We start from the raw sequence: 72,089 nt of genomic DNA, 5'->3' as shown, positions 1-72,089 counted from the left end.
AAGGGCGAATTCCGTTGCTTAGTTCGGCAATCCCCTTCTAACTCATACCATCCTTGACAAGGCTCATTCACTTGCTCAACAAGACAGACAGACAACAAATAATTCCAGCAATATAAACTAAAATATGCAGTAATTCTAGACTCACCACTACAGAGGCTGGTGTTTTAAAACCAGGAGAACCATAACTGACAGAACGGATAGGCACAAATCAGGGGAGCACAGAATATAAGAAAAATAAAGATTTTTCTTACCTGCGCAGGTTTTCGATCTGTGGTTCCCGGAATGCCTGTCCTTTCGTTCCATCAGCATAGCTCAGCCACCTCTTGTAGCAACTTGGTGAGTCCCTGTTCGGGCGCCAAAATGTTAGGGGCAACTCTTAAACAAGTTGCTTTAAGTTTATATTGCTTTGTCAAATTATTGCTTCTATAAGAATGATGACACGGAGTCAGATATGTCTGTGTCCCAGTCCGGAGCAAAAGAGGACTGCTTCCTTTACTTCTTTCAAAGGCCTTTTATAGGCAGCTCTACAAGCAGTAATCTTATCGGCATTACCAAATGAGGTTAAGGTACAAAGAGTTTCTTATCAGTGAACACGTAATGATTATTCAGCAGTTCCAAATTCCATCTAGATACAGATTGATATGTACACAGAAGAGAAAAAGCACAATTTAAATAGAACAATTGATACGTACACAGGTAAGAAAAAAGCACAAACAATTTAAGTGGAACTCTAAGTCATTATTTCAACCCTATCAAAACCCAACCACGACAATCACTGTCTCATTCATTTTATATTAATTCTTTTTTTTTTTTGCTAAAAGGGCTATAGAAACATAGACGTTAGGTGCACTAAACTTAGAGCGAAGGAGATATCTATATTTTATATATATTGTGCATACACAACATGTATGTTGATAATATTAGTGGTTAAATTAACTAATAGTCCATGTGACTATGTGTATAGTCACAGTGGTGTAGTGGATAGCACTCTTGCCTAGCAGTGATGAGGGTCACTGATTTGGAACCCAACCATGACACTACCTGTCTCAGAGTAGGGATCAATGGTAAAGTCTATTCTAATTGATAACAACACAATATAAGCATCCTTTAAGGCCCCTTTCACACTGGGGCGGGGGCGTTGTCGGCGGTAAAGCGCCGCTATTGTAAGCGGCGCTTTACCGTCGGTATTCGGCTGCTAGCGGGACGGTTTTACCCCCCTGTCATCGGCCGAGAAAGGGTTAAAACCACTGCAAAGCGCCTCTGCAGAGGCGCTTTGCCGGCGGTATAGCCGCGCCGTCCCATTGATTTCAATGGGCAGGAGCGGTGAAGGAGCGGTATACACTCAGCTCCTTCACCGCTCCGAAGATGCCGCTAGCAGGACTTTTTTCCCGTCCTGCTAGCGCACCACTCCAGTGTGAAAGCCCTCGGGGCTTTCGCACTGGAATTAAAGCAGCGGCACTTTCGGGTCGGTTTGCAGGCGCTATTATTACCGCAATAGCGAAATGAAAAGAATGGTGGACCCGCACAGTGGAGATGGTAAAGATATGATTGTAAACACTATGGAACTGCTGCCACCCAACATGCAGTCACCCTAAATGGGGACAGCTGGATTGGTTAGTAAAGTGGAAGGGTACGGCGCTGTTCCTATGTCCAAATTACTATCTATGTGCTATATACTTCATAAAATAAAACATAAAAATATCAAAATCCATACATGGTGTTACTGTACATATCATATATTTCAAGTGGCACCTTGTGGACGTGCATACCAGTGTGGAAGAGGTGGTCAGAGGTGGGGAAAAAGGGGGAGGGGGGGAGTGGGAAATTGGTGGAGGGGGGGGGGAAGGGGTGGGGGGTCACAAAAGTGATGGAATAATCCACTAAGTATTCAAAAAGCAATCTAATAAGGTGCAAACGTGCTGTCAGATTGAGGTGATGGAAAAATCCACTGAGTATCCAAAAAACAATCTAATGAAGTGCAAACGTGCTGTCAGATTCATATAAAAGTCCTTATTTGTGCAATAACTTGGCATATGTGATGTTCGTGTTTGTAATCCTTCTGCTGTTAAGAATCCGTACTCTAAATGTGCAGCCACTCACCAGCTCACTTCACCCCTGCAGGGGTATCAGGCGGTTACAGTTTAAGCCACTGTGCGGCACTCTCTGGCAGACTCAGGATCGCAGTGTGTCATGTAAAAAGAGAGAAGGGGTGCCCATACTGTAAAATCGTTTTTTTTAAAAGATTTATTTAAACAAGTGGAGAGGTACTCACAATTTAAAAGTATGTATCAGGTAAAATAGAAAAAAAATCACGGTTAACCATCAGCTGTTGCGAGCAGGTTGTTTTGGGACGCACAGATTAGGCCACGACCTACGCGTTTCGTCATCAGGACGACTATCTCCTGTCTCTTTATTCGTTATTCCTAAATATTGTATCATGTTTTGAGGACCCAAACTCCTCCCATTGTTGCCATTGAACTCGAACAATGACACCCCAAAAATTGCACTGGACCATTTTAAAAGTGATTTTGTGCCCCCCAAGCACTCTGTGAGCAGGATGTACATTTTTTGCCCCTCCAAAACATGTATGGGACTACAAAAATCATACCCCCAAATTTGCACAGGAGCATTCAAAAAGTGATTTTGTGACCCAATCCCCCCCCCCCCATGACTCCAGCATGGATTTTTTTTAAAGTACAAAAAATGTATTGGACTCTAACAATCACACCCCAAAAATTGTACTGGACCATTGTAATAGTGATTTGTGCCCCCCCAGGCACTCTGTGTCCAGGATGTCAATTTTTAGTCACCCCCAAAAATGTATGGGCCTCCAAAAATCACACCCCCAAATTTGTACAGGACCATTTTAAAGGTGATTTTATACCCCCTGTTCATTCTGTTGAAATTTGGGTGAAAAAAATATGTTAGGTTAAAAAAAAATCACCCCCAAAAAGTGCACAGGCATGTTCTGAAACACACTCCTGTCACCTCCCCTGGAGAATTTTTTCCAAGTGAAAAAAAAAGTGTCCCAAAAATTTTTTATGACTTGTTCTACATGTTCTGAAACGTGCTACTGACCTCTTCCCTGGTCATATTCTCGGAAATCCGGGCCCAATACAATCTTTTCTTTTTTCTTTTCTTTTTTTCTTTATTTCTTTTCTTTTTCCTTTTTTCTTTCCCCACCAGGTTCTTCCTTGGCCACGCCCCCTAGGGGGTCCATCCAACTAGCCACGCCCACCGGGTCCCTGCTTGGTCAATCCTGTTGGCCACACCCCCTAGGGGGTCCACCCAGCTAGCTACGCCCACCGGGTCCTTCCTTAGCCACACCCCCCTGGGGGTTCTAGTTAGCCACGCCCACCAGGTCCTTCCTTGGCTACGCCCCCTGGGGCTCCAGCTAGCCACGCCCACCAGGTTCCTGCTTGCCCATGCCCCCTAGGGGGGCCAAGCCTCATAGCCACACCCACTGACTTTCTGCTTCACAACACCCCCGGGGTTCTACCTGCTAGCCACGCCCACATGGTTCATGTTCATGTATATTTACACACGTGCCATACCTATTCACCTTTACCGTTCTTCCTTGATTTTGATTTATTTTTTTTTGTAAATAACGCAACAATGTTTACTCCAGTGGTCGCACCCTTTAAGAGAGAGCAAGTTTTCTGCTATGCCATCGTTTGAAGCTGCGTATGGATGATGTTTCAAAAATGTGTGCTTTGATGAACCTCAATATATGATTACAAGTACTTATACATAAATAAAGAAATAAAAAAAAAAAATAAAACATGGGATCCCATGTATGAGGTAGCTGTGTAATGCAAGGGTGCTTTCCATGTCAGACGATCTCATTGGAGAAAACAGTTTATCCATCGCAACAATGTTTACTCCAATGGTCGCACCCTTTCAAACTGAGCAAGTGATCTGCTCTGCAATCATTTAAAGCAATGTATCGATGCTATTTCAGATATGTGTGCTATGATAAATATATATATATATATATATATATATATATATATATATATATATATATATATTTTATATATGCACTTATAAATAAATAGGTAAAACATGGGATCCCATGTAGGAGGTTAGTGTACAGTGCAAGGGTGCTTTCCAGGTCAGACGATCTCATTGGAGAAAAAGGTCTTGTCATGGGAACCCAGATTTTTTAAATACCGCAAGAATGTTTACTCCAATGATTGCACCGTTTAAAACAGAGCACGTGTTCTGCTATGCGATTGTTTGAAGGAACGCATCGGTGCTATTGAAAAATCTGGGCTGTGATGAACATACGAATATAGTTACAAGTACTTAGAAATAAATAAATAAAACATGGGATCCCGTGTTTGAGGTAGCTATGCAGTGCAAGGGTGCTTTCCAGGTTAGGCAATCTCATTGGAGAAAAAGGTTTTGCCACCACGACCCAGATTTTGTAAATAACGCAACAATGTTTACTCCAATGGTCGCACCCTTTAAAACAGAGCACGTGTTCTGCTATGCGATCGTTTGAAGGAACGCATCGATGCTATTGCAAAAATCTGGCCTTTGGTGAACATACAAATATAGTTACAAGTAGGGAAGAGCTTCGTGTTTGAGTCGAACCCATGTTCGACTCGAACATCGCCTGTTTGACCGTTCGCCGAATTACGAACGATATGGGCCGTTCGCGCCAAATTCGAGTGGTGCGTCACGGCCCATAATTCACTGCGGCATTGCAGTGCATTGCTGGCTGATGATTGGCCAAGCATGCACTATGACCCGCATGCTTGGCCAATCACAGCGCCGTCTGAACAGAGAGCCGTAAATGGCCAACGCCAAGGAGGCTTTGGCCAATTATGGCTCAGGGGGTTTATTGCATGCCCCACACTATATAAGGCCACCTGCACGGCGGCCCTGTGTAGTGTGTTCCGGCGTTCAGAGATAGAGACAGACAGTGTCATTTGATTTAGGTTAGATAGAGTAGGCAGGTTGAGTCAGTTAGCTGCAGTTACAGTGTATTGTGTATATATATGCATCCCAGGTGTTGTGTGTGTGTGTGTATATATATATATATATACACACACCCACACACACACACTGTATTCAGTTTAGCTAGATCCTGTTCTTCTCTTCCTAATATACTGACAGGCAGGCAGGTGTTTTTACAGTATTTCCAGCTACTGTATTGTGTACCCCACACAGTCTGACCTACAGTATAGAAACCTGCAGCCAGGTGCTTGTGTAGGCTCATTGAAGTATTTCCAGTTACTGTACTGTGTACCCCCCACAGTCTCACCTACAGTATAGCTACCTGCAGCCAGGTGCTTGTGTAGGCTCTTGACGTATTTCCAGTTACTGTACTGTGTACCCTGCACAGTTGCACCTACAGTATAGCTACCTGAAGACAAGTGCAGGTGTTATCATACTAATAATACTACAGGCAGGCAGTTGATTCTGCTAGCTGCAGTATAATCGTATAAATTATATATATACTAATATATATATACACATACATACACACACATACACACATCCCAGTTTTGTGCAGCTCACTGCAGGCCAATAGTATGTCTGGAAGGCTAACAAGGAGAGGCAGACAGTCACAAGCCAATAAAAGAGGGCAAGCAGGCTCTGTGTCTAGAGGCAACAGTGCTGGTCGTGGACACGGTGCATCCTCATCAGCATGTGTGGTGGGACACGCTTGGCCTTTTTTTTGGCAGCTGGCCGTGTTGAGCCACAACATGTAGAAGACTTGGTCGAGTGGATGACCAAGCCGTCCTCATCCTCCTCATCCTCTCTCACCCAGGCTCAGGGTACTTTGTCTGGCAAAGCAGCTGCCAACGCGGCCTCTTCCCTCAGCTCAATGGCATCAGTGACTCCTTCCCTAGCCCCACCATGTCCTCCTGAGAAGTCCCTCGAACTGTTTGACCACAGTGTTGGGTACATGCTCCAGGAGGATGCCCAGCATTTTGAAGGCTCTGATGATGGTACTGAGATAGATGAAGGCAGTAACGTGAGCACAGGAGCTAGAGGGAGTGCCCAAGGACAGCAATCTGGCAGTCATTTTCCCTCTGCTGCAGCATACTGCCAGGTTTGCTCCAGTGATGAGGAGGGAGGGGATGATGAGGTCACTGACTCAACGTGGGTGCCTGATAGGAGAGAGGAGGAGGAGGCACATCACCAACGAGGCAGGATGCCCTCCAGGGGCCAGCCTAAGGGCAGCACACTGACTGCATCACACTGCAGAGCTCCGCATGTGCAGGGCACTGCTGTCTGCCCATTATTCCAAAAGTTCTTTGGTGTGGGCCTTTTTTGAGACAAGTGCATTAGATCGCACCGCTGCTATTTGCAACATATGTCTCAAGCGTATCTCGTGTGGCCAAAACATCTCCAGCTTGGGCACCACATGCTTGACCAGACAAGTGTTCCTTGGCAAGCCTACCTAAAAGACCCACACCAAAGAACAAAGAGGACCTCTCCTTGCTCCTCATCAGCTGGGATCTCCAACCCCACTATACCTTCAGTCCTCTCTGAGACCTGCACTGAGAGGAATGAAGGTGTAGAATTAGGTGTGTCACAGCCAAGTACTTGCGAGCAATCTGCTATCGGTACACTGACGTCAGATTGTACCAGGCAAATTTCCCTGCCCCAGCTGCTGCACCGCAGAAAGAAGTTCGCTCCCAGCCATCTACATGCCCAGCGGTTGAATGCTAGCTTGGCTAAATTGCTAGCACTTCAACTGCTACCTTTTCAGTTGGTAGACTCTGCTCCCTTCCGTGAGTTTGTGGAATGTGCGGTTCCTCAGTGGCAGGTTACCAAATGCCACTTTTTCTCACGTAAGGCGATTCCGGCTCTCTACCGGCATGTGGAAGGCAATGTCTTGGCCTCGCTGGACAGGGCGGTCAAGTGCATATTACTGCTGACTCATGGTCCAGCAGGCATGGACAGGGACGTTATCTAAGTTTCACGGTGCATTGGGTCACTCTGCTGGCAGCTGGGAAGGATGCAGGACAAGGTGCAATAGTGTTGGAGGTTGTTCCGCCACCACACCTCCAAAATTCCACTACTGGTGATTCTGACACACCTCTCTCCTCCACCCCCTCCTCTTCTTCTTCCTCCATGGCCTCTTCCTGTGCTTTGTCCTCTGAACCAGCGGTGCTCCGTAGGCGTTCAAGGGGCTACACAAGTACGCAGGCCAAAAGATGCCATGCAGTGCGTGAGCTGGTGTGCTTGGGGGACAGGAGCCACACTGGGGCAGAGATTCTGTCAGCTCTGCAGGGGCAGGTTCAGAGGTGGTTGACGCCACGCCAACTTAAGGCAGGAATGGTGGATTGCGACAATGGCACCAACCTCCTCTCTGCCCTCCGACAGGGACAAATGACCCATGTGCCCTGTTTGGCTCACGTCCTTAACTTGGTGGTGCAGCGGTTCTTGGGCAGGTACCCGGGCTTACAGGATGTCCTGAGGCAGGCTAGGAAGTTTACAAAAAACATTTGTCATTGGGACAAAAAGTGAGGTGAAATCTTCTGAAGAGGAGCACAGACAGCAAAACAAATGTCACAGGGGTGATAACCCTTCCCTATGTTTTCCAAAAAGCTTAAAATAGATTTTTTGGCTGGAGCTAAACACGTTAAAAAACGTACCAGTTCAAAATTACGAACAGATTTTACTTAACAACAAATCTACAGTCTTGTCTTGTTTGCACCGCCTGTATACTGCTGTTCAAAGTATATGGGGCCTGGTGGCCCCACACCTTTCCTTTTTTTAATTTGGGTGCGGGGTTCCCCTTAATATCCATACAAGACCCAAAGGGCCTGGTAATGGACTGGGGTGGGGGGTACCCATGCCGTTTGTCTCACTGATTTTCATCCATATTGCCAGGACCCAACATTACATTAAAGCCGCAAGCAGTTTTAAATGACTTTTATTCCTTTCAAAATTTTATTTTGTGCAGGGACTGTTCTAAGCACGGGAAATGGTCGCACCATTTAAAACAGAGCATGTGTTCTGCTATGCGATCGTTTGAAGGAACGCATCGGTGCTATCGCAAAAATCTGGGCTGTGATGGACACCTATATATATATATATATATATATATATATATATATTTATGTTTATTTACAAGTACTTAGAAATAAATAAATTAATAAAACATGGGATCCCGTGTAGGAGGTAGCTGTGCAGTGCAAGTGTGCTTTCCAGGTCAGGCGATCTCATTGGAGAAACCGGTTCATGCGTAGGCACATATCGATGGAATTTCAAGGATTTGTGATTTGATGGGAAATTATATTTATATATATATATATATATACAGTAGGGTGAGTGTTTGTTAGGTGAAGGGAGGCAGAGCTGAAAGAGGCTGGGATGTAAAGGAGGGCCAGATGTGTTGGGGCTATGATGTGAAGGTTGGAGGACAGCAACATTGCAGCGGAAATTGTGAAATTAAGTAGGGATCATGACATCCAGGGGGCTGGTACTTACCTGCGATCCCATACCTCAGTTGTGGCACAGAGAGTGCTCTCCGTGTCCAGGATGGCAATTACCAAACCGCTTTAGGAACTTAAGAATAAACAGTACATTTGAAATACAATTCAATACAGGAGGCATGATATGGCCCTGCTCATTAGTGCTTATACTCTCTAAAACAGATAGTTTTTTTTTTTTTTTTTGCTTTGTTTTATTAATTTTTTTTAAATTATTATTATCGTCTTACTTACTATGTTTTCTTTTGTTTTTTTTTTTTCACATCAGTGCCTAAGGAAGCACACATGAATATTAGAATCAAAATTACACATAGGGATGAAAATCTTACCTGCTGAACAATACAAGATCAGAAAACATCAAGGTGGAAGAAACGTTGTGTTGTAGATGAGGCAAAGTTTTTTTTTTTTCGCCAGGGGGACCCACAACTTGAGTCACACTATTATAGTAAGTAAATAGGATTAAAAGTACTCTGCATTAACATGTGTACTTCTCTCTGCTTGCGTTTCAGCGTCTTTAAAAAGAAAATAAATCTTCATTTTTTATTATTTTTTGGAGGAGGCGTGTGTCCCGTGACATTCAGCTTAGCATTCTTCAAACACGCTGCATAGGATGCTCTTGGTTTGTTGTTATATTTCTCATTTTCTCACGTGTGGCTCTATCTGTGGTTTGTGTAGTTAGATCCCATCAAGTTGATTCCTTACAAAAGAAATAGAGAGTAAACAGTTGAATCTTAATTCAAAGATACCTTACCAATTTGTGAATATTAATTCTGGGGAGCAACATCCCCTATAGCAGGCATCGCTTAATGATGAACCCAGTCACTGTCCTATTTGCATACTCACAGGGTGAGCCTGCGGATGCAAATATGGTTGAAACAGTGCCACATCCCAAAATGAAAAATACACACAAAATAGATAGATAGATATAGATATAGATATATATATATATATATATATATATATATATATATATATATATATATATATATATATATATATATATATATATATATATATATATATATATATCTATCTCTCTATCTATCTATATCACACACACATTATATTTATACACACACACACACACACACACACACACACACATTACATATATATATACACATTTTTATTTTTTTAAACCTTATAGGCACCAAAACACAGAGATATCTTTAAGAAAAAAGAAAGTCTATATTTTATTACTAATTTAGTAAAACATAATAGTGCTACTTAAAATTCTCACAATAGCATACTGCCCAAACTAAAGCATAAAGATCACCAAAACCACAAAACGGAGAGCCATCGTAAACCATAATTGATGTACCAGTAAATTGCTAAGGGGCCTACCTACCTGCATCCTGGCCAAAAAAAAAAAAGTTGCATCGCTCGATTGAGGGGGACGTGAGGAGGGAGAAGTGACAACTTGACACAAAAGAAAGGATGACGTGGCCGGCCAGATCTGGAACGAAGAAAAAATAAAGACACAGAGAGATCAGAGATAGCAACAACAGGCCCCGCAGGCAGTCCAGAGATTGCAACGCTTAACAAGCAAGGGAATGCCTTGGCCCGTGTCGGGTCAAGAAGAAGACCCTGCCAATCCAGATAACCGGCTGAGGTCAGAGCGGACCGTTTGAGGTCAAACCCCCTGCTAAAGCCATGCAGAAAACACATGATTGCCACATTGTCCATGTGTGTGTGCAGAATAAGACTCCGCTTACAAGAAGAGGTTGGCCAGATAGCTTATCGCAGCAATCCCCCGCTGTCTCAGCCATGACAAGATCAGAGCCGGCAACTTGGTGAGCAACCAGGGAGAGCGTAAGCCAAGCCAAAAGGGGGGCACGACAAGGTAAAGATGCACTCTTCCAACTGCAAGGAAAAAAAGGATTTTCTAGGACAATGATATGAATAGGTGAGCTCAGGTCAAAAGGCCAAGATCCACAGATCAGAGAAGAAATGGATTTGACCACATCATCCCAGGACACACTATATGGGGGGGGGGGGTTGGGCTTTCACAGACCATCATACTGTGCCAGGCCTGACACCAGCTTAAAACAAAGTGAATGAGCAGCCCCAATCACCTAGGACAGTGATGAAGAACCTTGGCTCCCCAGATGTTTTGGAAATACATTTCCCATGATGCTCATGCCTTCTGCAGTATAGTTGAGCATCATGGGAAATGTAGTTCAAAAAAATCTGGGGTGCCAAGGTTCGCCAACACTGACCTAGGACCACCCAAGGTAACAACCTGGTTCCTTGACTGAGGTACCCAGACAAACAGAGGGGGTGCAACTACAGAGGCAGGTTGCTCGCCCACCCAAACACCTGTTGGAGAAAAAACACTCATAGCGCCCGATCAATGCGTGATAAAGTGCTCCAGGAAGGCACCAGAAAACAAACATCCTCACGAGAGGGCAAATACGGTAGGTTTACCTGTGAGAAAACAAAACCGCAACAAAACGTAAATCAAAGTAGCAGGTGTCATAATCAAACACACGAACAGCACCACACCAGGACAAACCTGCGTGCGAGGCTCAGTCAGAAAACCCCCGACTGTGAAAGACGAGGTCAAGGTAGGCACAAGTGTGAAAGGGGGTGAGTGGTCCAAGGGGAAGAAATACCAGCCACATGACAAACACATAAAGGTTAGTAGAGCAGATTGTGGTAGAACAACCCACCCCCCCGGCCCAGGTCAAGAGCAGCATTTCATGGCCAACTGCACAGAGAAAGAAAACACACACACACAGACTGTGCCCATAGGCCAAAGTGAGCAGGCGGGACGGGCAGATACAGTCACAAAGGGGAGAAATTCGATAAACCCGAGGATATCAAGGGAGCAGCAGCAGAGCTTCAAAACATGGGAATAGATGCAAGCCACAGCAGTATGTTACATCCAATAGAATTGGGGAGGGGGGGGGGGCAAGAGACACCCAAGCCAAGAACAAAGACTTGCTAGGGGTACATAAGGAAGAAAGCCATAGCTATAGCTCTACAGAATGAGCTTACAGCCCCCTCTAAAGAGATCAGAGGGATAATGTACGGGAAACTAGCAGGGGACCCCAGGAGTAGCCAAAAACACAAGGGGCTCGGCCAATAACTTGACTCACCATGGAGGTCATAGCAGCAGTGGCGGCACCACTGCCAACAGAGACCCCCGTCACCAGAATACAAAACGGGGAGAGGTGGTGTCCCAGTAGTTACCGAAAGGCCCCAAGCCCACTGACTTTCAGGGGGAGATACACATGGAACCCGATGTCCACTCAAGCGGCAGAAGGGGAAAGGAGGGAGGGCACAGATGCAGACAGCCGTTGGCAAGAGGGAGAATAAACCTCGCAGAGCAGAACAGCCCACGTAGTACCCGCAGACCGCAAGGGGGGAGGAATAGACATACCAATACGATGGAGGTAGCGGGTAAATATTATGGAGAAAGATCCACCTCCCACCGACACAAGGGCTCCGTCGGCCAGGCAAACGCCGTGACACGGAAGATAGCTGCCCACCCCTTTGCGATAAAGGATGGGGCTATCGCATCAGACCCAGGGTCTGCTTGGGCTCGCTGGCCAGTCTGGGGTGACCACAGGATGTACATCATCCATCCAGCCTGTCGCCCACCTGTTGATTGAAAATCTCTGCAGGCAAAAATCCCAGGAAAGAGATGAAAAGAGAGAAAAAAAATTAAATCAAGCTTTTGCACCAAAGGTCCCAGTCCCAGCAGGGTAGTAGAACTGAGTTGCCTGTGGCAGAGAGGTGGTTTACCACCCACCAGGACTGCCCATATGTGGCACAGTGTTCTTTTCTTTTTTGTGTGCCTAGTGTCCTGCTCTCAAAAGGTGGTGCTGTAACCCTACGGCCCAGAAGAGCAGTGCTTGTCAATGAAAGGCAGAGGAAGTTACCTTGAGCTACCTCCTTGAAATAAATCACATAGATCGGCTACTCACAGCTGACGTGCATGCACGTTGTGGTATATGGCCCACCCCTTCACCTTCTCTGAAAAATTCACAAAGTAACTAACAGCTGACTTGTATGCAGGTCATGGTGTCCTGCTAACGTCTTTGACTTGCCTGAAAGAAAAAAAAGAAAAAGAGAAAAGTTACGGTACGACCAGTATCACGTTACCTCAATGTAAGTTAAAGAGATCGCACAGTCTAATTTTAAGCCCGCGTTGGTGTGTTGCGGTCAGGGATCGGGCTCGGAGGTCAGGAGCTTTAGCAGTAGAGAGGCTCCCACCAACCAGCTGGAGAAGTACAGAAGCCAGTGACCCCAGCAGGTTATGTGGGCTCATCCGAGGTGCAGAGTCTACGTGCGAACTGGTGTTCTCCAGAGCTCCTGACAGTAGAAGCTGGGTTTTTCTGCAGGTAAGTACCAGGTCACGGCCCTCAGGATCGCCACACCAAGAGGAGAGCAAGCACGTGTCTGGCAGCAGATCTAACAGGTAGGGATCGAGCAGATGCTCGGTCAGTAAATGAACCAAAGGTCTGTCACAAGTGGTTGGGATCAAGCAGAAGCATATTACTGCACCCACCAACTCCTGCTAATTCTAAATCCACACACACTAAAAATCTCCAAGACCCTGGGGCATGTCCCTTTATATAAATCCCACTCCCATATTACCTCTCTCACCCTCCTGCTTCTCCTAACCTCTGGAGATATATACCCAATTCCTGGGCCTCCATCATTAAACTGTACCCCATGCACCCATCACCCTGAACCCTCTGACAGCAGCCGTAATCAACACGATTTAGTTCCCATTTCTATTCTTACCAAGACCAAGAACTTTCTTTTGTGCCCTTTGGAACTCCTGCTCTGTCTGCAACAAACTCACCTCTCTCCGTGACCTCTTTATCGCCAACTCATTTAACCTACTCGCCATTACCGAAACCTGGCTCCACTAATCCGACACTGCGTCTTCTGCTGCCCTATCCCATGGTGGTCTTCTCTGGACTCATTCCCCCAGATCCAGTGGACGTAAGGGAAGAGGTGTCGGAATCCTTCTAGCCCCACATAGCACCTTTCGGGGTACTTCAGCCACCTCCCTCTCTGTCACTCTCCTCTTTCGAAGCACACTGCATTCGTCTTTTCACTACAATTTCTCTAAGGATAGCCATGATCTACAGGCCCCCTGGATGAGTATCAACCTTTCTTGATGACTTCTCTGCCTGGCTACCCTACTTTCTTTCCTCTGAAATCCCCACAATCATTCTCGGGGACTTCAACATCCTGATTAATACTAACACTCCTGCCCCTTCCAAACTTCTCAGCCTAACCTCCTCTTTTGACCTGAAGCAGTGGATACATGCTCCTACTCACTCCGAAGGCAATACCCTTGACCTAGTTGTCTCTCACCTTTGCACTCCATGCAACCTCTCTAACTATCCATACCCTCTCTCCGATCACCACCTTATTAGTTTCACTCTCTCCCTCCAACCGCCTAAAAGTTACCCGCAGAAACCTACATCGTCTCAACCCTTCCCTTCTCTACTTTGCTATCGGCAACCTCAACGACAAAATCTCACCCCTATCCTGCACCAACCTAGCCACTTCTGTCTACAACGCTTCACTTCTAGCCTCACTGGACTCACTGGCCCCCCTCACTACACACACAATCAGACCCTGACCCCTTCAACCTTGGCAAACAGATGACACTAGAAGTCTGAAAAAAACGTAGTTGTGCTTATGAGCGCCTGTGGCGTAAGACTAAGTCTCAGAGAGATTTCAACCAAGATAAATCTGCCCTCCAAAAATACAATTCCAGCCTCCTCTCTGCCAAGCAGACCTATTTTATCACTCTCATTAGCAACTTATAATCCCGTCCCCGTTAACTCTTCTCTACCTTCAACTCTCTACTTTGTCCTCCACCGCCTCCACCCGCTAACTCACTCACTGCCCAGGAGATCGCCAATCACTTCAAACAGAAGATTGATACAATTCGCACGAGATCTCTACTGTTCCGATACCCTCCACGCTTTACACTTCATGCCCACAGGCACAATCATTACTTCCCTCTTTCAACCCCACCGCTATAGACAAGGTTGCTAAACTACTTGGTAATGTCCCACCTTACCACCTGCCCTCTGGATCCTGTTGCCTCACAAATGCTATGTTCACCCTCTGGCTCTATGCTCTACACTCTGTAACCTACATCTTCAGTCTCTCCCTCTCTTCTGGCATCTTCCCCAACTCTCTAAAACATGCACTTGTCAGACCCATAGTTAAAAAGCCCTCACTGGACCCATCCAATCTTAACAACCTACGCCCTATCTCCTTGTTCCCCTTCTTATCCAAACTCCTCGAACGTCTGGTCTACAACCGACTGAGCGTCCACCTCGCTGATAATAGCTTTCTTGATCCCCTTCAGTCTGGATTTCGTCCTCAACACTCCACAGAAACAGCTCTCCTAAAACTAACAAACGATCTACTAACGGCCAAAACCAATCGACACTATTCTGTACTCCTACTCCTGGACCTTTCTGCTGCCTTTGATACAGTTGACCACCCCCTCCTGCTCCTCAAAAAACTCCACGCCTTTGGTCTCCGTGACTGAACTCTTCGCTGGTTCTCTTCCTACTTATCCAACCGCACCTTTAGCATTTCTTACAACTCTACTTCCTTCCCTCCCTTTCTCTGTTGGGGTCCCCCAAGGTTCTTTTCTTAGACCTCTCCTATTTTCAATCTACACCTCCTCCCTGGGTCAACTGATAGCCTCCCATGGCTTCCAATACCACCTCTATGCTGACGACACCCAAATCTATTTCTCTACCCCTCAGCCCACTCCCTCTGTCTCCTCACGTATCACTAATTTACTATCAGATATATCGGTCTGGATGTCGCACCACTTCCTCAAACTCAATCTATCCAAAAACCGAACTTATAATTTTTTCCTCAAAAAATTTTCCTCTATATGACACAGTCTGTGCATGTGAAACTTATTCACGGAAACGTGAGCATACGAAACAGTTATTTATTGGTTGACAAAAACAAATAATCACATGAAATTAAGATACCGTTTGCGTTACATGAACGTCTTGAAAATCAATAAAAACACTTGCAAAAATGGGCGTACCGTCCCTTTGACCTAATACCACCATGATAACTTCTCGGTAGAATCAATAACATTGTGAACTTGACAATTAAACAGAACGTCAGTATTTCACACGTACAACCGTTACTATACTGCAGGTAAGTAAGTGGTTAAAAATGTGAAATAAATTAGACGTTTGTATTGTCAATAAATGTGGCAACTATGCAAAAATAAAAATATGATGAAAAGTTTGAATCTTTAGAGAAAAATCTACAAGGCGGTTATTGATTCGGGAGAATGATTATCAATTGTATAATATTCAATACATCAATATTTGAGAGAACATACAAGATAAAATCACATGACATAATTACCCATTCCAGGATGGCTACTGTTCCTATTGGCTGGTTACCCGAGTTAAGATGGCTGCCGTAGTTTCAAAATGGATACTCTTAAGGAGGATTTACTTCTTGTGACCTCCGAGTTCTAAGTATTAGATGTCGAGGAATCTTCATGAATGTAAAGATATGTATTCATGCATGGTGCATAAGTGTCAGTCTGGGAGTGTGTGTATCTCCCAGTGTCCCCCCTCTGGGTGGATCCCTGAGCTTCCTTTCTCCCTTGTCTTGGCATCTTACTTGCCTTTAAATTCCATTTCAGATACTAAGACCATAAAAATTATAATGGCTCTGCCCAAAAGGACATGGCTTCTTTGTATTGCTTTAAGAGACTTAATTATTAACCTTCTCTGGAAATTTAGGGAGTCCGCATAATACCATCTCCAACCACCAGGTGTCTCACATGTGTCTTGAGTCTATCCTTTTAAGTTAATACGTTCTATTTTCATAATGTGTATAATGGTAAGAATAGTATATAACTTTAAATATTCTGGTAATCAGTCTAATATAAAATACACTCAGTATAAGTTTGATTAGTCACCATTACATAACTTAGTTATATATATGTATATCTGTAAAAACTGGTCTATCTATGAAATACACACGTTGTTATATATATTAATCAATACTACCTAAAAATGATTATCTATATGGATACCTGTATAATTCTGGTATCTCCAATGAATATTCGTTTATCTAAACATAGGCTACAGTCTTATATAGTTATAATCATAATTATATGTTTTTCCTAATACTAATTAGTTTCTTAAAACACTTCTACTTATCAAATCACACTTTCATATATATTTTTTTTATACCACAGTTGTTGGGTCTTGCAGATGCTAAAATTATGATCGTCTCTGTGACCTACAATGTCATAGATAGTTTGAAATTACGGTACTTATAATAACCTTATAGATACTTTTAAAATATTTTTGACTTGCACCAACTTCGAATCTTTCCCACTGGATGTTTAAAGATGACTTGTTTGTCTAAACAGTTCCTAAAATTCACACAATGAGTTTTGTTAGCCAAGGTGTTAGCTATTTAAACAGTCCCTCACTTGAACACAATAGGTTTAGCCCAGGTGAGGTTATTTCTATGTGAGAATAGTCTGTATAACCTTGTATCCTATGACTATAAGGATAGTTTTCGTTTATTCACTAATACCATGTAAATATCTCCTTGTTTTGTGACGAGAGCAGCCATTGTTCCATGAGTTTTCCTCACAATACATGCTTGTAAAAGTCTTCAATATTTGAAGTAGTAGAAAAACTTGAAAAAAAACATGAGAACGTCTAAAATATATTTCTTCATGAATTCACAACAGACAGCACAGGGTGTGAGGGGTTGAAGAGCACAGGGGGGAGCAAAAACATGGGGTGGGGCAGAGAGCACAGGAGGCAGAGAGGTTGAAGAGCAAAGGGGGGAAGCAAAAACACAGGGTGGGACATAGGGCACAGGGGGGCAGTGGAGAGCATGGCGGTAGTGGAGAGCACAGGGGGGTGGCGGAGAACACAGGGGGAGAGGCGGAGGGCACAGGGGAGGTGGAGAGCACTGGGGAAGAGGCGGAGGGCACAGGGGAGGTGGAGAGCACTGGGGGAGAGAGCACGGGGGAGGGAGAGAGCACGGAGAGAGGGAGAGAGCACGGGGGGAGGTGGAGAGCACTGGGGGAGCTAGAGAGCACTAGGTGAAAGGCAGAGGGCACAGGGGGAGGTGGAGAGAACTGGGGGGGCAGCGGTGAGCATGGGGGGAGGTGGAAAGCCCAGGGGGGAGGTGGAGAGCACAGGGGGGAGGTAGTAGAGTGCACAGGAGGAAGGTAGTAGAGAGCACAGGGGGAGGTGGAGGGCACAGGGGGAGGTAGTAGAGTGCACAGGAGGAAGGTAGTAGAGAGCACAGGGGGAGGTGGAGGGCACAGGGGGAGGTAGTAGAGTGCACAGGAGGAAGGTAGTAGAGAGCACAGGGGGAGGTGGAGGGCACAGGGGGAGGTGGAGGGCACAGGGGGAGAGGGAGAGGCGGAGGGCACAGGGGGAGAGGCGGAGGGCACAGGGGGAGGCGAAGAGCACAGGGGAGGTGGAAAGCCCTGGGGGGAGGTGGAGAGCACTGGGGGGAAGTGGAGAGCACAGGGGGGAGGTGGAGAGCACGGGGGGAGGTGGAAAGCCCAGGGGGGAGATGGAAAGCCCAGGGGGGAGATGGAAAGCCCAGGGGGAGGAGGAATAACCAGGAGGGAGGTGGAAAGCCTTGGGGGGGCGGAGAGCACGGGGGGGCAGCGGTGAGCACGAGGCGATGGGGGATGAGGGGAGCACAGGGGGAGGTGGAAAGCCCTGGGGGAAGCTGGAGAGCACAGGGGGAGGTAGAGAGCACACGGGAAGGTGGAAATCCCAGAAGGGAGGTGGAAAGCCTTGGGGGGAGGTGGAAAGCACGGGGGAGGCGGAGAGCACGGGGGATGTGGAGAGCACGGGGGGAGGTGGTAAGCCCAGGAGAGAGGTGGAAAACCCTGGGGGAGGTGGAGAGCACAGGGGGAGGTGGAAATCCCAGAGGGGAGGTGGTGAGCACGGGGGGGGGATGTGGAAAGCACAGGGGGAGGCGGAAAGCCCAAAGGGCAGGGGGAAAGCCCAGGGGGAGGCGAAGAGCCCAGGGGGAGGCGGAGAGCCCAGGGGGGAGGCAGAGAGGACCGGGGGGAGGCAGAGAGGACCGGGGGGAGGCAGAGAGGACCAGGGGGAGGCAGAGAGGACCAGGGGGAGGCAGAGAGGACCAGGGGGAGGCAGAGAGGACCGGGGGGAGGCAGAGAGGACCGGGGGGAGGCAGAGAAGACCGGGGGGAGGCAGAGAGGACCGGGGGAGAGGCGGAGGGCACTGGGGGAGGTAGAGAGCACTAGGGGGAAGGTAGAGAGCACTAGGGGGAAGGTAGAGAGCACTAGGGGGAAGGTAGAGAGCACTAGGGGGGAGGTAGAGAGCACAGGGGGAAGGTAGAGAGCACAGGAGGAAGGTAGAGTGCACAGGAGGGAGGCAGAGAGCACAGGGGGTCTGGAGAGCACTGGGGGAGAGGTGGAAAGACCGGGGGTGGCAAGCACTGGGGGGCGGCGGAGAGCACAGGGGGAGGTGGAAAGCCCAGGGGGGAGATGGAAAGCCCAGGGGGAGTAGGAAAATCCAGGAGGGAGGTGGAAAGCCTTGGGTGGGCTGGAGAGCACTGGGGGAGAGGCAGAGGGCAAGGGGGAGTGGCGGAGAGCACAGGGGGAGGTCGAGAGCACAGGGGAGGAGGTGGAGAGCACAGGGGGGGATGAGGGGAGCACAGGGGGAGGGGGACTGCCCGGGGGGGGTGGAGAGCCCTGGGAGGAGGCGGAGAGCACAGGGGGGAAGATGGAGAGCACAGGGGTGGAGATGGAGAGCACAGGGGGAGGTGTAAAGCCCAGAGGGGCTGGAGAGCATTGGGGGGAGGCAGTGTGCACAGGGGGCAGGGGAGAGCACAGGGGGGCAGCGGTGAGCATGAGGGGATGGGGGATGAGGGGAGCACAGGGGGAGGTGGAAAGCCCAGTGGAGGGGGATAGCCCAGGGGGAGGTGGAAAGCCCAGGGGAGGGGGATAGCCCAGGGGGAGGTGGAAAGCCCAGAGGGGCTGGAGAGCCTTGGGGGGAGGTGGAGAGCCTTGGGGGGAGGTGGAGAGCACAGGGGGAGGCGGAGAGCACTGGAGGAGAGGTGGAGGGCACAGGGGGAGAGGTGGAAAGACCGGAGGTGGCAAGCACTGGGGGGGCGGCAGAGAGCACAGGGGTGGAAAGCCCAGGGGGGATATGAAAAGCCCAGGGGGAGGAGGAAAACCCAGGAGGGAGGTGGAAAGCCTTGGGGAGGGCTGGAGAGCACTGGGGGAGAGGCAGAGGGCAAGGGGGTGTGGTGGAGAGCACCGGTGAGCATGAGGGGATGGGGGAGGTGGAGAGCACGGGGGGGAGAGATGGAGAGCACAGGGGGGGAGATGGAGAGCACGGGGGGGGAGATGGAGAGCACAGGGGGGGAGATGGAGAGCACAGGGGGGGAGATGGAGAGCACAGGGGGGGGGAGATGGAGAGCACAGGGGGGGGAGATGGAGAGCACAGGGGGGGGAGATGGAGAGCACAGGGGGGGATAGCCCTGGGGGGAGGCAGAGAGCCCTGGGGGGAGGCAGAGAGCCCTGGGGGGCTTAAGAGCACTGGGGGGGCTTAAGAGCACTGGGGGGCTTGAGAGCACTGGGGGGCTTGAGAGCACTGGGGGGCTTGAGAGCACTGGGGGGCTTGAGAGCACGGGGGGAGAGGCGGAGAGCACAGGGGGAGGCGGAGAGCACAGGAGGGGGGCTGGAGAGCACAAGGGGGCTGGAGAGCACAAGGGGGCTGGAGAGCACAGGGGGAGAGGTGGAAAGCCCAGGGGGGATTTGGAAAGCCCAGGGGGAGGAGCAAAACCCAGGAGGGGGGTGGAAAGCCTTGGGGGGGCTGGAGAGCACTGGGGGAGAGGCAGAGGGCAATGGGGCGTGGCGGAGAGCACAGAGGGGAGGTGGAGAGCACAGGGGGGCAGCAGTGAGCATGAGGGGATGGAGGAGGTGGAGAGCACAGGGGGGGAGAGATGGAGAGCACGGAGGGGGAGAGATGGAGAGCACGGGGGGGGAGAGATGGAGAGCACGGGGGGGGAGAGATGGAGAGCACGGGGGGGGAGAGATGGAGAGCACGGGGGGGGAGAGATGGAGAGCACGGGGGGGGGAGAGATGGAGAGCACGGGGGGGGGAGAGATGGAGAGCACGGGGGGGAAGAGATGGAGAGCACGGGGGGGAAGAGATGGAGAGCACGGGGGGAAGAGATGGAGAGCACGGGGGGGGAAGAGATGGAGAGCACGGGGGGGAAGAGATGGAGAGCACGGGGGGGGAAGAGATGGAGAGCACGGGGGGGGAAGAGATGGAGAGCACGGGGGGGAAGAGATGGAGAGCACGGGGGGGGAAGAGATGGAGAGCACGGGGGGGAAGAGATGGAGAGCACGGGGGGGGAAGAGATGGAGAGCACGGGGGGGGAAGAGATGGAGAGCACGGGGGGGAAGAGATGGAGAGCACGGGGGGAAGAGATGGAGAGCACAGGGGGGGAAGAGATGGAGAGCACAGGGGGGGAAGAGATGGAGAGCACAGGGGGGGAAGAGATGGAGAGCACAGGGGGGGGAAGAGATGGAGAGCACGGGGGGGGGGATGGAGAGCACAGGGGGGGAGATGGAAAGCCCAGGGGAGGAGATGGAAAGCCCAGGGGGAGGTTGAACGCCCAGAGGGCTGGAGAGCACTGGGGGGAGGCAGAGTGCACAGGGGGCAGCAGAGAGCACAGGGGGAGGTGGAGAGCACGGGGGCAGCAGAGAGCATGAGGGGATGGGGGATGAGTGGAGCACAGGGGGAGGTGTAAAGCCCTGGGGGGAGATGAAGAGCACATGGGGGAGATGAAGAGCACGGGGGGGGGAGACGGAGAGCACGGGGGGGGAGAGGGAGAGCCCAGGTGGAGGGGGATAACCCAGGGGGAGGGGGATAGCCCAGGGGGCTGGAGAGCACTGGGGGGAGGCAGAGGGCACAGGGGGCAGCGGAGAACACAGGGGGAGGTGGAGAGCCCAGGGAGGAGGTGGAGAGCACTGGGTGAGAGGCAGAGGGCACAGGGGGCAGCAGGGGGAGGTGGAGAGTACGGGGGGGCTGGAAATCACTGGGGGAGAGGCAGAGGGTACAGGGGAGCAGCAGATAGCAACGGGAGGAGGGGGAGAGCACTGTGGGGGCTAGAAAGCACGGGGGACAGCAGGATAAGAGGAGAGGTGGGGTGGCTGCATATAGAAGAATCATTCTCTCCACCTTCCTCCCGCAGTCTCTGAAAGCCTGCGAGAGGGAGAGGAGCAGAAGCAGGCATTGAGAGACTGCGGGAGGAAAATGGAGAGAATGATTCTTCTATATGCAGCCACCCCCACCGCTCCTCCTATCCACGATAGAGGGGGCCGCACTCACGTTTCCTCCAATCCGGTGTCTTGCCGAGAAAGTTCCCTCGGCAGATAAGGACCCCCCTGTACTGCGCAGGCGCAGCGCCTGCGCAGAACGAACTACTATCAGCCGCCGGAGATAGCCGAAGCTCAAAATGTTCAATCAGCTGTACAAGGTGCCTGCGCCCTAGGTCCAGGCTCCTTCCCCACCATCCAAGTGGACCTAGAGGGGGAATAAAAAAGAGCCAAGCCGAACGAAGCGAGGCCGTGCCTGAAGCGTGGCGAGCGAAGCAAGCCCGCGAGGGGCCCTCTTACAGGCCCGTGTACAGCTGATTTTCACCTATTCACCTTTGGCTATTTCCGCTGGATGCTACTGCTCAGGTGCAGCGCCTGCGCAGTAGAGGGGGGTCCTTATCCGCCGAGCGGAACTTTCTCGGCAGAACACCGGCTCCACGGTGTCTGCAGCAGGTGTCTCATCTAGCTCCTCCCCCTTCGTGGCCATGCCCGCTGGCAGACGGCTGAACTACACTGGTGGCTGTGGAGAGGCCGAAGGTGTCTCCTCTAGCTCCTGCCCCCTTCATGTTTCCATCCCCCTGGTGTATATGGCTGAGCTTGTTCAGCGCCAGGCCGGCTGTTCCAGGATCATAGCCACTGCGTGCCGCCAATCCCACAATGTGTCCCACTGAGCGCTCCGCTGTCACATCTCCTCACACGGAAATAGCTCACAGCACTGCTCTAGGACTCCTGTCAGGTAGGTGGTTCAGTGTATGGGTCAGATAGGTGGGTCAGGTAGGTCAGTGTAATGGTTAGGTAGGTCACATGTTACAAGGGCAGGGCAAACAGGGGAGGAATCAGGGGGGATGGCGGCAAAATGAGGTTTTGCATAGGGTGTCAACAATTCTTGCACCAGCCCTGCGTGTTGGTGATCCAGTGGACCTGCTTTCTTGAACCACCCAGAGTTCCATTCGCAGCAGTCAGCCATAGGGTCCACTACCTTAGCGGTACACTCCTGACCCCAAAATGTGCATCTGTCAACTGGCCTCAAGTGACCTGACACCACAGCAGTAAACTACCTCCAAATGGCATGGGGGGGGGGCACAGACACCCAAGACAAGAACAAAGAGTCGTTAGGGGTGCAAAAGGCAGCAAACCATACCTATAGCTCGCCAGAATGAGCTTAAACCCAGGCCCGCGCAAGAGATGAGAGGGATCGTGTATGGGAGACCGGAAACGGAAATGAGTAGCAGCAAACACAAGGAGCTGGACCGTTAAGTAACCTTACCCTGGAGATTGAAGCAGAGCCAACAGCCACCAGAGACACCCGTAACCATATGGAGGGCTTAAACAATTGCTGTAGGACTGAGCGGATGCAGTGCATGATGTCTGCAGAGTATGCCCTCCTAGCTCCACCCCCCCATCCAGGGGAAGAGCGCAGGCAAGCCTACCTCCACCTCAGCTCAGAGCACGGGCAGAAGGGCAGCAGCAGAAGGGCTTCAACAAAATGACGTATGTAGCCAGGAGCACCCCACGTCTAGACATTAAAAAAAAACTCAGCCGAGCTCTACCGCTGCATCTAAAAGAATGTGTGAGCAGAGTGTTGGTGCCTAGCTATAATGTTCACTGTAAATCCACAAAATTGATGATCTAGAAACTCGATAGTTTCTTCGTCAATAGTCTTTATTGTTGCTCAACGGCAATAGCAAGCTATTAGGAAGGCATCGGCTGAAACGCATTAGTATATTTTGTGTTCTGCTATTGGGCAACAATAAAGTCTATTGATGAAGAAGCTATCGAGTTGCTGGCTCATGTCTATTATACATAGCTAGACACTGGCGAGTAGAGGGGAGGATGCTGGGCGAAGAGAGCCAGCATCACCCATCTGCCTCTAGCCGCAGTAAAGCAATGCGAGGGCAATTCCTAACGTTGAAATGGAAGGCGCTGCCACCGACAAAAAGTGACATTTGGAGGTAAGAGTAAAGTACACTGTAACCTTAATTGCCTAGCCATTGAAATGTGTTTGGGCTGTACCTGAGACAAGATTGCATGTATGTCATGTGTGGTATGCACTACAACTGGATTATCTAGAACAATTTCTGATGACTTATCTATGATAATTGACACTGCAGCTACCGCCCGTACACAGGACGGTGAACCTCTGGACACTGGATCTAACGCCGCAGAAAAGTAAGCGACTGGTCTTTGTTTTACATGTGCCTGTGTCAGAACACCTGTGGCGTGTCCAGTGATCTCAGCAACGTACAGATTAAATATCTTGGTGTAATCTGGTATACCAATAACCGGGGCAGAAATTAATAGCTTTTTCAAAGTGACAAACGACTCATATGCTACTTCTGTAAGCACATACGGTACAATTTTCAAACAATCGTATAATGGCTGCATCAAAGCGCTAGCTTGTGGTATCCATTGTCTACAATATGACACAATACCTAAAAACATACGCAATTGTTTGAAATTCCGTGGGGGTAACATTCCCTTTATCACTTGAACCCTCTCCTCAGTGAGATGTCTCGTACCCTGTGATATACAATGTCCCAAAAAGATAACTTTTTCCTGACACACTTGCAACTTTTTCTTATTAACCTTGCAACCTTTTTCTGCCAAAAATCGCAACAAATTAAGGGTGGTGGCCAAACAAGTTTCCTTGTCAGGGCAGCATAACAATAAATCATCCACATATTGTAACAATACACAGGAATCTGGTGGTACCCATTCTCCCAACACCGTTTGCAATGCTTGCGAATACAAGGTAGGTGAATGCGCCATACCCTGAGGTAGGCGTGTCCAGGTTAGTTGCCGATTTTTGATTGAAAATGCGAACCAAAGTTGGCATTCTTCAGCAAGCGGGACGGAAAAGAAAGCGTTCGCTAAATCTATAACCGTAAAGTACATACTGGTTGATGGTATTTGTGACAGTAATGTATGTGGATTGGGTACTAAAGGTGTCATCGGGGCTAGTATTTTGTTGACCGCTCTAAGGTCTTGGACCATTCTATACTTAACCGGACTACCGGCTACTGATTTCTTTTTAACCGGGTACAAGGGAGTGTTTGCCGGTGATTTTACCTCTTTTAGAACTCCACTTTTTAAGAAGGATTGGACCTGCATTTCTATGGCCGCCTCTTGGGGTGCACTGAGTGGATACTGTTTTTGTTGGGGAAGCACTGCTCCTGGAATCAGCTGTAGGGTAACCGGAGGTATGGGCAAAAGTCCAACATCAGCTGGATGTTTCTCCCATAGTTCTCCTGGAAGGGACGACAAAATCTGATCTAAGTCTGAAGGAGGTGGGCCGGACAATTCCGATTCCTCCTCTAGGTATTGTATCAGGTTACACATCTCCATGTGTTCTTGATTATCCCCTATAGCTAAGGTGACAGTGCCATCTGGGTGATAGGTAATGTTAGCTCCTATTTTCTGCAAAATGTCAGCTCCTAACAAATTAGTGGGGGCTCCTCTGGATACCAGAAAGCGTGAAAGGAACATGTGGTTTCCTACTTTAACTTTCAGAGGTTTTGTAAGCGGGGCGTCGGCTAAAATGCCATCATATCCAGTTATTAGTAAAGTGTCAGGTGATTTTTGGCCAGGGAGTAGTTCAGAGTCAGAAAGTAACGAGCGTGAAGCTCCTGTATCGACTAAACAAGAGATTTTCTTATTACCAACCGTTATATTTGTCTTAAGCATTGTTGTTTTGGATTTTTCTAAAACCGGGGCGAGTCATGCTCGTGGACCATCTCCCTGCTGCCTGATATGACTATTTTTGTTGTCCCTGGGCTGGTTCCTTCTCTGATTAACTGGAGAATCAACACCTTCCTCTCCTTCATCCCTTATTCTTTTCCTACAGTTGCGTCTGATGTGACCAATCTTGTTACAGTAGTGACAGGTAAGGGGTTTGCGAAAGGAACCTCTACCTTGCTCTTGGGAACCCCCGAGTGCATTGATAGCATGAGATTTCCTCTCTTTGGTTTCTGCTAAGTCCGCCTCTATGCCTTGCGCTTTTTGTAACAACGTCCCTCTATCTCTAGTTGCCCTCCACTCTGGTGTGCAGGCTTTCAGTCTCTCACCTATCTGTGGAATTAATCCCTCCATAAATTGTCTATTGAAGGCTCGGATTGTGACTAGCAGGGCCAAGTCCAATCCCTCATCTGCCATCATACTTTCCATAGATAAGTAAAATTCCGATACAGTCTGTCCTGGCATTTGCTTCATGGGTGATATGGACCCCCTCTCCTGTTGTTTTGCTTGACAAAAAGCTTCTAATCTAGCAAAAAAGGGGCCCTTGAGTCTATATGTCTGACATGTCCTGCCTCCAGGTTGCCATCCCCATCAACTTGTCCTGCAGGTCTGTGTGGACCTATTTCTGTCATAAACTGGTTAAACAGGGTCAGAGTCATTTTGTGTCTGCATAGATCCTCCCCAGCCTGCCAGGTCGCTTCATGTGTATTCATTAACTGTGTCACAAATCTACAGAAAGCAGCTGGCTTTGCTACCGGGTCTGGGGCGCTCTGTATTAATGCCATAAGGGTGTCTGCCAACCATGGTGCCCAAGTCCTTATTTGCATTCTACGAGTGACAGTAAGCGGGGCATTTGGATGGGCTGCTTGTCCAAATTCTGGATTGTTTACCTGAACAATGTGTGTATCAGTGCGTACGGGAGCTACAGTTTCTGGATGAGGTTTTTGTGCCCCACAATGCACACATTCTACTGCCCGTTCTGGGTTTTGTGCTCCACAATCCTGACAAACCCATCCTCTCCCCTCAAGTACAGGATATATCTTGTGTGGTTTGCGTTCTACGTCAGTGTATGGGGGTGGGATGGCTGAGCTAAGATTATTTAAAATTTCAACATTTTTTGTTCTTCTATCTTTCATATCCCAACCATCACAGTCTGGATTATATTTCCACCCCTCTTCTTTTGCTCTATTTGAAACCTTAATTAAGCATTGAACCTGACTCATCCATTGCTTCTCTAACACCTCTCCTTGTCTGTCCCTTTTTATTTCACTTTTTTTCACTATTTTTTTCACTATTTCACTCCATACATCCGGGTCTAAACCCGCTGCTCCTTTCACCTTAAAGGGGTTGTAAAGGTAAAAATTTTTTCACCTTAATGCATTCTATGCATTAAGGTGAAAAAACTTTTGACAATACCGCCGCCCCCAGCCCCCCCCGTTTTACTTACCTGACGCCTCGAATCTTCGCTACTCGTTCTCGTCATCTCCACTGCAGCTCAGCCTGGTCGCTGATTGGCTGCAGTGGATGGATTGAAAGCAGCGCAGCCATTGGCTCGCGCTGCTGTCAATCACATCCGATGATGCGGCGCGCCGGGGGGCGGGGCCGAGTGATACAGCGAGCGGCTATAGCCGCCGGCTGTATCACGGGAGCGCGCCCGCAAGCACTCACCACCATGCGAGGGAGCTCGCATTAACCTCCCTGGCGGTTTTCCCGAGTGTGGCTCGGGGTTAAATTTCAGTCCCATTAGCGGTAACCCCGAGCCACATTCGGGATCGCATTGCAGGATCCTGGGGCAGCGTTACTTACCTTGTCCCCGGGATCCTGCGATGTCCCCCGCAGTGTCCGAGGGCTCCGTCCTCCTCCGAAGCCTCTCCGTGCCAGGCTCTGTTCCCTGCGAGCGGCGCGACGCACGGGGGCGGAGCCTGGCGGCAAATTCAAAAAAATGTCAAAATCATAACACATACAGTACTGTAATCTTACAGATTACAGTACTGTATGTAATGATTTCACATCCCTTTTGTCCCCAGTGCTCTGGCCCATGCCCTGCATGCAGTTTTACATGATATACACTGTTCTTTCTGCCTGGAAACTGGAGATTGTCCATAGCAACCAAAAAGTGTCCCTTTACGTCAAAAGTGGCTTTAGACCAGCTAGAAAACAGCGATAGTAAATTAGAACACTTGCAGAATTGAGCGATAGTGAATTGTGGGGAAATTTATTTTATTACTATTTTTTTTAATTTTTTTTAATTATTTATTTTTATTTATTATATTATAATTTATGTTTTTGTGTTTCAAACTTTATCATACCCGGGATATCTACTAGACTCTGGTTTGGACAGATTTAAGTGTGTTATTGTTAAGATTTACAGACCTACAATATAAAACGCCAAATTTCCATGCAAAATAATTGTACCGCTTTCAGCACCTAAAATCCGAAATAATCATACCGCCAGGGAGGTTAAGGTGGTGAATGCTTGCGGGGAGGAGCTGAAACAGCTGCCGAGGGACCCCAGAAGACCAGGTTCGGGGCCACTCTGTGCAGAACGAGCTGCACAGTGAAGGTAAGTATAACATGTTTGTTATTTTTAAAAAAAAATAATTTTACCTTTACAACCCCTTTAAATTTACGAAAGACATCCTTTAAGTCCTATGCTTCATCTTTCCCACAGATGTTTTTAATTATCTGTGGCACCGTATAGTGCGCCACAATTCCCTGACGGGGTTTTGTGTTCCTCTGGCCCATTCGAACAGTCCTGCCTAGGTAGCGTGTGGGACACTTAGTGTACAATATAATGCGGCTACAACATATACAAGAATGAATAATTACTTTATATGCTAGCCCAATAACAAACCAGCTAAGTTACACTAGTTCCTCGTTGCCTTCCTCCTAGGGTGCTAGAATACTAAAAACCTCTCCGGAATGAGATTTCTGAAATCGAATTACTTTATATGCTAGCCCAACTAACAAATAATTACTTTATATGCTAGCCCAATAACAAACCAGAATGCGGCTACAACATATACAAAAATGCGGCTACAACATATACAAGCATTCCTTTAAGTGGCCAGGTATCCGACTAGATCTCCGGACTTTATGGAGACCTTATTCCCTCCCCGTATCTGGGATCCCTCTCATGCACTCTTATCCCTGCTTTATGGAGCAGACAGGGCTTATACTCTCAACCCGTCTATGGTTTATGAGTTAGATGTGAGGTTAAGCATAAGCGTCAGACCCCCAAAGTCCTCTTGCGAGGTAAGGGCGCATTCCGTTGCTTAGTTCGGCAATCCCCTTCTAACTCATACCATCCTTGACAAGGCTCATTCACTTTCTCAACAAGACAGACAAGACAGACAACAAATAAACAAATAATCCCAGCAATATAAACCAAAATATGCAGTAATTCTAGACTCACCACTACAGAGGCTGGTGTTTTAAAACCAGGAGAACCGTAACTGACAGAACGGATAGGCACACATCAGGGGAGCACAGAATATAAGAAAAATAAAGCTTTTTCTTACCTGGCCAGGTTTTTGATCTGTGGTTCCCGGAATGCCTATTCCTTTTTGTTCCGTCAGCCGCGTTCGTCCACCTCTTGTAGTATCATCGGTGAGTCCCTCGTTCGGGCGCCAAAATGTTAGGGGCAACTCTTAAATAAGTTGCTTTAAGTTTATATTGCTTTGTCAAATTATTGCTTCTATAAGAATAATGACACGGAGTCAGATTAGTCTGTGTCACAGTCCGGAGCAAGAGAGAACTGCACCCTTTTACTTCTTTCAAAGCCTTTTATAGGCAGCTCTACAAGCAGTAATCTTATCGGCATTACCAAATGAGGTTAAGGTATAAAGAGTTTCTTATCAGCGAACATGTAATGATTATTCAGCAGTTCCAAATTCCATCTAGATACAGATTGATACGTACACAGAAGAGAAAAGCACAAACAATTTAAATAGAACAATTGATACGTACACAGGTAAGAAAGGAGCACAATTTAAATAGAACAATTGATACGTACACAATTTAAGTGGAACTCTAAGTCATTATTTCAACCCTATCAGTATGCTACAAAGCCACAGCCTAAAATTTGCCCAGAACCCAGACATGTGCTGAGCCCACCTATGAGAGTCCTGACACAATGCGCTGGCCGTGGATGGGGTTGCCCTGGTTTCCTGCCACGGAAGCGGGGTGGCAGGAAACCAAAATTGAGCCAAAGAACCTCAGTATGCACCCCGCAACCACTGGACACACATACAACCCAGAAGGAGGGAGGGACACCACCTATGGAAAAACCTGAGCTTCTCCAGCAATGTGATCGTCACAGCCCACGCAGAGGCCGCCAAACAGCCAGTCAGGAACCAAAGAAAGAAGGGAGGCGGTTACAACAGCATGGACACCGACCATCCAAACGTTCATCCCTACCAACGGGGGAGAGAGGCAAGAGCACAAATGGTAGGAGGTGTCCCAGCAGAGACATAACAGCCCCAAACCCTATGACACCCAAGGGGGGTACACATGGAGCCCAAGGTCCACTCAACAGGCAGAAGGGTAGAGGAAGGTAATCATGCAAAGGTGGGAGGCACAGATGCAGGCAGGCATTGAACAGAGGGTGGAGGGGGCCTCGCAGAGCTGACCACCCCAGGGAGTACCTGCAGCCCGCCAGGGGAGAAATAATCATAGCCAGTCCAGCAGAGTAACACTCTGGAGGACAGATTTGCCTCCCAACGAGACAGAGGTGTTAGCTACCTGGTCAAATGCATCCCCTGCAAGACATTTAACTTGCCGGCCTCACCGGTCCAGGATGGGGCTGTCACAGCTGACCCAGCGGACAGCTAAAAGTCTGTGTGTGCTTGCTGGCCAGGCTGGGGTGACTCCAGGATCTACACTATCCAGCCTGTCGACCCAAACCAGCCGTTTGAAGATCTCCATGGGTAAAACGCTCAGGAAAAACGATAAAGGGTTTTGACACAAAGGTTGAAAGAAAAAAAAAAAAAAAATGGAGTTGCCGCTAGGGGCAGGGATGGCTTACTACCACTCGGGACTGCCCATAGCCGATGCCGTTTTCTTGTTTTATTATACCTATTGTCCTGCTCCCAAAGCTGGTGCTGTAACCCTACACTCAAGAAGGCCTGTGTTCATCACTGACAGAAAGAAAAGGTTACCCTGGCCTACCTGCGTGAAATAAATCAAGTAGATGGGATACTCGAAGGTGACTTGCATGCAGGTCATAGTTTATGAACCACGCCTTCACTTTGTCTAAAAAAAACAAAAACAAAAACAACAAAACAACAACAAGTTACCTAACCACTTGGATTTTTTTTTAAATTAATCATATACCAACAGCCAACTCATATGCAGTTTGCGGTTTCCTGGCAATACTTTTGAAATAGCCTGGACAAAAAAAAACAAAAAAAACAAGTTGAATCGAGGTACAGTGGTAGTGGTCATACTGTAATAGTTACACTGCTCCCAAAGTTTAATCTGACAGCTGTTCTGCTTGTGTGGCTGTATAATATGATGTAAAAGATCACAACATTCCTATGCGGAGTTCCTGGGTCTGTACACCTGCTGTAAATACAATGTGAAAACCTCTGCGCTACTAAAAAGTGCAAATAAGTGTATTGCTGCAAAATCTGATGGTGTACACAAATCAACCATAGAAAAATAAGAACAACAAAGTGATTTCGCGCAGAACACTATTAACAGCAACACGTCACAATGAAAAATATAAAAAATAAATGACATGTGAAAATGTAGTTATAGTGCTTGGTTGCTACATGGGAAATCCTAAGTTAAGAATTGAAGTAATACTGATAATAAAAAAACGTGTCAATAATGAAAATGATGACGTGTAAAAAATGGTGAATATAAAATAAAAACGTGAAAATGAAAAAAATGCAAATTAATGAGAAGAAGCGTGATGGGGTAAAATCAATCAATAAAATCAATAAGTCCACAAAAATGATGAATAATGTTCATGAATCTTCTCAATAGGTGAAGTAAGTGATGTGGACAAAAGTTGATGGCATCTGTATAAGGATGTGCTCACAGAGCCCTTACCTCAAAAGGCATAGATAAATGCCTTAGTAGTCGATGTTGCTAGATGGCAGTAAGGACCATTGATTGCCTCAGGTAAATGGATGTCAGTTGTGGGACCGAGTCGGGGTTGCATCAAGATCCGGATATCCATATAGACAGGGAAATAAGAAAGAGGGGGGCCTCCAATCGTGTAGTAGTAAAATCCAAATTTATTAAGTAAAAAGCGCTGTACAGGGCATTGCAAGAAGCATAGCACAGTACAAGACGGCGTAGCGCCGTCACCTAATATGAAACTTCCGGTCCGCAACAAAAACAACCGGGTCACAGGGTACTATCTTCCAGTTGTGTCAGCAATATAATGAGCACACCGGAAATTCAATAACCTTTTATTGAATTTCCGGTGTGCTCATTATATTTTTAACCTCAGTTCGCTTCTATTTTTTTTATTTTTGAGGCAATTTCACTATTCATCATCCATTTTTATGAAGTATGTCCAGCCCATTATAATATTAATAATAATACTTTTATTATATTTTTAGTATTACCCTCCTGGCCATCATTAACCTGCTTACCCATGGTTATCAGGCTACAAAATTACCACATGATGTCAGCAGTGAGCGTTTTTCAGGCTGTCTTAGCTGACAATACTGCCTTGTTCCTCCACTTATATATATATTTTTTGTTTAGATTTTTTTATGTACACTTGCTGGGCCCATTATGAGGGGTTCCAACCAATCTTTTGCTGAGTTCCCCGGGTCTGTACACCCACTGATCCCATTATGAGGGGCTCCAACCAACCTTGTGCTAAGTTCCCGGGTCTGTACACCTGCTGGGCCCATTATGAGGGTTCCAACAATCCCTGTGCTGAGTTCCTGGGTCCGTACACCCACTGGGCCCATTAAGAGGGGTTCCTACCAATCCTGTGCTGAGTTCCTGGATCTGTACACTCACTCTGCCCATTATGAAGGGTTCCCAGGTCTGTACACCTGCTGGGCCCAATATGAGGGATTCCAACAATCCCTGTGCTGAGTTCCTGGGTGTGTAGACACACTCATCCCATTATAAAGGGTTCCCAACAGCCCTGTGCTGAGTTTCTGGGTCTGTACACTCACTCTGCCCATTATGAGGGGTTCCCAGATCTGTACACCTGCTGGGCCCATTATGAGGGGTTCCATCAATCCCTGTACTGAGTTCCTGGGTCCATACACCCACTGTGCCCATTATGAGGGGTTAATTTTGTTTATTGAAAAATCTTACAAACAACAACTTATATACAATAAAACCATAATAAATAAATAAAACATATTTACAAAATAATTGAATATGACTATACAAAACAAGAACATAATAAATGGTGTAAACCAAATTGCGCACAACACAATCCCTACGGGAGAGCCAGACTAAGGAACATCACTGTCACCATGCATGTAGCCCTTTATCAAAAATACAGTATATTTGATCTTGAAAATCTAGGGGAGTGAAACAAGAATACAAAGAAAAGCCGCACACCCCGAGATCAACAGACAGCAGCTACAGAGTCCTGATATTCCTCCACGCCCTTATCCAGGCCTCCTGCTGCCACCTGCCTTTCTCAAGACCCTGAATCTTCCCAACCTCACCCAGAATGTCCTGCACCACCACTTCGACAGGGAGGATTTTACTCCGTAAGGATACCTGACACCGTGCACTCCACGTGAAATAACGGACTACTAGACTAACTAAAAAAAGTGTTTCCAAATCATAATCCCGACGAGTCTGGAATGCCCCATACACCCACTCTGCATAACTCATATGGGGGAGGAAGGGTATACTCAGAGCCCTCCCCACCCTCTTGTACACCTCTATATTAAAAGGGCATTGAAGTAGAAAATGATCCATGGACTCCACCACTCCTCCACACTCCACTCTCGGGCAGCCCCGATCACTCATGGAAAGAAACTTCAAGTTGCCCTTCACATATAGTTTACCATGAAAAGCAAGCCAAGCCTGATCCCAAAACTTCATTGGGATTCTCTCCAAATTAATCAATCGCAAACCCACCCCCAAAACCAGGCTTGGGCAATCCCTCAAGGCCAGTGGCTCGCAAAAAGCAGAGCTCATGATCCGCTTCTCAAGAAGTTTCCTTGGAAGAGATCTGACTTCTCCTGCTGTTACTTGCCACTGCCGAAGCATTTTCAAACACGGGGCAACATAAGCCGGGAGCTTTTCATGCCTGACCCTCAGGCTTTTCACTGGCCCACCATTTTCCCAGTCTCGCAGAAAGGGCCTAAACCAGAACTGGAAAATACCAACCCACCCAGGCGGTCTATCTGCCAACATGTTACCAAGATTATACTTCACAAACATCAGAGAGAAAAAGACTACAGGGTTGATCATCCCTAGACCACCCTCCCGCCTAGGAAGATAAGTCACATTCTTTTTGACAAGGTTTATTCTGTTCCCCCATAATAGCTGGAAGAAACAACGAGAGACCCTGGCATAGAGAGAAACTGGTAAAACGCAAACAAAACACACATACAGAAAAATCGGAATCAGGTATGTCTTGATCAGATCAACCTTTTCCCTCAAGGAAAGCTGCCAACCTTTCCAGCTTGCCACCTTGGCATCGGCATTCTCCAGCCTGTTCACCCAATTTGCATGACCATGGTCACCTAGGCTGAAATCAATGCCTAGAACTCAAATTTTTTGTTGGGGCTCCGGGAAGTCATCCGGGAGAACAAAGCTCTCAGCTTCCACGCCCATCCAGAAAGCTTCACTCTTGTCCTGGTTGATCTTTGAACCTGATGCCTCTGCATACTGCCTTATCACTGAGACCACCTCCTGCGCCTCCCCAGTCCCAGAGATAAAAACAGAAACATCATCAGCATAGGCCACAACCTTCAAAGGAGGCTCACCAGTGATGCCCAAAGGTACCCCACACAACGGTCCACTCTCTGGCCTTCTAATGAAGGGGTCGATTGCAAACACATATAGCAGAGGACTCAATGGACACCCCTGACCCACACCCGAGCCGACCGCAAAGGGCTGCCCAACCCAACTATTAACCAGAGGAAAGCTTTCAGCCCCTTTGTACAAAATCTTGAGCCAATCAATGAAACCCCCCTCCAGGCCATATTTGTCAAGAAGGAGCCACAAGTATTCATTATTAACCCGATCAAAGGCCTTAGCCTGATCCAATGTCAGCAAAATTTTACTCCAACCAGCAGCCCTACAACACTCCAAGGCCTCCCGGACAGCTAAGACCGCTGAGAAAGTGCTTCTACCTTGGACCGAACAGTGCTGGTGGCGGGATAACAAACTGCCTGCAACTGGTGATAATCGCCAGAAGAAAATATTTGCCAGTATCTTTCTATCGACATTAAGAAGGCTAATGGGGTGCCAATTCCCAATCATCGAAGGATCTTTACCCTTTGACAGAAGGATCACTGCAGATTGTCTCATGGAGGGAGGGAGAGAACCCTCATTCAAACAGCCATTAAAAACCTCCGCAAAGTAGGGAGCCAGGATCATCTTAAAACATTTATAAAATTCGGCTGTCAAACCATCTGGCCCTGGCGTTTTCTTGATGGCCAGTTTATCAATAGCCTGGATTACCTCCTCTGCAGTGATTTCATCTGTCAAATTCATCAAAGGAACATTACTTCCCAGTCCCGGTGTAGAGCCCAAAAAACCCAACATCCTTGTCCGATCAAGTTTCCTTCCTCCCAGGAGATCGGCATAGTATGACCTGACAACCTCCAGGGTGCCTGACCTAGACTTCGTCAGAGAGCCCGTACTGTCCCTCAGGCCATTGACCGTCTTAACTGCTACGCTCTGTTTACAATTCTGGTAAGGGTCAGGCGAATGGTATTTTCCGTAATCCCTCTCCTGAACCAAAGAGGCCTGCAGGTCATATTGATGTCTCCTAAGGAGAAGCTTCACCTCAGATCGCCCCAGAATCTCCTCCATTCGAAACAAGGCGGTCAAGTTTCCTCCGCAAACGCTGATAGGTGATATACTTATCTTGCTGCTTCTTTCTTCCTATGACCTTGAAAAGCCCAATTGTCCGCTGTTTAACAAGCTCCCACCATTCTGACTTGCTGTTGCAAAAGTCTAGGATCGTTACCTGTGCTTGAAAAAAATCCTCAAAGGATTGTCTTACTCTCTCGTCTTCCAGGAGGGCCGAATTCAATCTCCAGATACCCCTCCCCCTAGGTGGCATATCTGGGGCATTCAGAGTCACAGATAGAATACAGTGATCAGAAAACTCTACTGCCCGACACACAGGTGCCGAAAAAGCGGAGTCTTCCTTTAAAAAATAAAAAACCTATCTATCCTACTCTGACTACTACCTCGCTGAAAAGTAAACCCCGTGCTGTCTGGGCAGCGCCTAATGTGTGCATCTACCAGACCTGCTTCCCTAACTATCGCATTAAGAAAAAGGGTGTCATAGCCCAGCTTATCTCTGAAACCTCTCCTGTCTTTAGACCTAGTAATGGTGTTGATATCACCTCCAAAGATTACCTACTGGGCCGTAAAAAGAAAAGGTTTAATCTTTGTAAAGAGGCATTTCCTGTCCCACTTTGTCTGGGGACCATAGATGTTAATCAGGCGCAAGTCCTGCCCCTTCACAGAGACGTCCAAGACCATGCATCTCCCTATCTCTACCTCAATTACCCGCCGGCACGTTACCATACCAGAAAAAAAGGACTGCAACCCCGCTGTAATGCCCCGTACACACGGTCGGACATTGATCGGACATTCCGACAACAAAATCCTAGGATTTTTTCCGACGGATGTTGGCTCAAACTTGTCTTGCATACACACGGTCACACAAAGTTGTTGGAAAATCCGATCGTTTTGAATGCGGTGACGTAAAACACGTACGTCGGGACTATAAAAACGGGGCAATAGCCAATAGCTTTCATCTCTTTATTTATTTTGAGCATGCGTGGCACTTTGTGCGTCGGATTTGTGTACACAGGATCGGAAATTTCGACAACAGATTTTGTTGTCGGAAAATTTTATAGCCTGCTCTCAAACTTTGTGTGTCGGAAAATCCGATGGAAAATGTGTGATGGAGCCCACACACGGTCGGAATTTCCGACAACAAGGTCCTATCACACATTTTCCATCGGAAAATCCAACCGTGTGTACGGGGCATAAGGCTCGGCCGCAAGAGACCAAAATGAGGGACCATGTCTCCACTCCTTCTTTGCCAGATGTATATCGGCCAGACTACTCAGATGGGTCTCTTGCAAAAACAAAATGTCAGTATCAAACTCGCTGAGCAAAAATAAGGCCATATGACGAGCACTTACTGATCTTAACCTGACAACATTAACTGCTTGCCGACCACCTCACGCAGATATACTGCGGCAGAAGGGCTCGTACAGGCAAAATCACGTACCTGTACGTTGCCCTTTAAGAGGCGGCCAGCTGGCGCGCGCCTGCGGCAAGCTCCGTGAGTCGGGTCGCGGGTCCCATGGACTCGATCGCCGCGGCATACCCACGATCGCCTCACGGGGAGGAAGAGCGGGGAGATGCTGATGTAAACAGCATCTCCCCATTCTGCCTAGTGACAGTGTCACTCGATCTCTGCTCCCTGTCATCGGAGCAGAGATCAGTGACGTCACACACACAGCCCATCCCCGACAGTTATAAAACACTCCCTAGTACTGATTTAACCCCTCCCCGCCCCCTAGTGGTTAACCCCTTCACTGCCAGTGTCATTTACACAGGAATCAGTGCATTTTTATAGCACTGATTGCTGTATAAATGACAATGGTCCCAAAAATGTGTTAAAAATGTCCGATGTGTCCGCCATAATGTCACAGTCATGATAAAAATCGCTGATCGCCGCCATTTAAAAAAAAAAAAAAAAATTATTAATAAAAATGCCATAAACTATCCCCTATTTTGTAAACGCTATAACTTTTGCGCAAACCGATCAATAATCGCTTATTGCGATTTCTTTTACCAAAAATATGTAGAAGAATACGTATCAGCCTAAACTAAGGAAAAAAAATAGTTTTTTTTATATATTTTTGGGGGATATTATAGCAAAAAGTAAAAAATAATGCGTTTTTTTCAAAATTGTCGCTCTATTTTTGTTTATAGCGCAAAAAATAAAAACCGCAGAGGCGATCAAATACTACCAAAAGAAAGCTCTATTTGTGTGAAAAAAAGAATGTCAATTTGGTTTGGGAGCCACGTCGCACAACCGCGCAATTGTCAGTTAAAGCGACGCAGTGCCGAATCGCAAAAAGTGCTCTGGTTAGGAAGGGGGTAAATTCTTCCGGGGCTGAAGTGGTTAACGGTTGGTAGTTGAGGCAGCCATTTCTTAGCCTGACTACTCCTTCTTCCTGGAGAACCAGCGCGCTTCGTTGCACCCTGGCACTCATCCTCCATAGAGGATGCTGAACTGAACGAGTCCCACTCATCCTCATCAGACAGGACCTTAAAACTTATTTTCCAAAGGCAAATCTTTAGGATTTAAGGTAACTGAACCCCTTTTTTCCTTCTTTTGCCCCTCCTCCTCCTATCCTCCAACCACTCCATATCATCCTTAAACAAACCAGACTCAACAGCCTCTCCACACCTATCCTCCCCTTCACCCCACTCCCCCTTCCCTTATCTACCACCAGGCCAGCCTCTCCACCATTTTCCCCACTCCTCTGCACCCCACAATCCTCAACAGAAACCCTGCAGCGTCGGGGGAGGGGGATTGGCACCACCTCTGACGCACCTACCTCAGCACCTCTTGCTGCCTCTGCAATTTTAGAAGACACAGACACAGAAGGATTGGACACATTTTGGCAACTGATACCTTACCTACAGAAGAGGGGTTCCCACCATCCCTGTGATGTGTTCCCAGGTCTGTATAACTGTTGTGCCTATTATGAGGGTCTCCCGTGTTAGTACACCTGCTGGCTGCTGTGCCCATTGTGAGTGGTTCCCACCATCCCTGTGCCGAGATCTTGGTTCTGCACACCTGTTGTGCCCATGAGGGTTTCTCACCATCCCTGTGCTGTGCTCCCAGGTCTGTAAACCTGCTGGCTGCTGTGATCATTACGAGGGTTTCCCACCATACCTGTGCCGAGTTCCCAGGTCTGTACACCTGCTGTGTCCATTATGAGGGGTTCCCACCATCCCTGTACTGCGTTCCCGGGTCTGTATACTGGTTGTGGCCATTATGAGGGGTTCTCATGTCTGTACACCTGCTGACTGCTGTGCCCATTATGAGTGGTTCACACCATCCCTGTGCTGAGATCTTGGGCCTGTACACCTGCTGGCCCCATTATGATGGGTTCTCACCATCCCTGTGCTGAGTTCCCAGGTCTGTAGACATTATGTGAGCCTTGAGGGGTTCTCACCATCCCCGTGCTGAGCTCCTGGGTCTGTACACCTCCTGGCTGCTGTGCCCATTATGAAAGGTTCCCATTATTCCTGTGCAGAGTTACCAGGTCTGTATACCTTCTGTGGCCATTATGAGGGGTTCCCACCATCCCTGTGCTGTGTTCATGGGTCTGTATGCCTGCTGTGCCCATCCCTGGGTCTTTGCACCTGCTGTGCCAATTATAAGGGGTTCCCACCATCCCTGTGATGTGTTCCCATGTCTGTACAACTGCTGTGCCCATTATGTAGGGTTCCCAGGTCTGTACACCTGCTGTGACCATTAGGAGGTGTTCCCTCCAACCCTGTGCTGAGTTCCCAGGTCTGTACAACTGCTGTGGCCATTATGAGGGGTTCCCTCCATCCCTATGCCAACTTCCTGGGTTTGTTCACCTGCTGGAGCCATTACGAGAGGTTCCCAGGGCCGATGGCATAATTTGGCACATTACAGTATATATTATTTAAGAATTTTAAGACCCCTTTTGCATTTGCCCAACTTTAAAGCATCAGAATGCAAGAGTTGCATGAAAATCCATGTGTTTTAGGCCACTTTCACACTGAGGCGCTTTGCAGGCGCCAAAGAGCTAAAAATAGCACCTGCAAAGCTCCCTGAAAAAGCGGCTCCTCTCACTCCAGTGTAAAAGCCCGAGGGCTTTCACACTGGAGCGGTGCGCTGGCAGGACGCTCAAAAAAGTCCTGCCAGCCACATCTTTGAGGCGCTGTCGGGAGTGGTGTATACACCGCTCCGACAGCGACCCTGCCCACTGATTTCAATGGGCAGGGCCGGCAAAGCACAGCTTTGCGGGCGGTTTTAAACCTTTCTTCGGCAGCTAGCAGGTGGTTAAAAGCGCCCCGCTAGAGGCCGAATAGCGCCACAAAAAATAGCATTTTACCACCGGCGGCGCAAGAAATCCCTATTCTGTGACTGGTAAATATCAATATGCTGCAGTTTATTGTCAAAGACTAAAAGGAAACTTTGTGTCCATTCACATTTATATATGTGTGCATTACACAGAACAGTATAAAGCAGGCCTTAAGAATAATAAAAAAGCCAGTAAAATTTATGATACCTATGGTGCTGGATAAGAAAATGCCAGAGGTAAACTTTCGTAACAAAGGTTCAAGTGTCTCTATAGGCAAACAAGATAAGTGTGACTCAACGATTTACTCCAATGGCCACACTATCAGCAGTGGCGTCTCCAGCTTTCAAATTTAGGGGGGGCACATGGGGGGACAGGGACAAAAGTAGGGGGGCAACTATAAAATGTATGTATATATATATATATATATATATATATATATATATATATATATATATATATATATATATATATATATATATATATATATATATATATATATATATATATATGTATGTATGTATGTATGTATGTATGTATATATATATATATATATATATATATATATATATATATATATATATATATATATATATATATATATATCCTGGGGCCCTTTACTACGACCCCACAACGGGCCCTTTCACATGTTCTGCAGTGAGCTCCCTTCCTACTGTATTGGGGTCCCCCAGGGTGGCAGAAAACAAGAGATATATGTCACCAGCATATCAAGAAAATATAAGGATCCAAAGCAGTGGGAGAACTATCAGGGTTGCAAAGGTTGTCTTGCCTCCGGGCCCTGGTGTTCTGCCACTGTGGGGTTCCCCAGCCTCCTCTTGCTGTCCTGCCCCTGCTATTGACAGCGCTGGTCTGGCATCTCTTGGAATTTACAGGCTGGTCCTCCTGTCCTAAGGACGGAAGAATTCAGTCTGTTTTTTCAGTAACTGAAAGTCCTGGTGGAGTCCTTCCTGCAACTCGCTCTTCTCCCTGCCAATGAGGATGCAGGTGAAGGAGCAGATCAGGCGGCCGTGGTTGTGTGAACGCTCGCATTATGCAGTGTCAGCGAGCAGGGGAGGGGGGAGGAATCACCCGCAGGAGCTGACTGGGGACTCTCTCCCTCTTAGACATTGATTTTTTGTAAAAAAAAAAAAAAAAAAAAAATTTTTTTTTTTGGGGGGGGCACATGATGGGGCACAGCATAATGTTGGGGGGGTCAGGGCCCCCTCTGGCCCCCCCTAGGGTCGCCATTGACTATCAGACAGCTCTCTGGGACACAGATTCAATTAGCATTTGAATAGCAGCCTCAGACTTTTATCAACAGTTAATTCATCAGAGATCTGACCTCTTAGCCAAGATGTAGGGCACCTGTTGACCTGTAACCTGTAGTTATCCTGTGTTAGAAGGATAACTTTGTGCCTTTTTTTAATAGTAATTCCTAGACTTTATAATCAGACAAGACATACAGGGCACTTGGTTATCCAGCAGTAGGTCCAGACGTCAAGTAATTATCTATTCAGTCAGCATTGTGTATAAGATACTTTTGTGAGATAATGTACATACAGCTACACACCACAATGATGATTACACCCCTCACATTTTTGTAAATATTTTATTATATCTTTTCATGCGACAACACTGAAGAAATGACACTTTGCTACAATATAAAGTAGTGAGTGTACAGCTTGTATAACAGTGTAAATTTGCTGTCCCCTCAAAATAACTCACACAGCCAATAATGTCTAAACCGCTGGCACAAAAGTGAGTACACCCCAAGCGAAAATGTCCAAATTGGGTCCAAGTAGCCATTTTCCCTCCCCGTTGTCATGTGACTCATTAGTGTTACAAGGTCTCAGGTGTTAAAATTTGTGTCATCGCTCTCACTCTCATACTGGTCACTGGAAGTTCAACATGGCACTTCATGGCAAAGAACTGTGAGGATCTGAAAAAAGGAATTGTTGCTCTACATAAAGAGGTTTTAGACTATAAGAAGATTGCCCTGAAACTGAGCTGCAGAACAGTGGCCAAGGCCAGTGATTTAACAGGACAGGTTCCACTCAGAACAGGCCTCATCATGGTAGACCAAAGAAGTTGAGTGCATGTGCTCAGCATCATATCCAGAGGTTGCCTTTGGGAAACAGACGTAGGATTGCTGCAGAGGTTAAATTGGTGTGTGTGTGTGTGTGTGTGTGTGTGTGTGTGGGGGGGGTGGGGGGCTGTCATTGCTCAGACCATACACTGCATCAAATTGGTCTGCATGGCGGTCGTCCCAGAAGGAAGCCTCTTCAAAAGATGATGCACAAGAAAGCCTGCAAACAGTTTGCTGAAGATGAGCAGACAAAGGACATGGATTACTGAAACCATGTCCTGTGCTCTGATGAGACCAAGATACATTTATTTGGTTCAGATGGTGTCAAGCATGTGCGGTGGCAACCAGGTGAGGAGTACAAAGACAAGTGTGTCTTGCCTACAATCAAGCATGGTGGTAGGAATGTCATGGTCTGAGACTGCATGAGATCTTCTGGCAATGCCAACATGTACTGTGACATACTGAAGCAGAGCATGATCCCCTCCCTTCGGAGACTGGGCCGTAGGGCAGTATTCCAACATGATAAAGACCCCAAACACACCGCCAAGATGTCCACTGCCTTGCTAAAGAAGCTGAGGGTAAAGATGATGGACTGGCCAACCATGTCTCCAGACCTAAATCCTATTGAGCATCTTTAAATGGAAGGTAGAAGAGTGTAAGGTCTCCAGTGGCAACCTGTGAAGCTCTGGTGAAATCCATGCCCAAGATGGTTAAGGCAGTGCTGGAAAATAATGATGGCCACACAAAATATTGACACTTTGGGCATGTACTCACTTTTGTTGCCAGCGCCTTAATGGCTATGTGTAGAGTTATTTTGGTGGGGACAGCAAATTTACACTGTCATACAAGCAGTACCCTCACTGCTTTAAATTTATGCAAAGTGTCATTTCTTCAGTGTTGTAGCATAAAAAGATAATAAAATATTTACAAAAATGTGAGGGGTGTACTCACTTTTGTGATATACTGTATGTATACAGCATAATACAGTAACACAAGCCATATATTTTTATAGATGCCAGATGTATAATTTTCAGTCTTTATAACTGCTGCACAGTGCATCTTTTCTTGTTCTGTATGCTGGGTGTAGGTCTTGGCATCTATTCCAAGGCTAGATTCACACGTCTACATTGTGGGAACATACACAATTGGGCATGTCTCTGCAATACACCAAAAACGCACATTTTGTAGGTAAGTGACAGTGCAATTGATTCTTAATGGTATCACCACACACCATGCTAATGCACATGCCAAGATACATGGTAACAAAGAAGCATTTGTTTGGTGCGGCATATTTTGAGCATCATGGCACTTGTGTGACGGTGTGTAGGAAAGCCGTTTCAAATGGACTCGCTAAACATGACACTCAAAAAAAAAAAAAACCACACACAGAAAAATGTATGTACTGTCACACCTGAACAAGTGGGAGCAGTCTTGCATTGTATGTATGGACAATGCACATTAGCTCTCTTTATCTATAAGCTGCTTGTAATTCTCAGTCGTGTAGAAGTGTAGATGGGGCTTTTTAGGACATCTCTTGTGTTGTCTGCCAAATTAAAGCTGCTCAGTGGCACATGTCTTGTAGGATTGGTTCTTGCCGTTTCTTTTTATTGCCCAATTTCATCATTTTCATACTGTATTAAGACAGCGTTGCTTGGTCCCGCTCTCTCCTCACTGGCAAGAGCCAAATACACTGGCTGCTGCAGCCACCGGACTGTGTGCGGAAACCCCTGCTGTCAGGTCTGTACGACATATGGACCTGACAGCGAAAGGGTTAAAAGGAGATTGTACAATCAGATTGTATAATGTATGGTCAGCCTAAGCCTGCCACTTTGCTTGTCTGGTATGGACTTTGCAATTTATTCTCCCAAACAATATTCAAGTATCAATGGAAGCCCAAAGATACATACATGTTCTCTAACCAAATAGTAAATGCATAGTGTAAACATGCTAGGTCACAGGTCCCTGCAACCATTCAAGACTGTCCCTTTTTTACATTTGGGGAAAAAAGTGTAATGTTTTAGTAATAAAAAGCCTAGCTAGCTAGACCTTTGTTGCCTGCTCTTAAAATTTAATGTTGAAACCTGGATGCAGTCAGCTTTGTCCAAAATCAGACATCTGCTCTTAACCACATGTCACCCCTTGGTGTGTGACTACATGAAAACAGCATCAGCCGCTGTCAGCCTGACATAAGTTTGTATAGGCTGCGTGGCCATCTCTCTTTGTATGCATTTTTCACTCCAGCCTCAATGAGCCGACTCTTGCTCCTGGAATCAAGTGTATGCTGCTAAACTGCCATGTGAAGAACAAGCGAGTACTGTTGTGATACTAACATCCAATTTGCAGGGCAAGCTTTTAAGCAGCCCAAGGAGTACTGCTTGGTCGACAATCCCCAAAAGCTAGTCCCTAAAAATTGGATGCAGTAATGCAGCTACAATTTTCTCATGGAGACTTAATTATGGAATTTTCACCCCCTTATAAAAGGGATTTTACACTCGTTATTATTGCACCTCCAGAAGATTAAGTGAAGTGAAATCTCCAACCAGACAAGGAGTACCTGTAACTCTTCTCTGAAAAAGTGATGAAATGTAGTTGTTCTAGACCAGAGGTCTCCAAAAGTTCCAGCGTACTGTTCTTCATACTTTAGGGTCACTAGCCTTTGTCACGGGGGGAGTAGAAAATGTCTCAGCATTGAGGGTAAGAAATAATTTAGGCTTGGAGTGCAAGCCTGTGATCAGTAGTACAAAATAGTGCCCCATCCTTGTTGAGGTCAGTGTATGTATGACAGTTGGTTGTCAGTGGAAAGATTAGTACCCCAAGAGCCACATAGGATAGCAAAAGGCCACAGTTTGGAGACCAATGGTCAAGATCAATAATGCTCAGCAGATGATAGATGGTGTAAATGTAGACAGGCTGTAATAGAATGAAGCTGTAGAAAATCCCAATGAAAATGCAAAGGAGACTGAATAAAGTGAATCAAAATATATATTAAAAAGATTTGACATGTGGTGCTTACCTTTGCACTGCAGTAAATACATTGCATCTCCAGGAAGGTCAGGTATAACCACTCTGCAAGATACTCACAAATACGTTTATAGAAGCACTGTGTCCTCTAACAAATGTTGCAGTAATCCCACTTAAACTTTATTGTAGAATCAAGGCTGTAATAGAGTGAAACTGGAGAAAATCCCAATGAAAATGCAAAGGAGACTGAATAAAGTTGTAAAAAAAATATTAAAAACATTTTGACATGTGGTGCCTACCTGTGCACTGCAATAAAATACAGTCTCCAGGGATATCCACACATAAGTTTACAGAAGAACTGTGTCCACAAACGGATGTTGGGGTAATCCAACTTTATTGAAGAATCAAGTTTCTATTATGTTAAATACTCCTTACTATTGCCATTATTTTCTACCCCCTTGAAATCCCTGGGACAGTTGAGTTAATCTTCACTAGGGATGAGCCGAACACCCCCCTGTTCGGTTCGCACCAGAACATGTGAACAGGAAAAAAGTTCGCTCGAACACGCGAACACCGTTAAAGTCTATGGGACACGAACATGAATAATCAAACGTGCTAATTTTAAAGGCTTATATGCAAGTTATTGTCATAAAAAGTGTTTGGGTCCTGCCCCAGGGGACATGGATCAATGCAAAAAAAAGTTTTAAAAAGGGCCGTTTTTTCAGGAGCAGTGATTTTAATAATGCTTAAAGTCAAACAATAAAAGTGTAATATCCCTTTAAATTTCGTACCTGGGGATGTCTATAGTATGCCTGTAAAGGGGCGCATGTTTCCCGTGTTTAGAACAGTCTGACAACAAAATTACATTTTGAAGGTAAAATTCCATTTAAAACTACCCGCGGCTATTGCATTGCCGACAATACACATAGAAGTTCATTGATAAAAACGGCATAGGAATTCAACACAGGGAAACCCCGAACCAAAATTAAAAAAAAAAAAAGACGTGGGGTTCCCCCTAAATTCCATACCAGACCCTTCAGGTCTGGTATGGATTTTAAGGGGAACCCCGCGCCAAAAAAAAAACGGCGTGGGGTCCCCCCAAAAATCCATACCAGACCCTTATCCAAACACGCAACCTGGCAGGCCGTAGGAAAAGAGGGGGGGACGAGAGTGCGGCCCCCCCTCCTGAACCGTACCAGGCCACATGCCCTCAACATTGGGAGGGTGCTTTGGGGTAGCCCCCCAAAACACCTTGTCCCCATGTTGATGAGGACAAGGGCCTCATCCCCACAACCCTGGCCGGTGGTTGTGGGGGTCTGCGGGCGGGGGGTTTATCGGAATCTGGAAGCCCCCTTTAACAAGGGGACCCCCAGATCCCGCCCCCCCGTGTGAAATGGTAAGGGGGTACTTACCCCTACCATTTCACTAAAAAAACTGTCAAAAATGTTAAAAATGACAAGAGACAGTTTTTGACAATTCCTTTATTTAAATGCTTCTTCTTTCTTCTATCTTCCTTCATCTTCTTCTTCTTCTGGTTCTTCTGGCTCTTCTGGTTCTTCTGGTTCTTCCTCCAGCGTTCTCGTCCAGCATCTCCTCCGCGGCGTCTTCTATCTTCTTCTCCTCGGGCCGCTCCGCACTCATGGCATGGGGGGAGGCTCCCGCTCTTCTCTTCATCTTCTTCTTCATCCTCTTCTCTTCTTCATTTTCTTCTACGGGCCGCTCCGCACCCATGCTGGCATGGAGGGAGGCTCCCGCTGTGTGACGGAGTCTCCTCGTCTGCCGGTTCTTAAATAACGGGGGTCGGGGCCACCCGGTGACCCCGCCCCCCTCTGATGCACGGTGACTTGATGGGACTTCCCTGTGACGTCACGGGGAATGCCACAGGGAAGTCCCGTCATGTCCCGTGCGTCAGAGGGGGGCGAGGTCACCGGGTGGCCCCGCCCCCCGTTATTTAAGAACCGTCAGACGAGGAGACGCCGTCACACAGCGGGAGCCTCCCTCCATGCCAGGATGGATGCTTAGCGGCCCAGAGAAGAAAATGAAGAAGAGAAGAAGGAAGAAGAGAAGAGGATAAAGAAGAAGATGAAGAGAAGAGCGGGAGCCTCCCCCCATGCCATGGGTGCGGAGCGGCCCGAGGAGAAGAAGATAGAAGACGCCGCGGAGGAGATGCTGGACGAGAACGCCGGAGGAAGAACCAGAAGAACCAGAAGAAGATGAAGGAAGATAGAAGAAAGAAGAAGAAGCATTTAAATAAAGGAATTGTCAAAAACTGTCTCTTGTCATTTTTAACATTTTTGACAGTTTTTTAGTGAAATGGTAGGGGTAAGAACCCCCTTACCATTTCACACAGGGGGGGGCCGGGATCTGGGGGTTCCCTTGTTAAAGGGGGCTTCCAGATTCCGATAAGCCCCCCGCCCGCAGACCCCCACAACCACCGGCCAGGGTTGTGGGGATGAGGCCCTTGTCCTCATCAACATGGGGACAAGGTGTTTTGGGGGGCTACCCCAAAGCACCCTCCCAATGTTGAGGGCATTTGGCCTGGTACGGTTCAGCGGGGGGGGGCGCACTCTCGTCCCCCCCCCTCTTTTCCTGCGGCCTGCCAGGATGCGTGCTCGGATAAGGGTCTGGTATGGATTCTTGGGGGGACCCCACGGCGATTTTTTTTTTTGGCGCGGGGTTCCCCTTAAAATCCATACCAGACCTGAAGGGTCTGGTATGGAATTTAGGGGGAACCCCACGTCATTTTTTTTTAAATTTTGGCCGGGGTTACCCTTAATATCCATACCAGACCTGAAGGGCCTGGTATGGAATTTAGGAGGACTCCCACATCATTTTTTTTTTTTAATTTTGGTTCGGGGTTTCCCCGTGTTGAATTCCCATCCTGTTTTTATCAATGAACTTCTATGTGTATTGTCGGCAATGCAATAGCCGCGGGTGGTTTTAAATGGAATTTTTCCTTCAAAATGTCATTTTGCTGTCAGACTGTTCTAAACACGGGAAACATGCACCCCTTTACAGGCATACTATAGACACCAAAAAGGGAATGAGTACAGCGCTGCGCCAAACGTTAATGAAGCAGGAGGTGATTATAATATACAGTTAGCAGCTAACACACCTCTAGACACAGGCAAAGACAGAAACAGTAAAAATAGTGTAGCGCTATGTGTATATACAAATCATAAATATAACATTTGTGAACAGTAAATCAGTTCGTCCTTTGCGGGACAAAACCAGTATTGAAACAACACTAAGTGGTACAAAATAAGCATATGAAAGTGACTACAATAAATGGGTAGTATAAATCCGTATTATAAACACAAATATTAGGTATGTAAAAACGTATATATGTGATAAATCAAATAATATAGTCCATTTAATGTTTAGGTCAATAGTGACTAGTGGAACAGAAAACCACCACCAAAAGTCTATAAGGATAAAAATGAAAAATAAAAAAAGTAAAAAATAAACTATAAAAATTCCCAGAGTTTCCTCCTAAGCGAAGTGGTTCACTTCTAGTAGATCAGGTGTCTTGAGAAGACTTACGTCTCACCAAACATACCGTGCCTCGCCACTATAGGGAATTCCATGACCGAAACCCTGAGGGCACGCAGTTTCTAATCATCGACAAATACGTTGCTCCTTGGCGGGGTGGTTCGACCCTTAGGGGTGTCTCCCGCATGGAGACTTATTGGATTTATGAGTTGGGGTCCCACTCCCCGTATGGGATTAACGTGGAGTGGGACATCAATTCTTTCATTAATCAAGCTTGGCCATTTAGCTTGTGGTCTCTCATACAAATACAATTTTTCGCTTATTTTTCGCTTATTTTAATTAGTCACATTACTCATGCTCAGTCTGTATCCACATATTGATATAATTCTTGATCATACTCTGTACACCATTATTTTATTATTATTCTAAAATATACAATATCTGTGCAGTGAATATTTTAATAAGGATGTCTTCTTATGTTGAGATTTTGTATGCTTATTTTAACATGCTATGTCATGCCCCTCATTGGTAGTGTCATTCCAGCCTCTATTTAATATTTTCAATTATCATTTGGTTATGATTGATGCTTTTTATTATTATAATCAGTTTTGGCATCCATTCTAAGTCGTTTCTGTATGATCCAAACACCGGTTGTTTCAATCCACCTTTGCTGACACCTGTTATGCGGTGTCAAATCATCATGACCTTTCCCAGCCCCCCCCCCCCAGCCTATCAGCGCCTTTCTCCCTTTACCGGAAGTGTTTTAGCATCCGTTGTGGGAGAGAGGCTTGGTTCCCTAAGTGTAGCGCACTGGCGCCGCATCAGCACTGCGGATGACGTCATTGCGCACGTCCATAACGCTGGATCCATTGGGTGGAGCCGGACGGCGCTTTAACCAATGCGATCTGGCTATACTGAAAACGAGGCTTGGCATGCACTCGGGTATTTTTTAAATAGCCGACCAAGCAATTATTACATTTTTTAACATGAGTTTTTGATTTTTCACTTGCTAAATACAGCGGTATTACACCGCTTATTATCCTTTTCATCCCATTTATTTATATAATAAATTTACGACCATTTCTAATAACCAGGAAGTGGCATCAATTACGTCACTTCCGGTCTAGTGACACTCCCAGTGGGGGTCATTCTTTGTTTATATAGCGGTGAGGTGGGGGGGCTCCACACCCCAGATGAAGGCTTGGTAGCCGAAACATGTCGGGTGGACCCCTCACTATTACCGCAAATGATTTTATATGAGCCATTTCTGATCTCCTATTATGTGAGTGTTCATTTTTCTATTTTAATAAATTGATGTTTTTTAAAAACGTTATTATGCCATGTGAGCTTTCTTTCTCGCATGATATTTGAATTATCCATTGGGCCTGATGGACTGTCTTGGGGACGTTTGAAGTTGCGGTGAAACCCCCTCCCCCCCTTTTTTGGAAGTTGAGGATCATCTGACGATTCACCCCACCAGACCTGGTGGTCACTAAGCTTTCTTAGACTTGTGAGACGTAAGTCTTCTCAAGTCACCTGATTCCGGTAAGCCTCCTTAGATGCTTCGGTGATGGTCCTGCCACCTATCTAGACCTTCCACCCATCTGTGATCTATCTATTCATCTACTAGAAGTGAACCACTTCGCTTAGGAGGAAACTCTGGGAATTTTTATAGTTTATTTTTTACTTTTTTCATTTTTTATTTTTCATTTTTATCCTTATAGACTTTTGGTGGTGGTTTTCTGTTCCACTAGTCACTATTGACCTAAACATTAAATGGACTATATTATTTGATTTATCATATATATACGTTTTTACATACCTAATATTTGTGCTTATAATACGGATTTATACTACCCATTTATTGTAGTCACTTTCATATGCTTATTTTGTACCACTTAGTGTTGTTTCAATACTGGTTTTGTCCCGCAAAGGACGAACTGATCTACTGTTCACATATGTTATATTTATGATTTGTAAATACACATAGCGCTACACTATTTTTACTAATACTATAGACACCCCCCAGGTACGAAATTTAAAGGGATATTACACTTTTATTGTTTGACTTTAACCACTTCCCGCCCGCCCTATAGCGAATTGACGTCCGGGAAGTGGTTCTGTTATCCTGACTGGACGTCATATGACGTCCAGCAGGATAACATGCCGCAGCGCGCCCCCGGGGGCGCGCATCGCGGCGATCGGTGGAGCGGTGTGTCAGTCTGACACACCGCTACACTGATCTTGGTAAAAAGCCTCCGGCGGAGGCTCTTTACCACGTGATCAGCCGTGTCCAATCACGGCTGATCACGCTGTCAATAGGAAGAGCCGTTGATCGGCTCTTCCTCACTCGCGTCTGACAGACGCAAGTAGAGGAGAGCCAATCCGCGGCTCTCCTGGCAGGGGGGGGGTCTGCACTGATTGTTTATCAGCGCAGCCCCCCCTCAGATCACCACACTGGACCACCAGGGATCGCCACTAGGACCACCAGGGAAGGGGCAACATGTGGATGGCCAGGTATGTACCCCATGGCCATCCACATGTGCCCAGTGTGCCAAATCTGTGCCAATCAGTGCCCACAAATGGGCACTGATTGGCACAATTATGTTGCAGTGATGCCCAGCAATGCCACCCTTAGGGGCATCACTGCAAACAAGTAATGCCATCAGTGCCACCCATCAGTGTCCATTCATGCCACCTGTCAGTGCCCATCCATCAGTGCCCATCTGTGCCAACTATCAGTGCCACCCATAAGTAACCATCAATGCCACCTACGAGTGCCCATCAATGCCACCTATGAGTGCCCATCAGTGCCGCCTATAAGTGCCCATCCGTGCCACCTATGAGTGCCCATCAGTGCCGCATACCAGTGCCACCTATCAGTGCCACCTATCAGTGCCACCTATCAGTGTCCATCATTAGTGCCCGTCAGTGCCACCTCATCAGTGCCCATCAGTGCCGCCGTATCAGTGCCCGTCAGTGCAGCCATATCAGTGCCCATCAGTGCAGCCATATCAGTGCCCGTCAGTGCAGCCATATCAGTGCCCGTCATTGAAGAAGAAAACGTACTTATTTACAAAAAGTTTTAACAGAAACAAAGAAAAACTTGTTTTTTTTCAAAATTTTCGGTCTTTTTTTATTTGTTGCGCAAAAAATAAAAACCGCAAAGATGATCAAATACTACCAAAAGAAAGCTCTATTTGTGGGAACAAAATGATAAAAATTTTGTTTGGGTACAGTGTAGCATGACCGCGCAATTGTCATTCAAATTGTGACAGCGCTGAAAGCTGAAAATTGGTCTGGGCGGGAAGGTGTCTAAGTGCCTGGTATTGAAGTGGTTAAGCATTATTAAAATCACTGCTCCTGAAAAAACGTCAGTTTTTAAAACTTTTTTTTGCATTGATCCATGTCCCCTGGGGCAGGACCCGGGTCCCCAAACACTTTTTATGACAATAACTTGCATATAAGCCTTTAAAATTAGCACTTTTGATTTCTCCCATAGACTTTTAAAGGGTGTTCTGCGGCATTCGAATTTGCCGCGAACACCCCAAATTGTTCGCTGTTCGGCGAACTTGCGAACAGCCAATGTTCGAGTCGAACATGAGTTCGACTCGAACTCGAAGCTCAACCCTAATCTTCACTATGCTGGACACAAAGTACAGTTGGAACTAAGACATGGTTTACATGCAGTTCAATGTTTATCATATATGACACATTTCTTTTTTTGTTCCTAATGTATTAAAAAGGAAGAAAAGTGGAACACCTCAAAACTCATTGTGCAAGCTTGGAAAATTAAAGCAGAATGAGAGAATTAGGCATAAAAAACAAACACTCTTGAGCCATTTGTGCTCCACCACAAGGTCCGCGCCCCTTCAATATATGACCCCAGAGAAGCCCGTAGCAACAGCATGTAATGCATAGCGGAGGGCATACATGACTGTGGGAACAGGGGAGTTAATAGTTTAAGGGGTGGGTACAAAAAAGTAACCGAGGGGGAGGTATCAAACAGGGCTTTATAGGTTAACCCCGCCCAAGGGGGAGTAACAGTGGTTGGAGAAAGTTCATTGAAGATGGAGCTGGACGGACTTATGGAGCAGCTCAGGAAGGAGGCCGTGGTTCGTGGGGCAGCATGGCTGCAAGAGACCATAGCTGCGGCTTTGCAGACCAGTCAGCCTGAGGCGCTGGGTAGGTCTAGCGGCGCCAGAACGCGGCGGTCCCGGTTCTCCCCCAACCAGCGGGTTTCTGGACAGCGGCAACCCGGGACTCCTTCGGGTCTCGCGGTGGGCCCACCGCCAAAGAGAATGGCCGGAGCGGATGGCGGCAGAGCGAACGCCGACGGGACCCGGCGGAGCGATCGTCTGGAAGGGATGGAAGCGGCGGCGCGGCCCAGCAGAGCAGGCAGGGTGAGGAGCGTGAGCCCCGGCCCCTGCAGGAGTCAGCCAGCATCAAGGGAGAGGACACGTGCAGCAAGCCCTGGGCCGTCCGGTTCCACGGCAAGGGCACACAGGAGGATCGAGAGGGGTCGGCCCAGCGGGGCACCACATGTACCAGGCGGCAGGACTGAGGTCAGGCACACCGGTCCGGGCAAGGCAACCTGCAAGTCAGCGGGCGGATGTGACACGCGGAGGCGGGGGCGTACTGCCACAGTCACGGCGGCAACCCCGGCGGCCAGGCCGGGCGGGCCTTCGTCAGAGGAAGAAGAAGAGAGAAGCGGCGATCGAACAGGTGGATGGTCCGGGTCGGAGGAAGAATCGGTACCCCAGCAAAAGCGAACGGCAGCGGTGGAGATCCCTGTTCCGGCTGATGAGGCTACGCCTGTGCAGCCTGGTGAGTCCAATGTTTTATCCCTTAATTCCAGTCAGGCCAGAGTGGGGGGGACGGGGGTTTCAGTGGGGGGAGGGGGCAGCAGTGGGTCGGGGGTGTCAGGCAGTGGGGGGGCTACAGCATTGGGGGGGTTTTTAGCAGGCATTAGGGAGCTCCTGCAGCGCTTTGAAGGAGCAGGGACGGTTCCCTCGGGCCCTGCAACAGCGTGGGCGCCGCCGGCAGGAGGCACCGGGGCGGTGGCACTCACGGGAGGGACAACGGCGGGGCTTTCGGTCACGGCGGCGGTGGCCACGCCTGCACCGGTAACGCCCGGGAGTACAGGGGCGCAGGGGACGGACAAGACAGCTGAGACCACAAGTAGGCAGGATATAACCAGATTGGATGATGCAGCCAGGTGCGAGGTGTATGTATGCTATGAGGGACCGTTGGGCGCGCACCTGAAGCAAGAAGTGCGGGAAAAACTGTGTAAGGGTGAATATGTTGAGATATTTTCCCTACTGCCGTTAGAGAAATTTAATCTGGATAGGGTGAAACCTGATGATTCAAAGAAGGAGGACGAGGAGAAGAGGAGGTACAGGCTGATCCCTAGAACATTTGCAAACTGGTTGCAGGCTTTTGCGATTATGGCAAGTGTGATAGGGGAGAAGCACCCGGAGCATTGCTCAGCTCTATTTTGCTATCAAGATGCTATCGGAGAGGCGTACAGGGTTTATGGGGGCACGGCGTGGCTGAGGTACGATAAACAGTTCCGTCAACGGAGGGCAATCAGACCGGCGCTCCGTTGGGATCACAAGGACATCAGCCTATGGATGAGATTGATGACGACGACGACGACGAGGGCCCCCAACCAGTTTTTTCCAGGAGGGACCGGTGGACCTTCCACCCAGGGACATACGGTCGGAAACAAAAAGGGGGTTTGTTGGCAATACAACGCCGGGACCTGCAGGTTCGGAACCTCATGTAAGTACAAGCATGAGTGTTCAGGATGTGGGGGATCCCACCCGGGGTCAAGGTGTTTCAAACAAGGAAAGGGTAGGCAAGGAGAAACTGCAAACAAAAGGGAGGACCCCGGTGAGAGTGGAAAAGATGCGGCCGTTTCTAGGTAGGTACCCAGACAAGAAAGCAGCGCAATTGTTGGATGAAGGTTTCTCAGTGGGATTTAGGATACCGTGCAATCTGTCGGTTATCCCGCCTGTGTCGCCTAATTTAAAGTCAGCCATGCAACACCCGGAGGTAGTTTCTGAGAAACTAAGGAAGGAGGTTGCATTGGGTCGGATGGGAGGTCCTTTTTCGGTGTCGCCGTTGGATAATTTGGTGGTGTCACCGCTGGGTGTGGTCCCAAAGAAGGAGCCAGGAAAATTCAGGCTAATCCATCATTTATCTTTCCCAAAAGGGGGGTCGGTCAATGATGCGATAGACCAGGGTGAGTGTTCCGTGACCTATACATCATTTGATGCGGCAGTGGGATGGGTGCGACGGTATGGAAAGGGGGCTCTCATGGCAAAGGCAGATGTGGAATCAGCTTTCCGACTGCTGCCAGTACACCCGGACAGCTTTCGGTTGTTGGGATGTCATTGGAACAACGAATTTTATGTCGACCAATGCTTACCAATGGGCTGCTCTATATCGTGCGCGATATTTGAGCAGTTCAGCTCGTTTGTGGAATGGGTAGTTAGGGAGGTGTCAGGTGTGAATTCTATAATTCATTATCTGGATGACTTTCTCTGCATGGGCCCAGCTGATTCAAGGATCTGCGCGGTGATTCTGGCTACGCTGGAACATATCGCAGACAAATTCGGCATTCCATTGGCGGCTGACAAAACGGAGGGACCGAGTACGGTCATCACGTTCTTGGGCATTGTGCTAGACACGGAAGCAATGGAATGCCGGTTGCCGGGCGATAAACTGGAGGACCTGAAGAGGGAAATTGCGGGGCTCATGGGTTTGCGGAAAGTGCGACTGAAGACGCTACAATCGGTATTGGGTAAGCTTAATTTTGCATGCCGCATATTACCAATGGGGAGGGTCTTCTGTCGCAGGTTGTCGGCCAGCACGAGCGGCGTAAAATCGCCAAGGCATTTCGTTCGATTAAAAGAAACACATAGAGCGGACTTAAAGGTGTGGCACACCTTTTTGGAAGCTTTTAACGGGAGGGCTTTCTGGATGGCTGGTCCGGTCAGCAATTTTGACTTGGAACTGTTCACTGATGCCGCAGGTTCAACCGGTTTTGGGGCATTTTTTCAGGGACAATGGAGTGCTGGGCCTTGGCCTCAGTCGTGGTTGGAAGCAGGATTTACAAAAAACCTGGTGCTGCTGGAGTTGTTTCCGGTGGTGCTGGCGGTGGAGTTATGGGGAGCATCATTCAGGGACCTGAAGGTGCGTTTCCACGGGGACAACCTAGGTGTGGTACAGGTAATTAATAGGAACACGGCATCATCTCCGCCAGTGATTAGGCTATTACAACATCTGGTACTACGTTGTTTGCAACTGAATGTTTTCATTCATGCGGTCCATTTACCAGGGGTGGAAAATGTTATAGCTGATGCGTTGTCTCGCTTCCAGTGGGAAAGGTTCCGGGAGTTGGCGCCGGAGGCGGAGCAACACGGGGTTCCTTGTCCCGACTGGCTGTGGGGGATAGCATTGGCCTCATCGCCGGATGGATAAAGAACTCGGTAAGTGGGTCTACGTGGGCGGCTTACACCAGGGTATGGCAGGAATGGATGGATTTTGTGAATGAAATCGGGGAGGAGCCGGTGGGTGGAGAGGTGCGGTTGCTCTTGATATACTACATTGCCAGGAAGATGGAGGAGGGTGTGTCTGCAGCTGTAGTGAATAAGAATGTATCTGGGTTGGCCTTTCTGTTTAAGTCGCAGGGTCAGATGGATTTTACGAAAGACTTCTGGGTCCGGCAGGCAATGAAGGGTTACAGAAAGGCTTGGGTTAAGAAGGATGTGAGAAGGCCGGTGACATTCGAGATTTTGCAGGGTGTTATAGCACAACTGGAGAGGGTGTGCTCTTCAGGTTATGAAGTGCTGTTGTTCAAGGTAGCCTTTTTATTAGCGTTTTTTGGGGCCTTTAGAATAGGGGAGTTGGTTAGCCCTTCCAAGAAGGTGCAGGGAGGGCTGAATTATCAGGATGTGAAGTGTGAGGCGGAAGCCTTGCAGTTGTATTTGAGAAAATCAAAGACCGATCAACTGGGAAGGGGCAGAATCGTTAGGGTGTATCCGGTTGTGGGTTCGGTGTTGTGCCCAGTGGGGACAGTGTGGGAGTTTTTGAGTTTGCGCCCGGCGGGAATGGGCCCCCTTTTGGTACATTCAGGTGGTGAATGTTTATCCAGATTCCAATTTGGGGCAGTTTTTGCAAAATGTATCCGGGGTTTAGGACTGACCGAGAAGGATTTCTCGTCACATTCCTTCAGGATAGGAGCAGCCACGGAAGCAGCCAGGAATGGATTGGGGGAGGAGATGGTAAAAAAGATTGGTAGATGGGAATCCAAGAGGTTTCAATCTTATGTGCGGCCCAATTTGGTGGTTAGTTTGTAGGTTAATTATTTGTGGTGTAATAGAGATATGGGTATGGTTCGGTAAGTGTTAATAGGGTTGTTGGTTATAGTATGGTTTCCTGTGTTTTTGTCTATTTCAGATTCGCTGCCTGGGATGGTCTGGATCATGGGTCATTCCTATGTGGCGTGGGGGGCTCGGAGAGGGGACGCCCGACACGAGGGTAGGCAATTGGGTTTTGGCAGGAGGGAAGCGTGCATAAAGTGGCTGGGGATCCCAGGCATGTTGTGGGGCAGATTGGTGCCGGAGGTGCATCGTTATGCACAGCGCGATAGGCCGCCGGATGTATTGGTAATACATGCTGGCGGTAATGACCTGGGTATTAGATCTATGGTGGACCTGAAGCGCGACATCAAGTTGGATGTTTTGCGGTTGAGAGAAGCCTTTCCGAAAATGGTGATTGTTTGGTCAGACATGGTGGCCCGGACTTCCTGGAGGATGGCGAGATCAGTTGAGGGGGTCAACAGGGCACGTAAAAAAATAAATAGGGAAGTTAGCAAGTTTGTAGTAAATAATGGTGGGCTGGCGGTTAGGCATTTGGAACTCGAGTTCGAGACATGGCGGTATTTAAGAGCGGATGGAGTGCATTTGAACGAGGTTGGAATTGATTTGTGGGCCTTGGGGCTACAAGATGGCATACAGAGAGCACTTCGGGTGTGGAGGGGCACCCAAGATTAAGGTGTTATTCTTGGGTGCTGTGGCGGGCGTTGGTCTGGGCAAAAGAAGGTGGATGGTAAAAGTAAGAGTCTTTTTTGGGAGCCTAGCGTTGCTATGGCTCAGGATTGTGGTTCCCGGTTAACGGAGGTTAACCGGGAAGTGATAATGGGGCACTGCGGTCATTGCTTGTCGGCTTGAGGCCTATTTTTGATAGATTTGATGGGACCGCAGTGCTAGTCCTGTTATGGACACGGAGGATTTTTTAAGATATTGCTCAGACCAACGCTTGATGATCAAACAGGTTGTTTTAACAGATGTTGTTGTTTGTTGTTGATGTTTTTCTATTTATGATTGATAATGTTTTATATGTTATATTTTTATATAAAATTATTTGTTAAATAAAAATTAGGCCACTACGGCCTTTTATACTCCAAGCTCGGTGTGGTTTGAGTTATTGGGGTAGGAATGGACGTGGTTTGGTATTAGGGGAATAATGACATCGGTATCCGTCAGTCATGAATTAATATGTTTTTATGCCGAATTATTCTACACTTTAAACAGTGGTGAAATAGAACTGTATCATTTCAGATTTGTAATATCTACAGTGGGGCAAAAAAGCATTTAGTCAGCCACCAATTGTGCAAGTTCTCCCACTTAAAAAGATGAGAGAGGCCTGTAATTGTCATCATAGGTATACCTCAACTATGAGAGACAAAATGTGGAAACAAATCTAGACAATCACATTGTCTGATTTTTGAAAGAATTTATTTGCAAATTATGGTGGAAAACAAGTATTTGGTCAATATCAAAAGTTCATCTCAATACTTTGTTATATATCCTTTGTTGGCAATGACAGAGGTCAAACATTTTCTGTAAGTCTTCACAAGGTTGTCACACACTGTTGCTGGTATGTTGGCCCATTCCTCCATGCAGATCTCCTCTAGAGCAGTGATGTTTTGGTGCTGTCGCTGGGCAACACGGACTTTCAACTCCCTCCAAAGATTTTCTATGGGGTTGAGATCTGGAGACTGGCTAGGCCACTCCAGGACCTTGAAATGCTTCTTACGAAGCCACTCCTTCGTTGCCTGGGCGGTGTGTTTGGGATCATTGTCATGCTGAAAGACCCAGCCACGTTTCATCTTCAATGCCCTTGATGATGGGAGGAGGTTTGCACTCCAAATCTCAGGATACATGGCCCCATTTATTCTTTCATGTACACGGAACAGTCGTCCTGTTCCCTTTGCAGAGAAACAGTCCCAAAGCATGATGTTGCCACCCCCATGCTTCACAGTAGGTATGGTGTTCTTTGGTTGCAACTCAGCATTCTCTTTCCTCCAAACACGACGAGTTGTGCTTCTACCAAACAGTTCTACTTTGGTTTCATCTGACCATATGACATTCTCCCAATCCTCTTCTGGATCATCCAAATGCTCTCTAGCAAACCTCAGACGGGCCTGGACATGTACTGGCTTAAGCAGGGGGACACGTCTGGCACTGCAGGATCCGAGTCCCTGGCGGCGTAGTTTATTACTGATGGTAGCCTTTGTTATGTTGTTCCCAGCTCTCTGCAGGTCATTCACTAGGTCCCCCGTGTGGTTCTGGGATTTTTGCTCACCGTTCTTGTGATCATTTTGACCCCACGGGGTGAGATCTTGCGTGGAGCCCCAGATCGAGGGAGATTATCAGTGGTCTTGTATATCTTCCATTTTCTAATTATTGCTCCCACAGCTGATTTTTTAAGCACCAAGCTGCTTGCCTATTGCAGATTCAGTCTTCCCAGCCTGGTGCAGGTCTACAATTTTGTTTCTGGTGTCCTTGACAGCTCTTTGGTCTTCACCATAGTGGAGTTTGGAGTGTGACTGTTTGAGGTTGTGGACAGGTGTCTTTTATACTGATAACAAGTTCAAACAGGTGCCATTACTACAGGTAATGATTGGAGGACAGGGGAGCTTCTTAAAGAAGATACAGGTCTGTGAGCCAGAAATCTTGCTTGTTTGTAGGTGACCAAATACTTATTTTCCACCATAATTTGCAAATAAATTCTTTCAAAAATCAGACAATGTGATTGTCTGGATTTGTTTCCACATTTTGTCTCTCATAGTTGAGGTATACCTATGATGACAATTAGGCCCCTTTCACACTGGGGCGGTTTGCAGGCGGTATTGCGCTAAAAATACAGCCTGCAAACCGCCCCTAAACAGCCTCCGCTGTTTGTTCAGTGTGAAAGCCCGAGGGCTTTCACACTGAAGCGGTGCGCTGGCAGGACGGTAAAAAAAGTCCTGCCAACCGCTTCTTTGGAGCGGTGTATTCACCGCTCCTAAACCGCTCCTGCCCATTGAAATCAATGGGACAGTGCAGCTATACCGCGGTAATACCGCGGCTATAGCCGCGCTGTACGAGCGGATTTAACCCTTTTTCGGCCGCCAGCGGGGGTTAAAACCGCACCGCTAGCGGCCGAATACAGCTGCAAAAATGATGGTAAAACAGCGCTAAAAATAGCGCTGTTTTACCGCCGACGCCCCCACCGCCCCAGTGTGAAAGGGGCCTTACAGGCCTCTCATCTTTAAGTGGAAGAACTTGCACAATTGGTTGCTGACTAAATACTTTTTTGCCCCACTGTATTCATGCAAGAACAGTTTTTTGTGCAAAAAAATCCCTTTCCAATATGGGGTCGGCAATCCATTGATAGCGATCTAACAGTCAATCCCCACCACCCTAGAGCATCAAAGACAGTGCAATTAGAATCAGAGGGACTATTTGGGCAACTGAGCTGACACCAGCAACGTACAGAATAGGCAGCCGAATAGGTCAAAAAATACTCTGTAGTGCCGGCTGCAGTGTCTGGTGGAGTGATATCAACTGTACTCTGCCTATTATTCCTGAAGGCAGCATAACCCACAGAAAAAGTTATTCAGGTCAGTGTCTTAAGCATATCACTGGGCATAATAAGCAGCCATACTTGGCAATGAACATAATAGCACCAATAAAACAAAATGGAGCTAACAGCTATAATGCCACTCTCACACTGATGTGGTGCAGTTTACCAGCTTCATTTCGTGCTTGCTGCTTTTTTTTTTTTTTTTTTAGATTACTTCAAATAACCCAAGCATATTGTTAAAATATGTTGCTGGGGAAATAGCTTTTAAGGATCCTTTCAAATACAGATTCATCCTCCGTGCAGATGTGTGCAAATCTACCTCAGTTGCATGCAGGCTGGCCATAGAAGTGGCTACACATGCAGACACAAATGCATGTCATTTTGGACATGCAAACAGGAGCAGGCACACACACCTGCCTGTATCTCTGGATGGTGGATTATCTCAATCTGCCCCCTGTATGAGCCTTTATAGGGCTGGGGACATCTGGACTGGTACAAGATAACCTTTCTATGGTGTATAGGTTCACTGTAAGATAACATTTTAACCATGTTTTTAAACCTATGCGTTTTTTTTTATTGATAATTTAAGAAGAATTTTACTGTAAACCTGGAAGTGGGTCTAACTATTCTCTATTTTACTGAATAATAAAAAAACAAAACAAAAAAAACAAAAAAAAAACAAAAAAAAAAAAATCCTGGACACCTCTCTACCTATTTAACATTTTCAGCCATTATGAATCTGTTTTGCCAAAGTTGCCCACTTTGCACTACAAGTGCAGTTGCTGTAGATCTGAGGGGCACATGCAGGGTAAATAAAAAACAGCATTTTATCTTGCACATGATTGGATAATAAAATCACCAGAGCTTACCCTCATTTCAGATCTACCCCTCAGATTTACAGCGACTGCACTTCCAAGTGCACTTTGCACTTGTAGTGCAAAGTGGATTTGCCTTTCGTAAATAACCCCCATAGTGTCATTTTTTTTCTCTTCTGCTCTTAAATAAAAACATATTGAACAAAACAATTTGGCTACATACACACTGGGGATCAAAATTAGAGAATAATTTAGGAACACTTGATTTTGTCTGGAATAATGTAATCGTCATTGCTCAAAATTTTATGGAATTCTTGTTGTGGGCATTCCGTGCTAATAGAACAGTGTATTTCAAAGTGACAAAAGGCACTTCAACAAAAAAGTTTAATTTAGTAGAAAACACAATGATCAAAATTAGAGAACAGCAATGACTGTACCATGCAATGTGCTTATGTATGTACTACTGTTTTTGCCATGTTGGCTTATATCATTTTATGTACCATGCATATATTTTTTCAATAAAGTTGGTTTTCCAATTAAAAAAAAAAAAAAATTTCTGAAGGTTACAAAAAAAAAAAAAAAAAAAAAATCAATAAATAGGAAGTGTACTGGCTCTTGTTTTGAATCACTTCAGCATATCTGCAGCCACAGGACATCACTAGTCTCTCACACTGCTCTGGTGCGATTTTGTTCCAGTCTCCTCCATAGTTGGGTCACTATAGTATATTTATTGGTCCAAACCTTGTTGCCAAAGACTTTCCAGAGATTTTCTATTGGGTTTAGATCAGGACTCTGGGCTGGCCATTTCAAGGTTTTCAGCTTCAAGAAACGGCTTTACCCATTTTGCTGTGTGACAGGGGGCATTGTTGTGCATGAAAATTGCTGGTTGATTGGGTGATGAATGCAGGGAATGAACCACATTTTATCACTCTGCTATGTAGCTGTATGAGAGGCCCAACTCCTGCAGCAGAAAACATCCCCCAAACCACGGTGCTTCCCCCTCCACCTCTCACTGACTTCTTTACACATTTTGGGTTCAGTCTTCACAATTTGATGACAAACATAATGCTTCCCATTTATATTAAACTTGCTTTCATCACTAAAGTGAACTTTGGACCATTTCTCCTCTGTCCACACAACATGCTCCTCAGAAAAGGTTAGTCTTTCCTTTTGATGCTTCCTGCTAAACAGAGGTTTGGTCATTGCAGAGTTGGCTTTCAGTCCAAATTCTCTTTAATGGCGAGACATTGTATGATGAGACAGATCCTTACGCTTTTCAGCTCTGAACTGGTGTTCAATTGCAGCTGCAGTGTTGAACCGATTGCCCATTTAGATTCTCAGCATTATCCAGCCCACTCTTGCATTTGTCTTTTGTGGACGACCAGCCTTCTTAGGGGACTTGAATGAGTTTGTGACATTGTAAAGGTGCAATATTCTAGAAAGCACAAATTTAGAATGACAAACTTCTCCTGATATGGCTGAAAGGATCATCAGTTTGCCCTTCATCTTGACAACCTGCTGCCAGAGGGTTTCAGTCACTTTAGAATGGCTCAGCATCTTGCAAAGTCAGTGAAAACTGGAAAGTAAAGAGCCGTACACACACAAAAAGAAAATCAGAAGTAAAATTTTGTACTATGAACAATCGGTTGTTTTTCTGATTGTTAGTATAGGTCTTTTGACTGCCGAGTCTGACTTTTTGGATGACATAAACTGATGGTGCAGGCTGTAAACTGGTTATCGTACATGAACAGAAAGTTTGATTTTCATTTAATTAGGATACGTTGTAAAAAAATAAAAAAATATTGTAAAAGCAAGACTGCGCATGATCACAAACAAAAAATACATACAAAACAATTCAACACATGGCATGACTTATGAAGTTGTATTTGGTCTTACAAAAATTGCAGTAACCTCTTAATTTTCAATATGAGACTAGCATGCAACCAAAAACACACAAATATTTGTCTGATAAGCAGATATGTGGACCAAGCTTTAGGCTGCCAGTTAAATAGGGTTTGTCAGAAAATGAAAAAAATTAGCAGAAGGTGTCAGATTAAGTCCTGGTTCACATTGCAGTGATTTGGCATCCAATTTGACATGTCCAATGTGGTGCGACGCCGCATTTGCGGCACCGCACCAATTCCCAAAAAGTAGCTTAGGTAACACTTTTGGTGACTTCGGTGTACGATTTTCATAGACATCTATGCAAAAACCTGCACAGGTGTCTGACATGGGACTGACATTTAGCTGAACTCACACAATTTAATTCCCACTGTCAGTGTGAACCTAGGCGAACACCAATAATTGGGAGGTATCTGAAAGCGTTCTCCAATTTTGTTCAATGTTCTTTTTCAAATCTCATTGAAGTTTTTTTTATTCTGTGCTTCAAAATATATGCTACTCATAAAATATGCTTAACAAACTGTTATTTTACTCTGGTTTAGATAATTTCAATTAGGACTAAGCAGTGACCTTCAAATTTAGGATATTGTAGGTCATTCTCAAATTTTGATACCCTGTGTACATGTAACGCAAACCTTTTTATTTTGTATGCTAAAATCCATCTTGGACAAGGCTAGTTGCAGGGCTGTCTGTGGCTTCAATGCTTTGAGTAAAAATAAACTAAGTGGTACTTTTCTGGGTGGTTGTCCCCTTAAATACTTGTTCATAATTCAGAAAAGCCTTTGCAACTGTGTTTGTAAAATTACTGATATGTGTCACAGTTTCAGATACTAAAATCCTGGTGCATCAGCTTCCAAATTTTCTTGTCAAAGACCATTGGGAGAAGCTGAAGTTAAAAGCAGATTGGCTAGTTTTATTAATATGTGAATGAGCCCAAAAAAAAAAGTATTGCTCTTGTCCCACCCATTCTGAAGGACAAAAGATAAGGTGACTATAAAACTGACACCAAAACTCAGCAGAGCAGAGAGTTTGCAGAGAGAAACTGCAATTGCAAGTGCATTGCAATTTTAGTATTTTTTATTGAACTTATTGCAATCATGGAGAAGGTTCCACGTTGTCGTGTGTAAGTATAATACTCACATTGGTTTGTGCTTTTTTACATTATAGTAGGTCCATATATTGTGCTTAAAACACTTAAAGCGGTTGTATAGTCTTTTTTTTTACTTTTACCTACAGGTAAACCTATAATAAGGCTTACCTGTAGGTAAAAAAAATATCTCCTAAACCTTTACGGTTTAGGAGATATTCCCCTTGCTATGCGCCGCTGACTGCAGCGGCGCATGCGCACAGGGGATTCTCGGCTGAAGCCCGGCAGCTGCCGGACCTTGCCGAGTAAGAAATCTCCCGCGCATGCGCGGGAGTGATGACATCGCGGCTCCAGCCACTCTCAGCGCTGGAACCGCGATACCCGGAAGACACGCCGAGGCAACATGACAGCTCCCTCGGCGTGGACCAGGTAAGATACTGACGCCTCGTTCTAAGGTAAGTATTTCATAATGAGCTAGTATGCGGTGCATACTAGCTCATTATGCCTTTTGCTTTACAGGGTTAAAAAAAAAATAAAAAAATTGCGGGTATACAACTGCTTTAAATGATAAACAGCCTAGCTATCTTTTAAGTGGCTTATGTGGTCATTTAAGGTTTTCCTTTAGGTTGAATATCAATGAGTGAGTATATATAGATATAGATATATATCTATATAGGCTTTTTTTCAGGGGGAACTTGGTGGAACTCAGTTTCACCACCTCTGGCTCAGACCCTTTGGTGCCTGCTCACCACAATCACTTGTAAACACAGAAGTCTGGTTTCTGTGTTTACAAGTGACAGCTCTGCACTGTGTGTAACCCCACTGAACTCTGCACTCTATGTAATGCAATCCTGATATTTAATGCCCCTTTAAGACCCTTCTACTGTTTGTGAAATATGACCACACCCACTATTTGATGTGATTTGGAGGGGGTGTGTGTATGTGGGGGGAGGGTTTTGGGGGGTCATGGTTGAGTTCCAGCACCTATTGTTTGAGAAAAAAAGCCCTGTATATATAAAATATGATCTTTAATCTAATGGTAGGTTAGACTAGTCCTTTTTACCTAAGATTTTTGAAAATTGAGCAATCAGGATTGTATAGTGTATAACTAGATTTACACACCCAATTGTTGGGATATGAGAATTTCACACTAATGGCTTGAAAAGAATGGTATGCTGGGCATAGTTTTTAAATAAATTAAATGACATATTTATATACATACATACATACATACACACACACACACACACACACACACACACTCACTCCACATTGCAAATGGGTAATGAAAATTGTCTTTAGCAGGTTTAGGCTTTTTCTTTTTAAGATTTTTTTTATTTTAACTGAGCAATCAGAGACTGTATAGTGTATGGCCAGCTTTACACACCTAGTTGTTAGCATATGAGCATTTCTAAAACATAGTTTTGGACTAATGGCCTGAAAAGGATGGAGCGCTGGGCATTTTTTTTTTGTTTTGCAGGGTTTTAAACCATTTACCAATTTACACAGTCTTATCTCCTTTTCTATGTGTGTCTTTCCACTTTTCAGAGTAAAAAGAACTCCTCTCATGTGTCCCATTTGTTTTAAAGTGGACACTATCCTTTCCACACATCTTAGAAGGGTTTGTATGAATGATGCCCCTGATGAGGAAATCAAAGTAGCCATTGCTGGTGCTCGAGAAAAATAATTTAAAATGGCCAAACGTAGTGCGATCCCTTACAAACTATTGTTAAAAAGATATGATCCAGTAAAGGCGTACAACGTTGCAATGCTTTTGGAAGAACTAGAACACACTGTAGTAAACAAACCTAGCTTACCACCAAGGTATGCAAGGATCACCCTGTTTTGTCTTAGGCTGGGTTCACACTGCTGCGGTGCGGGAACGCAGCGAATTTACTGCGGGTTCCTGCGTCGCACCAACTCGCACGGCAGTTCACACTGCCATATGCAAACTGCTGGGGAGTGTCATACAATGTTAACGACACCCCCAGTTCAGCTCACATATCGCACTGCGAACTGACACTTCGGACATGTATCGGATCGCATAGGTGTGAACACCCATGCAATCCGATTCTGGTCCGAACAAAAAAAAGGGTCCTGTGCGAGTTTGGACCGAATGCGGTGCGATATCAGCCATATTATCTGTGTGGCTGATATCGCACAGCACAGACATCACATGTGATGTGAACAGCAGTGCGCTGCGAATCACATACGATGTCTGCCACCACAGCAGTGTGAACCCAGCCTCAATCTTACCACACCGGTTACAATCTAATTTGAATTGAGTAATGTTGGTGATGCACTTTTTTTTCTGCAATAACCTCCAAGCCAAGACAAGCTTTCAGGGTGTACACTCTTCTTCAGCAGTACTAATGTGCAAAGTTTTATCCAGGGTGTTAATAAGACACTCTGAAGATAAAATCAAAAGATATAGCAATGGTAAGTAAGCTTGGATAGTTAGTGAGAAAAGGCAGAGAAAGAGCTATGGGATGGGAGAAGGGAAGAGTCATAGTTGAGAGGTCCAAAAATTGTTGGATAAAGATGTAAAAATACGGAGGCCTGCATTTAGTCCATTATTTTTGCAAATAGACTTATCATTCAAATATTTTACTTTCCTGGGTAGTTTTGAAGAAGCAAAACATTCATGTCCTTCATAGTGTGGTCTGGTTGTGAGAAATGGAAAACACTGCTCTAGTGTGTGGGACAACTCCAGTCCTCGAGGCGCCCCAACAGGTCATGTTTTCAGGCTTCCCATCATTTTGCAAGTGATTTGATCAGTTTCACTGCCTTAGTAATTACCACAGCCGTTTCATCTGAGGGAAATCCTGAAAACATGACCTGTTGGGGCGCCTTGAGGATTGGAGTTGAGAAACACTACACTAGACCACACTATGCAAGACATGAAAGTGTGGTTCTTAACGTTATTCTTATGTAAACAAAATATAATGGACTAAATGTGGACCGCAGTTTTCCAAATATTTATCCAGCAAATTTAAGTACCTGCAATAAGTATGATGCCCATCCCTGCAACTCCCCCCACACCATTTCATTGCCCTCTTCCGGTCTTATCTCAAAACTCCGAGTTTGATTTACAATTGGTGTGGGTGTTTTTTATTTTTTTTGAGATTCTTTAACAGTCTATTTGTGTATTAGTACTGTTTGTACCTTAAAGAAAGGGGTACACCCCAATAGCTGGTCCTAAAATTTTGGATCTTAGTGCAACTAAAGTATCATGGACAGTACTCAGTTTTTGTAATGTGCACAAATATGGCAACAATTACATTAATCTAATTGTATAATCTCCTTTAGATCTGCAAACTACCTATTTGAATAGTTGAAAACTGTTTTAATAACCAAATCAATCTGTACAAAAGACCCTTGTAGAGGTTTCCTTTACTAAAATATTAGCTAAAGTTTGTCTTTTCCAAGGAATACAATGCAAAATTCCAAAACATTTTGGCCCGTCTTTTTAGGTAGTTTAGTTTTAGAGTTGGTCATTTTCTTTTCCCAACATAATGTTCTTTTGAACTGTTCATTCTCTCATGCTCCTATCCATTGTTCACTTGAGTTCTTTCTCTTGATCTCACTTACACGTTTTACCACACTCTCCTTCTATCCAACATGGGGGTTGATTTACTGAAGGCAAATCCACTTTGCACTACAAGTGCACTTGGAAGTGCAGTCACTTTAGATCTGAGGGGGAAGCTCTGAAACGAGGGGAAGCTCTGCCGATTTCATCATCCAATCATGTACAAGCAAAAATGCAGTTTTTTATTTTCCTTGCATGTCCCCCTCAGATCTACAGCAACTGCACTTCCAAGTGCAATAAGTATATATGAAATCGCTGCGCTTAGGACAGAAGGTAAGGTATGCAGCCCCCCTAAAGAAGCTTCCCTAAGGAGACTCCACAAAATGTTTGAAATATATAATGGGGTATGGCGCTCCCTATAGGATAAATTGGATGGTATAATGGGAGGGAGGTTTTATTGTATAGTCCCTTGTTTTCCTGGCATAGGCTGAGCTGGAAGCACTTTTTACCTTCAACTGTGCCCCTAGTGGTGGTACAAAATACCAACACCCTATTATGTGCAAGAGGGTTCTAATGTGCAAAAGTACAATCTTCAGTGAGAAGTTTAACGGTTCCAAAATCATAAAACATACAGGTGACCACAAAAAAAGGGGGTTATATACTAAACCCCTAATTAGTGATAGATCTTCACCAACAGGCCACCACTAGTAGTGATGACTTATTAGCAAAGATATACAGTGCACCTTGAAACAAATACACAAATTAACTAATAAATTAAACAGTGATCATAGTCCTTAGTGTACTAAATCATTGACATTCACCAAATCCCTATAACACATAAACCTTCAAATTGCACCTTAACTCAATTAGTGCAAGTATGTGCAAAGCAATTGATAATAATCATAGTCCGTGTAGTAATATAAATCTTCAAAACCAATGTTTAAAATTATTTCCAGAAGAACTGTGACTGGAGTGCTCTCAGATGATATTGGTGACTTTAGTGTGCTCCCCCTCAAGGGTCCCCACTCACCGAATCCCGCAACCCCAAAAGGGGCAAACAGCATAGGGTATCACGGCCACAAGCTCCTCTCCACCACGATCATACGAGGTATCCGAATTGGTCTCCGCTCACCGTGTTGTGTTTAAAGTATATTCCCAATGGTTCCTTTCCAGCTTCGACCAGGCACTCTTCAGTGAGTTCTCCAGATCAAATCCTTAAGTGAAGTCACTTAATTAGCTCCAAATGTCCTGTCTTGTAGTGCAAAGTGGATTTGCCTTTAGTAAATCAACCCTCAGGTTTTGATTAAACACATTAATATAACTTTACTCAGGTTGTTATATTATTCCCCCCCCGCAAGAGTCCAAACGGAACATTCATTGGCAACTGCAAGACCTCAAGTTAATACAGCAGTCACACCATATGTGCCAAATCCTGAAGATCCAAGGAGAGTTGAGGCACCACCTGTAGCAGACTCCGCATTGCAATGTATAAATAATGACCACTGATACAACCTCATCCCCATAAGGGACTTATTGGCTGAAGAACCATCAAGGGCTGCCACCGTTTCACCATGAGGAAGCTTCCTGTTCCTCACAATGCACATTGACCACAGTGGAGAATATAGAGCAGGAAGAAGAGGATGTAGGAGATGATATACCAGAGGATCATCACATTTCACGGTAATTATAACATTTTGTTTACAATTTTATCTGCATCAATTCAAACTTTCCATTCTTCTGCATTTCTAATGTAATGTTTTTCTAATAAAGGATTCAGTATACAAAATGGACCTCAAAGACCAGGTTAAAAATGAGAAAAGCTGGACTGTATCAAAGGAATTCTTTGAATGCATTAATGCTCAAGGAGTTTGCAACATATTTGCATGAAACTTTGGAGATCGAAAACTATAAACAGGAGGTATGACACCAGTACTGTACTAGATTTGGTTACCAAACTGTTAACGGATCAAAATAAAAACCTTTAGCTTAGGGTTCAGACTAGTGCAATGCGAGAACCAGCGCCGGTTTCCGCATCGCTTCAATGTTTACAATGTTAATGACACCCCCAGAATGGTTAACAGATCGCAGTGCGAACTTTGAACAGGAATCGGACTGCAGGGGTGAGAGCACCCCTGTGATCCGATTCCATTGTGGGCAAAACACAAGTGCCTGCGCCATTTTCTGCGCGAATCCAATGTGAGTTTAGCCATACAACTGTATGGCTGAACTCGCATTGCTCAGACATCACATGTGATTGGCACCTGCAGTGTGGGTTTGAATCACATGTGATGTCTGAGATCACACTAGTCTGAACCTAGGCTTAAATGCAGAAAAGGTCTTTCCAGGGGAGTACCTTAGAGTGTGGCTCCACCTACTGGAGACAGAAAAAAAACCCACTATGTTCACAAGCTCAGAACAGAAGCCCCTTTCCTTCACAGGCATTTCTTGTGTAGGGTTTCTTTAGGACCCAGAGGTGAGTGAAGGCAGGGTCTGTTTGGGATGTCAGTTTACACATGGGGGTTATTTACGAAAGGCAAAGCCACTTTGCACTACAAATGCAAACTACAAGTGCAAAGTGCACTTGCAATTTTACTGAAACTGCAGTCGCTGTAAATCTGAGAGGTAGATCCGAAATGAGGGGAAGCTCAGCTGATTTTATCATCCAATCATGTGCAAGCTAAAATGCTGTTTTTTATTTTCCTTGTATGTCCCCCTTCGGATCTACATCGACTGCACTTCCAAGTGCACTTGTAGTGCAAAGTGGATTTGCCTTTAGTAAATAACCACCATGGTGTTTTTACATAATGGACTAACCCAATGTCCTTGCTTGAAATTCCAATGCTGCATCTGTCTGACGGTGTTCCATCAGAATTGGCAACCCATCAAATTATGTAACGGAAGGAACATTCTGTCAGATGAATACTTACTGCACATTCATAGCAGGTTTGATAATGTGACAGCGCACCTGCAGTCAAAAGGCGGAAGCGGACATTTTACTACACCAAGCTAAGTCTTGGATTTCAGTCATTTTAGCAATGAAGTGAGCGGATATAAATACAGTAGGATGACATCTGTGATGCCGTTTTGAATGTTACATTTTGAAAAAAACTGAATGCTGGCAGAGGCCATGATGGTACACCCCCGCAATGGTCAGCGCTAAACCTTTAGACTGAAAATGTAACATGAAAACAGCATGGTAGATCTCAATATACTATATTAGTCATATATGTTCACTTTATTTGTTAAAAGGACTGTGAAATTCAAGGTGTAGCAAGATGTCCACTGTTGCTTTATGACTGCAGGTGTTCTTTCAGATTAGCAAACCTGATCATGCACAGTAAGTATTCAGCTGACGGAATGTCACTCCCATTACCTAATCTGATGGGTTGCTGATTCTGATGGAACACTGGCTCGAACACTGAGAATCGAGCAAACACTGCCAAGCGCTTGGTTCTCAGAGCTCCCTGAGCAGAGAGCTGGTGACTGTCAGTCGCCAGCTCTCTGCTCTGCCCCCTCCCCACTCACTCTAGTGCTGGGCTGTGGAGGGGGCAAGATCAGCCAGCTCAGGTTCTCAGTGGCTCACTGAGAGCATGAGCCGGGTGCTGGTCCATGCATGTGGGCGGATACCGACCATATGGTCATGACCCTTCCCGAGCATGGACTGGATCTGTGACATCAGCTGATAGAGGGCTTCAGCCCGCTGAAAATGGTTCACAGGAGTGCAGAATGAACTGCACTCCTGTGATCCACAGGAGAAGTACAGCCAAATGAGTTTTGGCTGTACTTCTCCTTTAATATGCCAGCCAGATTTTCCTCTGTAAAATCTTTTCAATCTGCTGTTCTATTTCTCTGTGCCAACACTGCAGTACGCCCTTGATCAAATTTATAATCAATTATGATTTGTTTTTCCCCTAGGTTGAGGATGTGGCCAGATTTTTATACTTCATGAATCCAAAACGTGCAAACCTAAATTTTGTTAAAAAATTTATTTACTTTACCTATGTCCTTAACGCTTTGAAACATCACCTGAAGAACCAGACCATAAGTGGCTACATGAAGCACATACGACGCTTTGTTAGATATCAATTAAAGGCTACTAATCTGTCTGTTCAAGATCCTGAACTTTTTCAGCATTGTACATTTTTTATGAACGTCACCGATGATATGCTAAAGAGGATAACGAAGCTTGCATCTCGTGAGAATGTCGGTAAAAGGTAATATAATCTTTGGTTGTGACGATTATTCTGACTTAGTCATTTCTTAGAACTTCCTGCAATGCTATACCCTTCACATCAATTACAGGTTTCAAACCTTAAAAATGTGAAAAGGCCTTCGCGCTACTAAATGTGCTGTAAAAAAAAACGAATAAAAATTGAACATCAAAGGTGAATCATCAATGATAAAGTGTATAAAGTGCATAAAGGTGCAATATATTGAATAAATCACAGCTGTCTGCAGCG

This window comes from Aquarana catesbeiana, linkage group LG12, assembly GCF_042186555.1.
Source record: "Aquarana catesbeiana isolate 2022-GZ linkage group LG12, ASM4218655v1, whole genome shotgun sequence".
Taxonomy (NCBI): Eukaryota; Metazoa; Chordata; class Amphibia; order Anura; family Ranidae; genus Aquarana; species Aquarana catesbeiana.
Note: the sequence above shows the minus strand (reverse complement) of the source record.